The sequence below is a fragment of the Anser anser genome (assembly GCF_964211835.1).
Source record: "Anser anser genome assembly, chromosome: 6".
NCBI classification, from domain to species: Eukaryota; Metazoa; Chordata; class Aves; order Anseriformes; family Anatidae; genus Anser; species Anser anser.
Window position 1 is genome coordinate 23,208,154 of NC_139726.1, and position 72,089 is coordinate 23,280,242.

The 72,089-nt window shown below is 37.1% G+C and overlaps 1 protein-coding gene and 1 long non-coding RNA gene across 4 annotated transcripts in view; both read right to left on the minus strand.

Annotated features, from left to right (window-relative positions):
• Nucleotides 1–8,101: 8,101 nt before the first annotated feature.
• LNPK (lunapark, ER junction formation factor) lies at nucleotides 8,102–47,167 on the minus strand. Of its 3 annotated transcripts, none has more exons than XM_083841551.1 (13): nucleotides 47,028–47,167; nucleotides 43,133–43,214; nucleotides 41,924–41,965; nucleotides 40,544–40,731; nucleotides 37,243–37,301; nucleotides 34,076–34,116; nucleotides 27,564–27,644; nucleotides 27,424–27,475; nucleotides 21,522–21,746; nucleotides 16,992–17,097; nucleotides 16,230–16,300; nucleotides 14,777–14,947; nucleotides 8,102–9,057 (listed from the first exon to the last, which is right to left on the minus strand). In XM_083841551.1, exons 2-13 carry the CDS (start codon nucleotides 43,157–43,159, stop codon nucleotides 8,861–8,863), a joined length of 1,260 nt encoding a protein of 419 aa, XP_083697677.1. In that variant the 5' UTR covers nucleotides 43,160–43,214; nucleotides 47,028–47,167; the 3' UTR covers nucleotides 8,102–8,860. The 3 variants fall into 3 exon arrangements, with proteins under 3 accessions (XP_083697677.1, XP_083697676.1, XP_083697678.1); XM_083841550.1 differs by having other exon boundaries at nucleotides 41,924–41,968; XM_083841552.1 differs by lacking the exon at nucleotides 21,522–21,746 and having other exon boundaries at nucleotides 41,924–41,968.
• Nucleotides 47,168–71,345: 24,178 nt separating this feature from the next.
• Nucleotides 71,346–72,089, minus strand: part of LOC310901584 — an 8,297-nt gene continuing 7,553 nt past the window's right edge. The window contains exon 3 of the long non-coding RNA XR_014585920.1: nucleotides 71,346–72,089. This exon is cut by the window's right edge and continues 2,197 nt beyond it. This is a non-coding gene — a long non-coding RNA (uncharacterized lncRNA).

A 72,089-nucleotide genomic window follows, 5' to 3' on the forward strand; every position in this document is an offset into this window, starting at 1 on the left:
ATGTTTAAGTTTGATTTGGGTTTTTGTAGTGCCTGCCAGTTAGGCACCACCATTATGCAAATATTTTATAACAGGTGAGATAGAAAACCCAGAAACTAAACCAAGTTTCTGCTCAAGAAAAAGATGAAACATTGAAAAGATGAAACATTACTGGAGCAACTAAATCAGCCTTGTAAAAAAAAAAATCAACACAGTGACTGACATACTCTCATATGTTCTGAAAGACAGTTAAAAGCATGTAGACTCATATTACCATCATGCATGTGACTATCATGAATATTATTATATTATTATGAGTGATGTGAACCCATTTTTAACTGCTTGCAGGATGGGGCTCTTTAGCCATAAATCAGAATATGAAAATTACTTTGGAACACAACAAAAAAGGGTTAAAGGGACTTGCAGGAAAAAAAAAGGCATTGTAAAATAGCCAATGGCACGCTGAACCAGTGTTAATTCAAAAGCCAAGATTCATTTGAAAACATCCACCTGTAAATCAAAGTCTCCAAAGATTAATTTCCGCATTTACCCTATTTGCAAAATATTTAACTTAGAAGCATCCTTTTTTTTTCCCCGAAATAATTGCTTACAAGATGAGAACTAAAACACAATCTCAAGTGTAGTAAAGGTAATTGCTGCACTTACTGCTCATGTCATGTTGATGTATTACTATGTATCAAAGGTCACAGTTCTGTACTCATACATTATCAAATTTGAAAGAGCAATATTCGATTCTGACCAACCTTTAAACTGCCCAGAATGTGTGTGAAAATGGATGTAGGGCTAACTTGGGTTTTAAAAAAAATGAATCCATGTTTCGGAAGCTGAGGGGTCAATCAGCCAGACTGACAGGGTTAGGTGTCAGTTCTGTGCGTCTAATACTCCTTTAGATTATCAATGAGGTGCAGTACACTGATCACAAGCTAAAGCAGCTGTACTAATGAAAATGAAACTGGCTGAAAAAATTAGGTAATACAGGCCCGTGACACAGGGCAGTACCTTGTGGACAATAATGCAAGAATAAGGACATAAATCACCATTTAGATACAATAAAACCTATACTAACCCCCCTGAAATGTGTTTGCCGATGGAATCACTGGCAAAAGTCAGCATCTTCACAACTCCACAGTCCTCCCATGAAGTTGCCACACTTTTTTTATACCAAGTCAAAGTAGGCATCCAATGCCTCTATTTCACTGCACATTTGCAGCCGTGTGCCAGGCTGACCTGTGAGGGTGGCTGGCTGCTGATGCCATCAGCCAGGAATTCTCCCAACTGTTAGCAGTGCAGATAAATGGGGCTTATCAGAACTTACTCAACCCTGAACAACTTTCTTTTTCTACCTATGCCACTCCAGCTGTGGGGATGGAGTTGCACTAAGGAAGCAGGGAGACCTCCCCCATCCTTGTTTGGTAGTATACGAGGGCCTTAAATAAATATGAAAGGCAAGTTGATTGAGTACAGCTAGCACAGAATGAACTACTAGAGAGAACCATCGCCTTAAAAACCATGCATCGCTAGTATGCAAAGAGACAAAGAGCAACCTGCTTCTTATTCTCACCACTAATCTGAATCAGGTGAATATTCAATAGCTTTTTCAGAATCATGCTTTTCCATAAGAAATTACACAAACAGCAAAGGCAACATTTTTCAACAACTGGCTATATGATTTCATACTTTTAAGTATTTGCTTAATTTGGTAAAATACTAGATTTCAAAAGGCGGCAAAAGTTTAAATATTTCCTCAATTACAAGCAGAAAAGCTAAGAACAACATTTTCATGAAGTCTATCAGACCTTAAGAATTCACACTAATCAATGTCTTTGTCATTGGTTTTAGTGGAGGTTCATCCTCAGCTGATATAACTTCTTATCAAGGCCATTACTAGGATTCAAATGATACTTCTGAATAAAGATACTATTTATACCGCATACTACATAAACACACAATATTTACTAATGCAACAACAAGGCTATTACAATAGAAACAAACTATAAATATACAGGATCTCCTGTTTTAATAAAAACGATGTACAAAATATACAGGATATAAGTACAAACATTCCTTAAGAAATACCAACTTTCATATTACTTCTAAAACATAAAAATAATAATAAAATAATAATAAAAATAATAATAAATAATAATAAATAATAAAATAATTTGTGTGTGTGAGATGTTGTATGCTAAGAAATTCAGAATTAAGTTTCCACAACTGAGTAGAATTCCTTGAAGCAATGCAAGGAATTAGAGGGCAGACCATTTCAGGATAGCTGAAAGATCTGTTGTTGCTTGAGCGTTCTACAAATGTAGCATCTCTATTTTCATTTAGGCAGCTAAATGGAGAGAGAGAGAGAATGATTTCAATATAAGTTACAAGTTTAGAGTTGAATTTGAATTTACAAATTGAATACCCCAAATTGCTGGATCTCCAGTATTTGCCCCCCCCTTGTTCTCTCCTGTATATCCGATTTCAGAATTTTGCTGCATGTACTTCTCTCAGGCAGTTGCAATGTTCCTTTTGCATATTATTCTTGTCATACAACAGAAGGAGAATACATGATTTAACAGTGGAAAAGGCTTACAAAACACTTAAAAAAAATTAGTAATTGCTCACTGAAAATGCCTAGCAGTGCAGCGCCAGGTGTGTACAGAAGCCTGGAAGTATATTTATTCCCACAGTGACAATGGTGAGAAATAACCAGTATTATAAGAACTGGTCAGGACCCTCCCTTCTGTGTAAAAATTAAGTCCTGATCAAATTGATTTTATGCAACCTTGGAAGGGCTATATTATGATTCAGTGCTTCAGATTTTGCACTGTTGCCAAGTTAGATAATCTATCAAGAATCTTAGGAGTGTTTGCTTTAATCTCAAAACCCCAAGGTTTGGGAGCAAATTATTGTATAATCAATATGTTTCATTTTAAAACCCTTCTCTCTATCCTGCCCATCATACACCTCTGTAGGTCTTATTCTTGCAGAGGAAAGATTGAATGTGACCTGACAGGACCCCAGAGAGGTTCACAAATCAAAAGCAATGGTGAAGAGAAGTCAAATTCCTTGAGACTCATGATCAGAAGGGACAGCTTTTTTTTTTTGCTTTTTTTTTTTTTTATGCTGGAGGGCAGCAGTTCTTATTGTTAAAAGCTACAACAACCTTGTTGCATACACAAACTACCAATAGAGATCAAGTGCAAAGCAATTCTAGCCTACTCAGGATGCCGTCTTTTCCTCTGAAGACACGGATTTCAGAGCATGAAGTACTCAACTTCAGACTACCAGACAATCTCAAGCACTGAACTCTTCTGATGGAAGTTTAGGTTTTCCTCTGACAGTTGTGAAGCATGGTGTGTGAACACAGCAAGACCTCAAATCCAAAGCCCTGTGCCTATCAGCCCAGTATGGACATAATCAAGAAGGTGAGGAATTAAAACCAACTCTTCTCATCATCCTCCACAAACTCAAAAACTTCCAGTTCATGATCTTTGGTGGAGTTGACAGAGGAGACCACTGCCACAGATTGCTAATTACCAGTTTTCTAATTAACAGTTGTCACAAACATTTTAATTGCATCAAAACTTTCTGGCAAAAACTCTTCTATGAAGCATCACCCAGGTCCCATCATTTAATACATTAAGTCAAAAAAGACAGGAGAGGCAAACAACATGAAAAAGAATCCACTGGTAACCAAATAGTCTCCTATTGACCTCTCATTCTCGAATTCCATTTTAAACCCCTTGCCCTCCGCAAGGCTGGTTGGCCAAATTACTAGGAACTTCCAAATTTCCAGTGTCTTCCCGAGTTTTTTCACAGTCAACTCACTTTCTTCTGAGTTTTAATATATTATGCTTGTAGTTTTTTAAAAAATGTTTGCAGTGTACAGATTATTTATGTGAAACTTCAGCAGCTCACTGTGACAAGAATCTAGACAGGTTTGCACTTACTACTTTCAGAAAGTAATCTAAACACGAGATGCTGCGACACTAACTTTTAACCACAGGACTGGACATGTGACTGAACAGGAAAAAACAGAGATACTATTAAAAAAACAATCAGCAATACATGGAAGGAAGTGAGAGTAAAGATTTTGCTTCAACGTACTGATCAAATGACATTTGCCAACAATGTTGCTAAATCATATCCATCAGGGTTATTTTCTAGTGAAACATTCACAGAAAGGCCATACCCCTGTGGATTGTCTACCTCATTATGGAAGACCTGACAAGCTTCTTCTGGAGTGAGGTTTTATTTATAAAGTTAAAAAAAATCTTCCACTACTCTTGTACTGAAGACTTGAAGATGAATTTTCAACAATTATTGAATAATTAACAGCTTCCTCTAACCTACTCACCCATTACCACGGATTCACAAGTGCACAAGTATTGCTAAGAAAATACAGTATGGAACCACAGACAAGAGGGAAATGTATTCTTTTTTTCCCCCACGCCTCTAAAGGTTAATGTGTTATAAATAGTAATTACTATTAGTTTCACTAACCCTGGAAGTTGAAAAAAGTTTAAGTTTTTGTTTAATTGAAAGGAGGAGTAACTTTCTGCTGTTGTCCTCAAGTAGTAGCTAGGCAGTTGTACTCTACCAAGTTATCAGTCAGTCACTTATTTTGGGATTAATTCTAAAAAGCAAACAAGCTTTTTGTTTTTTGTTGTTGTTAATTGCAAAGACATACTGTTTCTGACATAGGAATTTACTAATCTGGGGTATGTAATGCCACGCAATAATAGCCAAACCCTGCTACATTTTCTAGAAGTTTTCAAAGTCTTACGTTCTTTAAGTGCTTTAAGGCCTTGTCCTGTCAGACAAAACAACTTCCCAATCCCCTCCCACCTGCTGCCCCAATTGGGTTTACCCCACTGTTCTTTAAATCCTTCCATCGGCTGGAGTACTCAGTACTGCTGCAGTACTCCTGTACCACAGCCTTCTTGATCTTGACCTCAAGGCAAGCAAATACACCCCTGGTTACATGCTTTTGATAACTTCTAGACCAGTCCATAAATGAAGGCAGCTTCCACATCACTTTTGTTTGCTTTTCCTTGCAAGCTTCTACTTTTCCTCCTTGTAGACTAAACAGCTCTTGAGACAAGCCACTTTCATAATAGAATTCCACTAAATGATCTATTTCTGTCAAAATGTCTAAGGGCAATCAATCACGTTCTCCTTCAGAGTAGGTATTACTGTAAAAAGTAGCATTCCCTTAGTTCCCTGTTCTGAAGTGTTCTTAGTAACACTTAAATTTGACCAACTGACTCACTTCAATTTATTTTGAACTAGAGTACTCATTTGTCTTTAATGGCAGATTGTACATAACCAAGATAATTCCTCTATAATACAACTATTTGGATAAAAGGAAACCTCTGCAATTACTCACAATATTTCAGAAGCAATAAAAACCTAGCACCAACAAATTTCCCAAGTACTACTTCACTACTCCACTTCCTCCACTTCAAGATTTTGTTCTCCATCCAGGCCACAGGAAGAAAGGGAGCTTGTATAAAATTTCCCGCAAGCGTGATTTTCTCTGGACCCAGCTTTCTAGTATTTTTGGAATAAAATGTGATTCAAGTACATACTAGGAAGTCAGAATACAGCCAAAACATGGAACCATAGTATTTTTCCTGCGCTTTCTTCCATCCCCCCCCACCCCCAATCATTCATGAGGCAGCCTGCAATTGGATTAAATATCACCAGCAATTAGCAAGTTTGCTCTGCATAATCCTATTTCAAGTTTTTCAGTGTCACAGACATGACTAAGTGTGGCTATTCAAAATCTAAGCTTTGTTTTCTTGGCATGTATTTTTAGATTTTGATCTAGTTCCTCTAGGACAGAGTATCTTTCTTACTATTGACTCTTGCAGTAGACAGAAGCCAAGAAGCACCTGCTGCAGAAACAGAATCCTCTTCTCTCATGTGTCAGGACTGGGGCACACATACTTGGCAGGAGTTTTGTGAATGCTTACTGTAAATTGAGGAAAGCCTAAAGTCTATCATATATACCTCCTGAGTCCGAATTTACTTGCAGATTAATTCACCTGCTACCCTCATTTATCATACCTTTAAAACATTGAAAAATTAGGAAGTTAAAAATAGATCTCTTTAGCAAAATACCTGGATATCTTCAACATCTTTTGCAAACCTTCTGAAGCAATCAGGAGGAAATAAAAAATGGGAACAATTTGCTTGGATACACTGTTCTTATTGCCTTTTTTTTTCCTTTCCTTTCTCCCCTAAAATCAAAAAAGCCTTTCAGGGAAACTGTGCTTAAAACTCACTTGTTCTCTCCCCCAAAATTCTAGGTAGCTCCTGGTCTCAAGTCTAGGGTTTTTGCTCTTTAACAAGTATTTATTTTCACGTGAGGTTAACTGTCTTTACTTGATCCTTTTAGTAAACCGATAGCATCAAGCATTCCTTTTGCAAGCTGCTAATATCACATTTAAGAACATTTGGAGCAATAATGCTTCCCCTCCACACCTGATTCTCCTCTTTCCAAAAAAATTCAGATTCCCAACAACCTTACCCAGCTGAAAGCATCAGTTCCCTTGACAAAAGCAGAATAGCTGACAGACATCTTCCAGGCTAATGAAAAAAATAAATAGCTCTAATATCAACAGATTGTTTTCTCAGTCAATTCAATAGATATTATGTATTACAGTTCAGTGATTGCTTGTTAAGGGAAGGAAATAAAATTACTCTATAAAAAACAGGCACCCAAAATAAGATTTTTCAAAGGAAATAATACACACCTAGAGTAATCTCAGATTCTAAAGGGACAGTAAGCAATTCACGCATTAAATGTATCACACACAGGATTGCGTGTCAAATTTTACTTGTTTCTAGTGCTTGTCAGTACATCCAACAACTAACTGGTCTGAACTACTGAAGTACCTTATGGTTTTCTTTCCAACAGAACAACCAGCCTCTGAACAGATAAACTAGTGATGTACAAAATACAAAGGAGATAACATCTGAAAGTCTTACAGAATAAAACAAATATTTCAACTTTCAGGCAAAATTATTCCCATTTCTAAAGACATTTTGGAATGTAAATACCTTCTCTTAAAGAATGTATTCCCCTTTGTACCCTGTACCTTTCTCATATCCTAATAGAATATCTGAAGGAAAAAGAGCCTGTTTTCTTTTTTATTTACAACTAAGATAGTTACACACAAGACAGTTACTTGTTTTTACTAACTGTTGTTTATATAAATATAGCCAAATATCTACAAACACTCCTTTAATCACTTGCCTACATTCTGTTTAGAATTCTACTAATTAAAATATGAACTGCAATTTAGTTAGTGAACCAGAAAAAAAGATTTCCTCATTTATCTAAATAGAGACTTTCTCCTAAACTTCTATCTTGATGAAACGGTTGAGCTTTTAAACTAACCCTAGAGAATTAAAACAATTATTTGGAAAATAAGTCATTGCTGTTCAGGTAAGAATTATGTCTCTTATTAAGAGATGGTCACATTTAGAAATATGTTTTACTTGTAGAGAGCTTTTGATTTACTAAGATTGAGCCTTTGGCTGCCTTTACAATGTAAAACCATTTTACTTTGGGACCAAGATGATTTAAAAAAAAGTTTGAAGTTTCCCCTTCCTTCCATATTGTAAAGTACAGGGAGGACATCACACACATTATAAAACTAAAGAATCAAACTACACAGGCTCAGCATGTGTTTAAAAAAATAAAATCTGTTTGATTTAGATGTCTCATTTCTAGGCACCAGAAACATGCTAGTCCAAGTTCCCAGTTGTTAAAAATAACAGGAAATGCACACAAGTCCTTAGCTTCAAAAGCTATATAAACACATACAGCTTCAGTAATCCAGCAGCAAATGTTCATTGCAATTTTAACCATAAATACGATCAACAGACTTTAAGCATAATTGCAAACTCTTTTGGTAATCACATGTAAGCTCCCACTACCGATGAGGGATCTATTTCTGTTGTAAGGAAGCCACCTTAGCAACATATATACATGCTCCTTGTAACATGTTATATTCCTCCTGAACTTCTACAAAGTAACAGTGGAATTGCGGCATACAGCAGAAGTTCTATTAAGTTCTAGGAATCACAAAGCAAATCTTGCTGCTAGATGTCTTTATTTTCCTTTAACAAAATACACAAAGGCACAAAATTCACTTATATCTTGTCATTATTGTACAGGTATAAATAGTGCTTTGTATTCAAGTACAATCAAGTGCAGAGACTTTCTATATTTTATGTAAACACAAAACAGTTCCGTATGTACGCGCCTCTGGTTCATCTGCAATGCAAATACCAAAGGAGATGCAATTTTTGTGAGTGTCATCTAACTTAATTCTGTCAAAAAGTTAGACAATGAATAACATTAACACCACTGTAATGACACTTTCCATATGCTTAAGTCAAATGTGGGATGACACCTCAGCTTGTAAACCTCTGTATTTAAGATGTACTTTTTAATTCTTCCCTGTTAAATTGAGTATCTTTAAGTTCGCTAGACCAAACTTACTAGGTCAGTTGTGTTGTGGCCAGTTCGTCGCTCATCATTTGACAGCTAGAGAGGTCAAATTTTAGGTCACCTTTAATAAAACTTACTTTTAAGTTTTTAAATATGCAAATTGAGCAATGGCTATGACTGTTAGACTTCAACCAACTATACATTCTGTGAGTTAACTTAAAGACACATGCTTAATTTACAATACTCACTTTCACACATAGCTTTGACATACTGTGGCAGTTGAGGCAGTTTAAGCTCAAGCGAGATTTTTAAGTTGTACCATTTAAAAAAGCTCACCTGAATAGTAACAACAAGCATGAACAAAGCTAAAAACTAGCTACTGAAGGCACTTGAAGTACTTTATTCAGCTTTCACTAAAGATTCTTCACTTTGTTCGGTTGAAATAGCAGAATCTGAAATAGAGTCTTCAGTTGTTGAAACATTTTCTGCTACTTCTTTTTCAACTTCTTCAGCTGGCCCATCATTCAGCTGCTCAGCACTTAGTGCTTTATCATCTGTCTCATTTGTCTCAATGCTCTGGGATGGTTCTTCAGATTCTGTGAAAAGAAAAATGATCAAATAACCATTTTCAGAAATGAAGATATAGCTAATATTTCTAGAGGGCCTGTGAAAATATTTTGTAATCACACACAGATTTCAACTAGTCACCACAAAGTTCTGAACTGCCAACAATTATTTTTCTAAAAAGGAGGTCACAGGTAAAAACTATAAAATTGAAGAAAAAAGAAAATACTATGGAAAAAGTTCACCAGACCCCACTGAAAATACTGCACACTATTTGTATCCGTTCACACTCAGAATCTTTCTAGGCTTGTTTGTTTAATGAGATAGAATGCCAGAAGTAAGACATTATCTTAATTCAGCTTTTGCTTGGTAATGGAAGTGATAGCAACTGTACAGCTTTTTCTGTATAAGTTCAACCACCACACAGAGCCTAAACACTCTACTTGGTGGAAACTACACGTAAAGAGCCAGGTAATTAGAAAAAAATACAGAAAAATCCAGTTCCCAACATCCCAAAACTGCCAACAAAAATTACTGAGTATTCTTAATCTTCCTACTGTCAGTTTTCTTTCTCCTCATCTGAACTCTGCGTATTTTCTTCAGCCTCCAATTCTATGAATGAGTTTGTGCTTTCTCCTGCTCTAGCCCCTCCACAACTAAGTTACATTCCTTCTTTACTGCTGCTGTTGAAGCTTTAGTCACAAAGAAAGTATAGGATGGGAAGAAGAGAACTCCATGCCTTCAACTCATGTGTAGTATAGTGCAAACATTATTCATCTACTCAGGTTCAGTCCTTTATTCCTCAGAATTATGATCCATCAACCTGTAAAAGTGACTTGTTCTTAGCCTGGTCAATGTAGGGATTGAGGGAACCATACATTTAGTGTGATTAGGAAGATGCTGAGCATCTACAATGGGCTTGAGGACAGCCCCAAGGACAATTAGCCACTAGCAGAAACTTCCATTTAAAAGCAGAAAGCCTGATAGGATGCATGTTCCAACCACCTATATTCAAAGGAACAGGAAAGGGATGCTGCTCTCACTGTTATATTCTACTGAAAAGCATGGAGACACTGTTTCCCTAAAGAAAAAAAGTCAGGTATTTATTTTACATGACCTTTCCCTTCACTTTATTTAATGAACTTAGTAAAACCGCTGAAACTCTGCAGAATATACAGTTAAAAAACAACTTACATGGAAAATTAATCTAATAATTAAAGGTCTGACAAAATTAAGAAACTAAACAGTAGATACTTTAAAATAGGAAGCTGTGGCAGTCACAGCAAGCAATGCTACTTGTTTGCTACAACTGCAAACATGATCAACCTGTATTAAATATATACAGTGATTTCATTTTAAATACACTGACTAGTGAAGAGTCCATTTAATCTTAATACTAAGTTTTTTAAATTACTGCTTTAAGTGCAGTAGCTGAAAGATAAAGCTCTGAAAGTAAGCTTAAAGATGACAAAAGAAAGGTAGCACCCTTGATGATCAGTTATTAATACATGATTTAACTGAATGCAGCTACACATATATAATCTCAACAGCAAACAGCCTAAGGTAAGTTTAAGAACTGTATCAACGCAATCTTCAAAGCCCTGCTTCTGGCTACAGAAGTTCTGTTCCTAGCACTTCTGCTTAAAGCTTAGTATTTACAAAAGCGTATGTACTTCACACTGTGAGAGGTCAGCTACCCCTCTTTTTGTTGCAGGGTATTTCATTGCATAACCAGTGGTATCGCAATACTGTATCGCTACTAGGTCAAGTAGAAGAAACATGTCTGGTATGCAGGTATTCACAAAGCCAGAAAAAAAATGTAACCAATTCTTTAAAAAAAGTTAACAAGTCATTGAACTTGAGTTAAGCTGACAAGGATCTACTGAGAAATCAGAATTCTAGCCATACTAGCTGAAGCAAAAAGCACAGCAGATACTTGGATCTTTTAGAAGAAATAATGGCTTAAAGATATAGCACACTCATGGTGTCCTGCAAAAATAGTGCAGATTTGGTAAAGAAGCAGCCAAATCTCTGAAACAATTATTCCAGACCAGGTTTCTTGTTTGTTTGGTTTGTTTTTTTTTGTTGTTGTTTTTGTTTGTTTGGTTGGTTTTTTAAACAGTAAACTGAGACCATTTTGACCAGAAGCTTATTCCTTAATACTTTGTCCTTGACCAGTTTTATTCCTAAAGTTTCTGTTCCACCTGTAATGTTTGCCCAAAGCCATGCCACTTTTGGTAGAACTCATGAATAAGCACAAACTTGGAACAACTTGGAAGAGTGTTATTTTTGAAGGACAGCATTACTGTGCACACTTCTGTTGAAGTGCAAACCAGATTTTTGCATCTGCCTTTTAAATGGAAATCCTTTCAAACATACTAACAGTTGCTGTATGTCAAATCTTAAGATGTGCTAAAAGCATTAAATCAAAATATTTCATCAGATGGTCAAAGAACTCCATACAATCTGGAGACAGCAAGGGAAGTTGTCTTCATAAAGTCCAGATTTCATCACAGTGATCAGAAGTTCAAAGTAATCTAATGAAGACCTTTGAACATCAGCACTAGATATTCAATACAAAATACTCAAGCTGACAAATTTTCTTGTTTTCAAAACATTGTTAAATGACAAGCCTATATCAAGGATAGTGCAACAGTACCAAACATAAGGAAGGCAAAATCAATCACAGAGTTAAAAGTAGTTCCTGGTGTTTTAATGTTTGGGTCTTATACAGAAAAATATTACTTCTAAATGCTCAGAGACCAGCCTTTGATAGAAAAAAACAAGCCACTTAAAAAACGAAGTGAAGTATATTACTTCATTCTGGTATTAAAATTTCCCAGGTTACACTGCTGAATAGTGAAGCATGACGTCTGTGCCAGTAATCTGCATCAGATTGACAGCTGATGACTCCATATTTCCAAAGGATTACAAAATCCAAGGTTCAGTGCCAACAGCACTCCACATAACCATTCTTCAGTTCTCATATCTATAGGAGTAGCACGTAGCATGCTTGTCACTGCATGAGCACACAACTGAAAAAAGATTCAGCTTCATGCTCTACTCATTAGTAAAGTAGCTGACTAGTGAAAAAATATTTATAGCACTTCTGCATCACATTAGCTAGCATTTTTTTTTCAAGCTATATAGCTATGGTTTAAATGAGTTACATAGAAGGTTTGGATATCCCTGTTGTCAACGCTGTGGTGAGTATGGTTTCTTGATGTTAGTGTTTGTTTACATCTAAGCAAAGATATTCTATTCTTGCTATGACAGCATTTATATTACTACAGTGAACAAAAGCCTTCCCCAGAGCTATCCCTTCATAGCTTAAAATTACAACCAAGAAAGCCAAGTTATGTTTCAAATTAGGGTTCTGATGGAAAAAGTGATTTACTGAAAATTATATTCTCATTCATAAGAGATTACTTTGTGGCAAGACACAGACAGATAATGCACGATGACAAATGGACCGGGTAGCACTGGCCTATGTTGCATCAACAAGACATCTCAGATATTAGTTATGTTAAATATTAACACACTATTTCTGGCTGCTTACTAATTACCAAAACAGAATGGTTCATATCTTGTAGATAAAGTATTCAGAAAAGATCAGGATATTTAAGCTACCTAAAAGGAGAAGTCAGCATACCAATTACTCATTTCTTATGCCTCTTCTCAAGAGTTTCAATATAACTTATTAGCAGGAAAAAGAACTGGTGAATAATCCCCAGTGCTTTCTTTTGTTGTTTTTCATTTATTATTTTAATTAATGGAGCACACCAGAATACAAGACCACACCAAAAAAAAGTAATTTTCAGTGTTAAAGGTAAGCTGAAGATTTCACATATACTGCAATAAAAATATTCTATGTTTTATCCTGAAAATTCTGCTTTCATAAAAAGCAAAAAGTATTTTGTAGAATTTTCACTCTCACATCTCAAGTACTTAAGGAAAATCTTGCATTAATTCTAAAAGGCTTTACTTTGTTTTTTAAACATCTATAAACTGGCTCAGCAGCTCAGACCCATTAAAAGCATAGTCTGATAAACATTTCCTTCAATGATAATACCAGCTTAATTAGCACCCCTCTCTCTCAAAACCTTTAAGAACCTGCAGTTGAATAACACTTAGAAACCCTCAAGGCACACACCTCCAAGAGCTGAAGTCTTTAAGGGCTTTTCCATTTGATTCACACAGAAGAAAATAACCTGAGTTTTGAAGACCCCAATAATAAACCATGTCTTTTCTACAACAACCTGTTTTTTAAAAAAAAGTAGCCAAGAAGCTACCAATCCATACTCTACTCACTGAAAAGAGAATAAGACCACTTGAGAGCAAAGGTGAAATTTGCATTGTCTTAGCTAGCTTCATGGATCTGATTTAGGTCTTGCTTCACTACTTTTATCGTGAAAGAACACTTAAGTAGTTACATTCACTGCTATCTCTGTTGCCATTCTACCATAACTCTCCCTCTCCTCAGCTGTGCTAATACAATTGTTAGAATCAGGTATACTGACATATTTAAGACAGACTGTGACCTGTGGCACAGGGACAAATGCAAGGAAAGAGAAAATGTCTTCTTAATCCACAATACTTGAATATGAAGCTTTTCAATTACACTGAGTGATATATCAAAATTAATTTCTTCCCTCCTGTATTTTGTTCCATCCTACAAAACAAGACACTATCCCCCTTTAGGTGACCCAGCAACGAGTTAGGGAACTACATTGAAAGTGACTGAGGACACTTCTTCACTGAAAAGCAGTTAAGAGAACACTATGACACAAAAAAAGAAACCAAACAAGTTTTCCATACAACGCACCCTTCATCAGACCGCACCCAGAGATGGGTACAGTTAGATAAGTCTCGCCTATCAGTCTCACTCAGCCTTCCCATGCCAGAAATTAAAGCGGATGCCATTTTGTACTCAGTATTAAAGATCAAACAGAAGTATTCTGCTACATTCCAACAGTTTCCTATAGACAACGCCTTTACAGACTGAATATCAGGGCTGTACCCTCTTCAGTAACTTTTTCCCCACATGCTCCTTCGTTTTAAACCAATGCAAGATTCCATTAAGTATTCAACAGCACAGCCAACTGGAGATTCTTTGGTTTGAAATTATAATTTCTGAAGTCTTTTAAAACACTGCATCTTCCTGTTGGCTGTATACCAGATGCCTACTGTATCTGCAGACTATAAAATGTCTCAAAAGGAACTATGCTAAATTAAAATTGACAATTTGTCTTTGAACTCCCTGATTTTAAACAAGGCAGTTTTACTAGATTTTCCTGCCCTGAGGAAAACAGCAAAAGGAACAAAGGCAGAAATTCCAACACACCTTAATCAAATGACCTGCTGAACACAGTGGAAGTTAACCACTTCAGGACATATTCTCTTCTTAACTAATTTACAGCGCTGTTTTCCATCTGTTTATCAGTATCACTAGAGTGAAGAATTTTGTTACGCCATCATTTGCATGAGACATTCTGCTTAATATAATGAAATTTTAGGGTTCAAGAGAAGACAACAGCATCAAACTAAGCTAGAAGCAGGGACAAGATTTGAAAAAATATAAACTGTACCTACTATGAAGTTGTTCTTATAAAAAAACTCACTCAATATACATCATGTATGTAACATTTAAACATATCAATGAAAGCTGCCACATTCAAAACCAGTGTGCATGGGACAGGGAGATTTCATTGGACTTTAAATAAGAGCAGACATCATGAGATTAGCACATACCTTCTGTCTGCTGATTCTCCTGCGGTTCTCTCTCTCTTGACTCTGGATGCTCAGTTGCCGATTGCAGTTCTGTAGGTTGCTTTTTTTCAAAACTGAAATCTGGTAGTCTTGGAGCCTGAGGTCTCGTTTTTCTTGCAGGATTCAGGAAAAAGCAGTAGGCACACCTAAATGCTACACAAAAGCACACCCAGTAAGTAGTCTCACTAAACAATTTAATATTTCACCTTATTCCTCCACAATACCCTGACTGTCCAAAATACTAAAAAGAATTAAATAAATTAATAATAATGCCGGAGAGTATGTCCATCAAGTTTACAGAAATTGTTCCATATAGATCCCTTTTCAACTTCAGCATACATTTGCTTCTTAAATACCTGTTTGCTATCACCTCTGCTGCACTTGTACTTTTGTCCATCATCGTGAAATATTTGACCACAAAACACTGCAATTCAGTACCACAACATGTTGCCACACAACATTCTTCTATTCTTTCCTACAAAAGACCTAAGATAGAAGATAACTTTTTTTGTTAAGATGTCACTATGCTCACCCTTTAATTAAGTGGATGCTATGGACGCTTCATATTTCCCTCACTATTTGCTCCTTGAGGAGCATTCTGCTCCAGTGATGCTTAATTAAGAAAAAAAATTTGTTCTGAAGTACAGTATCCCACATAATAGTTAAGTGAATAGTTTCACTAAGACAGGGGGGGATGATTATTTCCTGCACATTTGAACTGTGAACACACCTGAGCTAAGATGATACATAGACTAAATATATTCAGATGCATAGGAAACCTTCAGCCTATACTTTTACAGTGTTGTGTATTTTCCTCGCAAAATTAAGAGAAACAAAATGAAATAGAAGACTCATCTAACATCCCCTCATTTTTTAAACATCAGGCTTACACTTGTGGCAGAAAGGAGGCAAAATAAAACATCTGTGTTCAATAAAGAGCTGTGTCTGTCTTAAGTTATCGTTAGCCATAAATTCACATATAGCCCCCCTGGGCTTGTTCCCACTCCTTTTCTGATACCTCCCCAAGATCTTCTTGCCAAAGAAAAATTTTGTTTAAGTTCTGGTAAAAGAGGAATACTTTAATGTCAGATAGTTTCTCAGTATAAAACCCTTCTGAGAACCATTTTAAGCCAGTAGCAATTTTAAAGGGATGTACTGGAGGAAGCCTATTTCTACTGAAGAGCTTTCTGCACATAAAATCCTTGGCCTGACGGTTGCAATAAAGTACTTCTTTAAATCTTAAAGCAAATCTTAAGATACAGAGCAGTAAGTTACCATAAAACTGTTCCCATATGAAGCGACATTTCACAGTGTCAGTTAAGTAACCAAAATGAAGCATGATGCATGTCAGTCATGAAACACAAACCAACTACTACAGTCTGCTACAGATTAGTTCTCACCTATGTATTCAAGCCTGTTACACATTAGTTCTTACCTATGTATTCAAACTCCTCCTTCAAAGCCATACCATTGTGAGAAAAACACTGCTGACATATAAGGGCGTACCTAGAAAACATGAACACTATATAATTACGTACCTTTAAGCAGTAACACATTGAAGCAGGAGATGCATTTTACCATAGATACTAACAGCTTAGGTATTTATTCTTAAGAGGTAATTTCCACAGTCAAATGGATTTAGTTGGCCCTACACAATAACCATATATTTAAAAATAATTTTTAAAGTTGGTTTAGAAACAATGAAAGATTCTCACAGTTGAACAGATTTTTAATATCAGCAGTGTCAGAAAATAATATCCAAACTATTTACAAGTTTGTACTTCATTAGAATACAGTCAGTATGAAAAGTGATCATGTTTAACATGGAAATTCAGATACATCTGGAGAGTTCTGAATGCAATCTGAAAGCATTTATAAAGGTAATAAAGCTAAAGTGATAATCAAATAAGCTGTGGGTTTTTTTTGTTAAATATAATGTATTCACCTACTTGAGTATCAAAGATTTTTGTTTTTGTATCAGATGGCTAATACTGTTCAAAATAGAGGCTAATCTTGTCAAAATGGTTACCATTTTCCCTACAGATTTCCTATGAAGCACTAAGAAACAGCCATATCATAAGAAAGTTTATGACAGTTTGCAATACTTTTAACCTTGGACCTTCTGCTTTAAAAAAAGTTAAGCAGCTCCATATTTATGTATATGTATATTTATGTATTCCCTTTAGCAGTATTTTACCTGTTCTGAGGACCATCACCAACCAAATATTCAATAACTCTGTCCACAATTCCTCTTTCTCGAGGAAGAATAGGTCTTGCTAAAGGAGGGCCTGGAGGATGAAGACCTAGGAAAACATGAACCATGTCAAATTGATTTTCTACTATACTACTGTATATAATCTTTCGCTGTGCATGCTAGTGCAATAGAAATTCTGCCTGCTTAATATGAATTACCATATTTCTTAATCTACTAGGAAAGCTGCAAGTTTTTTCAACCCACAATAGTTGAAAGTTCTACTGCTCCTTCATCTTATATTAAATCATTTTACTTTCACGCTTTAAGTTCTTTAGAAATTATTAATTTAATGATGTACTTAATGCATTAATAGCATTTAATGATTACTCACAATTATACGTTTTTTAAACAAGCAACTAAGAATTGAGTTTTCTTTATATAGTCTGAATTCTGCATGTTCAATTTTTCAAATTTACACCAATATATCTGGTAGAAATCAATTACAACACTAAAAGAACTAAAAATGTTACCAAAGAAGCCCCCACTGGTTTCTGTGCGGTTACTAGATGGCAGGAGCCTAACTGGAAACATGCCCAGTGTATTCAGTCTACATATTAAACCATCTAGCCACTTGGTATGTTTGCATCTCCACATTTATTGGAAAGTTGGATATTTTCAGTTATGCTTAGTCTAAAAAGCCAGACCACCACTATTGATATAGATATTTTTAAATTCTATGTGTTTAACTACTATCAAAATAAAACTCCTTTAAAAACAAGTAACAACAATAGCTGCTACCACCTTCATCTCTATTTACATAGGGCAATTAAAGCAGATGAATGTGTGTGGAAAGACAAATGTGTGTCAAAGTTTTAAAACTTCTGCTCTACTACAAGATCATTACAAACTGCCAATGGCCATTTAGGTAGCTTTCAGTCCTTACTTCTACCTTCCCTTCTAGCCTTGACACAGAAGCTAGGCATAATGAGCAACAAAATTTGGTAAGAAACATCACCATTCAAATAACTAAATACCTAAAATCACTTCCCAAGGACACATTCCTTGCCAAAAGGCATTTTATACAAGTCAACAGCTTAGGTGGACTTTTATTGATGACATTCAGCTTCTGATTCTTTTTTCAATTTACTATCTGTCTAGTATTTTTGGGGGGAAGATATGTTTCACAGAATCTCCTACAAGTGACTTAAAAATACAAACAATGGACTACCAAAAGAGTAGTTTTTGTTAATAAATTGAACTAATTCAAAAGGGCATTTAACTGAAAGATACCAAGGGAAAAAAACAGTGGCTTTCAAGCTTCTCAGATGATAGATTTATCTTTCCGGTAGCACTTTATGCATGCCCTGGTGCTGCTCCCAGCTAAAATCATAGCTCCCAGCAATACAGCTCTTGTTTTCATACATATATGCACAGAAATAGCATGTATGCCATGAGTATAGAGTCAAAGACAACACAGCAAGTCTTGCCATTTAGTATACTGATCCAAGATAGGCTTTCAGTTTAGCTTTCAGTTTAAACACAGCATTAGATGTAACAGACAGCAATTACCATCTCAAACCTGATATCTTTTGTCTCTCACAGATGGGAGCAACAACGGAAAAAGTTACTTATACCAGAATGTGCTATATTCAGTTGTAAAGCTGAAGTTCAATAGCTATGTATGATTATCTAGATACCCTAGGACAAATGTCAGAAACACTGTTTCAAGAAGTAGGACCCAAATATTTTGAGCAATGTCCTCTCCAAGTCCTACATGCAGAACGAGATTAATCTCATCCTTACCATTGCAAGGCTTCTGTCAGTTCTGGAAAACTGACCTGAACAGACTGTCCTGATCTTTACAAGTACAATAAATTTGAATAGAAAATACTGCAATTTACATGCTTAATATACTTTTTAAAATAACTCTTGCTTTCACAAACAAGGGAACTGAAGTCAAGAGATATAAATCAGGGAATACATTCCCAAATTATTCTTGTATTCTGGGAACAAGTAGTACTCAAGACTAAGAAAATCCTCAAAGCAGTCACAGGAAAAAAAAAATCAGTCCAACATTAGCTAGGCAGAACTCTGTATTTCAAAGATTTTGAAAAAGCTGCCCAGAGAAGACTTCAAGCAAAATACATTTGCTAAAGCTTCACAATAAAAGGCCCAATGCTTCCATTAAAAAAGTGAATGGTCAATGTTTGACACAGGTGTGACGGCAAAGATCTGAAAGACTAAAAATCTGCAATAAAATTAAAACACTAAAATAATTTTCCTCAATATCTGGTTAACACTCATACATGTATTTAGTATTGTATTCAAAAGATATTGTTTTCATATGACCTGCATATCACAACATATGAAAGCTTCTAGTAGTTAAAAAATAAGATAAATATTAAGTAAAAGTACCTAGAACGTGCTCCAAGAAAAACTTCAATTACCTGCCTACTAATAACTCAAACCAACCATCTCAGTTCTCATGCTGTTATGGACACCAGTAATTAATATAAACATCAAAAGCAATCATCGTAGAAAGACTGGTCATTTTTGCAAAGCTTGGCAAACTCTCAACTACCTGCTGGTTATTAATTTTCAAACATATGGGAGCTCCGTGGTAATACACGTTAAATTGATTCTCCTCTACAAAATATAGTATAATGAAAATGAATTATTAATCTTCTCCACTTTAGAGATAATTAAGGCTATTCATATTTGTTGCAAGCCATGCATAAACTTGGATGCAATGATATTACTCTTACAGATACTGAATTTACATACTTCTCACTACAGTTACATGACTGAAGTTTTATGCGAAGGGAAGGTTTGGGAAAATTCAACAAAAAACAGGGCTTCCACATTGACAATTACAGCTGCTTGCAATGCTGCATACAATAGAAAAATGTGTTCGTTCCAGTGGAAAAAATGTGCCTATAAAGCATTAAATATTTTAATTAATAGGTTTGGCAACTGTCCTTTTAAAAGTGTTTTTTTTTCTCTAAACATTTTCTGCAGTGAAGGCTAACATTCATCCAGCTTATTCATTGTGCCTGAATCTTTTTCCAAGAAAAAGAAAGAATATAGCTGATACTATTTTATCATATAGCCAGACTCTTAACCAAGAAGGAACATGTGATGTTAAACTCCGTAAGGAATCTTCAATAAGCAGGTTTCAGTAAACACCTTTTGAAACAAAACGACCAATTTCTTTGTGTGTGAAGCTAATTTCTGGTACTTCAAGATAATCAGAAAGTATTAATAGTTTGCCTTTGCAGTTCATTCCAGGGATAAAAACAAAAAAAACAGCAGTTTCATAATACAGGTAAACGATTACTAAGCAAAAATAAGGCTTAAAGGATCTTGAGAGGAGCTAAGAGATCACAGCTCTTTGTGACTAGTTTATTCCACTATACCAAATATTTTGAACAGGCATGTTAAAATTCAGCTACCCAAGATTTTCCATTAAGAGACAGGGTGCCAATGTTCAGTCCTACTTTTAGATTGTACCATGGAGGTTAGTAAGCAAGGAACTACAGTAAGACTTTACCTGAAGTTAAAAAAAAAAATCAGGGAAATGCAGCAGATAAAATATTCTTGGTCATTGTATAAAAAGCAAAGAACAACTCCAAATTACAGTGGTGCTGAAAAGAATCTTGGCAAGTTGCATCCCTTTTACTTTCAAGATGACATTTTTATCTCCTTCATTGCTTTGTAATCCAACTTGACAGACACCTTGCAACACATGGAAGTCCTGGCACTACCCTGTCCTGCTTCACCTTCAACGAGCAGAATGAGAACAACAACTGCCCCTCCCTCAAAATCTCTCAAATTTTAGAACACGAACTAAATTGCATAAGAGGAATGCTATTTGGTAAAGTCCATCCCTTCTGAACAGCAAACCAGAAATGAAGGAAAAAGCATTTTCAGGATATGAAATCAAGTTTTAAGGAACATCCAGATTTTGACCTGTCAGTAAACACTTGACTATTGTACCAAACTAACATACCACTTTAGAAAAATTCAGCTACACCACAGACAACTTTTCTGGCACATTTGCTATTTTACACTTTAATCTATGAGTATAGACTGCATGAGTATACCTCCTAGAGTAAAAATTTAAATAAATGTCAGGATGCATGTTAAAAAATATGTGCAGGGTTTAGTGAGAAACATGAATGTATTCGGAAAGTGTTCTCCTCTGTACCTGATTTATATAACTGTAGAGCTCTTCTAAACTAAGAACATAAAAAGGTATGCTATATTGTTGACTACAGAATACTGCAAAGTTTTATTGCCATTTAAACAAAGAAGCCATAACAGTTAAATGAGCTCAGGCAATAGGTTTCAGCATCAAAAGGTGCCAGCTGTAAAGAGTTATGGCTAATTGAATATGGAACTCCTGCTTAATCAGATAACTGCTCTGCTATTTCCAAATGAAATGCCATTTCCATACTGTCTGAAAGTGGCCTATTTTATTGGTAACCAGAGAAAACAATATAAACTGTAAATAACATTAAGTGTTCTGTTTACCCATTCCAGGCACTGAAGTAGCAGGGGATCCAGGGTGCCTCGGTGGAATGTTTGACTGCAAGGACGGCAGAGCAGTTCTTTCCAGTGGCCCACTCAGAGCGGATGCATCCCTCTGCAGATTAGGAGATGCTGTTACTGGAACAAGTGATTTTGGAGAGCCTTGTTTTGGAGTTGCAGGTGTGGGTGTAGAAGCATTTCTTTGAGCTGTGGTCCTCTGACGAATTTCTGACAAGAATATGTGTGTACTGAATTTAACATTTAGCATTATAAGCAAGAAATAGTAAAAGCATATTAATACAGCCACTCCAATCAGCCAGAAATAACCAAATGAAACAAAACCAGAAGTGTCCATAACTAAAGATCACCAAGTGCCTGGCTGAGCACACCATAGAAATAAAGCCAGTACACAATGCAATGTTTTAATAGTAATGATTGGTAACTGTATATTTGGGGTAAAAGCCTTACAGAAGACAATTAGCAGATGCCTACCTTATAATTTTGTACTCTAAAGCAGAACGTTGGAGATACCATCAGGAAGATTCAAACCACAAAGTATAGATGGAACTGACTACTTTTTTACACTACGGCTTAAACGTGTTTCCAAGCATTTAGTATGGCAGTACAACTATTCAGTCCATGTCTAAAATATCCAGGCTAAGTGCCCAGAGCTGTTAGGAGGTTTGCAGATAAACAAAACAATTCTAAAATGATAACAAAACATATGCAGATCATCATAAACAGATTATATAGTTTTGTTCACTCTCTTCAAGAACACTACCAAACTGTGTACTTGGATTGTCACAAAGCAAGAATAGGCTCTACTGCATTGTTCCCTTACTTTTACCTCTTCTCAATCCACTATCATGGAGTTACTACTATGTCACTACCATGAAAAACTTGATAGGTTTCTTCAGCTCTTCTTACCTGAAGCCAGAGTTCTCATTAACATCAATAGGAATATCATCCCAGTAACACATTAGAGTTTGGATATTATAATATCAAGTCACATAAAATTGAAGTTTCATTATATTTATACATGAGTTTTTTTTACCAAAACAGTGCCCAGGAACAGCCATCCCTATCATCTATTTCTCATCCTTCTTGTACCTTAACACCTCTAGAGAGTCTTTGAAATACACTATTGCAACATCACATTGAAATTTACCCTCATTTCAGGACTCTGGACATTAACGTGGTTAACACGATGGCTCAGGCTATCTAAAGCTATATCCCAAGAATGTCTACACCTAAGGCTACAGTACCCTCCAGAACAAGTTTCTAGTACCCACAATATTTTGTATGAACTTGCTTAGTTACCTCTACAAGAAATGGAATTTCATATTGGAATTGGACTTCGAATTCATCTCCCTGAGTTTCAAGATTAGAGATATTTTTTCTGCTGACTTTGCAACAGGCTGGAAGAGTTTCAGTTCTTAGCAGGCAGTTTACAAGTAACCACAGGGAGATAGGTATGCTGAAGTCTTTTGGAACAATCTCTGTCCCTGGAAAATAAAACACTACCCCACTAAGCTTTCATATGTGCTGGGGGTACGGTAAGCATGTGATGAGAACTTGTACTGCCTAAGGAAGAGCTGCTATCACTGAAGTACTAGGTTAAACGTAAAAGTTCCGTTGGAAAATTGCCAACATCCAGTGCCAAGAAACTGCAACAGATGTAGGCTATGTTCTTGCCTACTGATCTGTACATATGAATAGCATTAGTAAACACCAGAAGAAAGAAAAGAGACTAGCAGTTTCAGTGAGAAGACTGCAACCACACAAGTCTTACTAAAAAACCATCTAGCTCAGTTTCATATTGAACAGAACAAATTATTAGCTTTCCCCTTCCACACCCTCATGGACATTGCTGCATTAACTGACGCAACTTGATCTTCCAATTTAGATCACCCAATGGGTATGAAGATCCTGTATGTTTTTAAGTTGATATTAGCATGTAAAATTGGGCCCCTTGTTATTATACTGCTCACAATCCAGAGAACAGGATAAATTAGCGAGCTGGTTGCAGAAATTCCTTAAAGGTTTCCTTGGTGACTTGTTTCAATTCTGAAGACTGCATTTTAACTGAGAATTCATTTATGATAAACTTCACTATTGACATTTAAGAGCTTTTTGTGAGAGACATTAGTAGTAATATTTCAAATCTGCCTACACTAAAATAACTAGAACACCCTCTCCATTTACTCATTCACAGCTCTGTGCAATTCTGACCAACAATCATGGCTAATCTACAAAAAATACACTGTATTAATAATGAACCTCCTGCAAACTTTCAGGCTTCCATAATTAAAGTCGCACAGGTTAACTGAGTAAAGTGTCTAATTGGTTCTCTACTCACAACATTGCTACTGCTGAGGAAATATGAACGAAGCTTTGCAGTTTTTCAAGCTTTGCCCCCCCCCCCATGAATTATTTTCATGCATCTGCTAACCAACTGTATGCATAACTTAAAAATAGACCTTTTATTCTTCAAGAGTACTGCAGTCCAAATTTTGTACTTACTGGCACTGAACAATACTGATACATAGGAGACATTAATAGGGCTACTTACAATTGATGATTCGGTATGATCTCTTAAGGAATATTAGGATATTGCTACTGGTGAGACCACTTTATCTTTCATGTTTACAAGCAAAAGTATTCTATTTCTCCCTCACTTCAAAACTCCCTTATTTTTATACATCATTTGTGTAAAGAGCTAGAGCACAATGCAGGCCAATATGTAACTCACACAGCTTGTTGGCTTTAGTGGTAAAGATCAACTAAGAATTTTTTTCTTCCTTTTGGTGCCTTTACCCAATCCACAGCTTACAGCCATCTGTTATTGCATTATTTTTAATTCAGATCATGCAGCAATCTCAATCACAATATATCCCCACTAACAGTTGTATCAGTACAGTTAAGGGAGCAGGTATCAACAATAGGATATTGTTGTTCTATATTCATTCCATCGCCAATATATACTCAACCTATTTTCTTCACGTGGCCAGAGTACTGAATGCTAATTAACTCTAACCCTCAAAATATTTCTTACTAGATAGTTCCTTCTGGACTTCCAGGTGTTTTCTTATGCCAAATCTCAAGATTTATATGAATCATCTGTTAAAACAATTAAAAAATTTAATAGCAATTTTAGAAGTGACAAAAATCACAAAAACTGCAAAAAGATCAAAGCACACAAAGCTATGATTGTTTTTCTGAAAATTAACTACTCTGTAATGCTGACTGATTAAATCTTCGTACTAAATAATTTAACGTACATTTTCATTTCAACTGGTAAGTCAAAAATTTACCAACTCCTTATCAACTGCTTCATATACAGCAAGTCCAATCTGATTATATATTGGTCGTTATTTACCCACTTTTCAAAAAAGACATCATTACAGAGCTTAAGATAATTAGTTCTGCTACATGACCAGTTTGTCTCCAAACTGAGACAAAATGACCAAGGAAGGGTTAATGTTAACTTGTAAGCTTCTATTTTAATTTCCAATTACTAATTCTACTGCATACATGAAATTACACCATAACCACATTAAGGTGCCATCTTGTTGTGGTAAGTTGTATACTGCACAGAACAGAACCTAGTATTTGTTTGGGGCATATATTATTTAGTGTAAAAAATAAGCTTGTACTTTTTTGATACCTAGAAATTGAATGAATTACTGTACATACCAACAATGGGTTATTTAGATAAGTCTCCCCATTTTCACAAGCTAAAGGCAAATACAGTGTCCCCCTGAAATACAATTCTGAATAATCAACTTTACGTGAACAACAGAGAAGGAACTCTAAATTCAATGTGTTGAGAGAACAGACTGGAAAAAAAAGGATTTGTACTGTACATGAACAAAATCATGCTTATGATACCTTACAAAGTTTGTTTTCCAATATCCTTGCCAAAGTTAAACTATTTTTGTTCAGAATGAAGCAAATTGTTTACATTAATGTGGATGTACCCAGAGAAGTTGCATGTTTATGTTTCAATTTTCTCAGTTGTCCTCACTTAGTCTCTTGTTGATACCATGATACGGTCCAGGAGCAGCATTTACATTCCTCTCAAATGGAACTAAACTGAAAGGTGCCTTCCAAGCTAATGTGTATCAGTTCCATGTACTAGTCTACAGCTAGTGCTAAGTAAACCCCCATAAATACAGTGTAGACAGCCTCCTTAGCAACAACTGTTTCACTCTACAAATCTACTGTTATACCACCCTTAATGTAGACCACAGCCTAACATGCCAGGCTTTTGGAAATTTGGAAATACTTCCAACTCTCTTGGGCTTCTTTCAGACACCTATTACAAATCAAGTCAAAGTCAACTGTACACCACATGCTGGATCCAACTCACTTGCGTTTGGTAACTCTGAGCCCTGGATCAAAAGCATGTGCACTGTGCTTGATAAACACAAGCATACACAAAAATAGTGAACTATCATACAATGTACAAATTGCTTGTCACCATTGCTGCGTACATAGCCTGGGGCAGCAGGGAAATGAACAATTTAAGAGTTTCAAAAAATGCTATCGAACTCTCAATACCACCAGGGTGACTAAAGACTTCTTACTGTCTATTTCATTTATAGCTAGTTATCTCTAGATCTCTAAGTAGAAACAGATGGCTCCAGGCAGTTTCACACCCTAGTCAGCATGGGAAAGACAGGCAAGGAGCAAACCTGAGAAAACATTGCTGTGCCTAGGCCACCAGAAGAGAAAAAAAGCTTTACTGCTAACATACCACATTTTAACTACTCACTGCCAATGTCAGAAAGGAAAGATAGGTTCAAAGTGTTTTCATGACAATTTAAACCTAAACAAGAAGAACAAAACAGTGCATTTGACCATGCAGCTTACAAAAGAATATTGCTCATAAATATAGGTGCTGTGCACCCACCAAGACCTGCATTTCAAGAACAGAAAAAACGAAAAATTCAGTTCAGTTACTTCAAAGCCTTCTGACAAGAACTAGACACGGAAGTTTACAGTTTCAATATATGCAATGTTTCTTTTATGGAAAGTGATGTACATCAGATTGTTTGATTTGAGCATGAAACCCTACAGGTTTAAGCTGCTTAAGACATCAAATTAGTTCTTACACTTTCTTGAGACAGATTTTTGTAGGTAATCTGTCTTCATTATCATTATGGAAAGTGGCCTTTAGACTGAAAACAACCATTAACACACTACAACTACAGCATGCTATACCCAACTTTAAGAAAAACCTAAGTATATTTTGTTTGCATAAGTTTTTGTTGTTTGTTTTAAAAACTTACAATACACATTTTCAGCACAAACACTTATTTGGACTTTCCAGGCTAGAAACCTCAATGCAACCTAGAAACAAGACTACCTTGAAATGCAAATATTTTTTCTTATACTATTTTATATAATAGCACCCTTACATGGAAGAAACTAGTAAGGAACTGTTCGTTTTTAGTATCTAGATGATACTTGATTTCTGCACTAGCTTTGTGGTATCTATGCATCCGCCATACAAAAATAGCATAAGTGTTGCATTAGGAAAGGTCTGACTAGACAGAAATGGACGCAGAATTGAAAAGCTAAGTCAATGAGCATCATATAAGATCTGACAGCCACTTAGTATTCAAAAAAATCCAAAAGTGTGCCCCAAGAACTTAATTTTATCTCTGCTTCAGCATCAGCATTAAACATCCTACTGTCTTGAATAGCATCAGCCTTTATTAACAGATCCATTGCTTGAAAAAATATAGAACAGTAAAAGGCATAGTCTAATAAACAGTCTATTAACCCTAAATAGAGGTCAATCAATCTACAAATCTTATTATAGACTATTTCTAGAGTGCAAATTGCTATGAAAGATGAGCATCTATGCTAAAGAGCAACCATTCTACAGGGTTATTACCTTGTCCAGGTCTTGGGGTTGCAGATGTTCCAGCAGATGGCAGTTCAGCTTCCTGCCAATTAATTAAAAATAACATTATTTGAATGTTCAGTTCCATGGTACCTTTTATATCAAATCAGTATTGGTATCAATATTCTCACCTTTGCATTTGATTCTGGATCAAACCTTTCAAGAATTAATTTAGCAGTCTTGTATGTTTCCTTCTCCATCACTTCCTCAAGCTGGAAACAAAAGGTTCCACATGTCAAGACAGAACTCTTCGAAGTACTTTCTCCACCCCCACCCATCTACAAACAACATATAAAAGTTACCAAAACGTGAAGCTCTCTGCCCAGAGAACCAGTACTGTGTGCAGATACCTGCAGATTTGGTGTACTCAGAGATGAAGTTTTGCTTTCAAAAAGTTCAGCAACTCGGAACAAGGCTACTTGTATTTAACAGCTTTATTGCAAGGAAACACCAAATATTGCTAATTGTTTACATATAATGAGGAGAATAATTACATGCACCAACTTCAATAATGGAATGTGCAAAAATCTATCAGCCATCATTATTGGAAGTTATTAGACATGACAAGCGAATGACAGGCAATTCCTTAGATTTATTTCCTCATAGCACTTAATGCTATTAATTTAAGGAAGGTCGTTAGCCAAGTGCTTTACAGAATAAAGTCTCTGTGCCAATTAACTGCTGTCAGCATTGATTTTAGATTATTTATTAGCAGAAGCAATTAGCTTGCTGCAAATGCTGTGAAAATTCACTAAGTAGAGAACAGCCATGGAATTTGCTCAAATAACTTTAAAGGCTAGATCTTCATCTTTACAGCAATTCAAACTGCTTTTCCGAAAAAAGGGGAACATGTTAAGAATTTAAATAAAAAATTTACTGAGAACTATGCATACTTCAGGGAGTGTAATTAAAGCACTTCATTATTACAGCTTTTTATTTACAATGCACTCAAGTGGCTTTATAGCTAATACATGGGCTTAATTAAAAAAGTAATCACTAGAGAAGTATCATTTTAGTGGTTAACAGCTAACATCAGAAGCTTAACTTTAAAATGGAAATAGTTGAAGTTATGACAAATAGCTAATATATAGAGAAATTATAATACATTTTACAGTATCTTAAGCAGACCTTTTCTCCTAGATATGCTGACTAATGGCCACGTTCAGCTAAAAGTGGTTTTGTTTGTTTGTTAAGTTTGCTGTTGGCATAAACTGCAAAACTGAAAAGGTCAGTGGTCAAAAAATTAAGTTGCCTCAAACTCATTTATCACTGCTAAAATAACAAATGGGGCACATTAACATGACTTTTAGGCCATTATTTTGCTAGTGAGAAACTAAGATTTCAACCATTCTGTGTATACAGACCTTGTATTGGTTTTATATTTAGGCAGACCTCAGAATTACAAATAGACCTCAGAAGATAAATAAAATTCACTCCATTTAATGGATACACAGTATCCATTTAACAGCCCACTCCTACACACAAACAGAAGTTTAAGACAAGGAATACTACACAGGCTGTTAATTAAGGACTGTTAAAGCAAAAGGGAACGACTAGGGAAGTAGAAACCAATTTCCTAAACTTATATTTCTGCAGGACTTTGGACTTAACCCACTAACTTTGTAAAATAAATGCCACACAGTGTGCAGTAAGAACAGAATTAAGGGTTTAACAGGAAAAATAAAGTATTTATTGCTTATAAAAGTGCAAACCATAAGGCAGCCCTTCATATGAAGGGGTGATGTTAGTGAGGTGAAGCTGCAAAGTGGGTGTTAACAATCAGTGTCAATATGGCCCCCAAATCAAAATAAAGAGCCCTAAGTCACTTTACATCAATGAACATATAATGCATGCATGTGCCTTTATAGCAGCATTGGAAAGTGAGAAAACCTTCAGCAGGACAAAGAGACTTGTAGGAAAAAGTAAAAATAGAATGTTCCACCATCACCTGACACTTGCCTTACCAAACAGACTTCTTGACATACTAGTATTTGATAGGGTGGTAGTTTTTTTGTGGATACATAAATTTTGCAAAAACGGTAATACACTTTGACAAATTAAAATCTAGCTCTCATCACTAGATTCCAATGTCAAAGTTATTCTCACTCACATCACTGAATTATTAGATAATTCAACAAGTTATTCTTCATATATTGGAAGTTATAGACTTATAAACCTAATAGAGCTGAATCTAAACAAGAATTCAGGTTCACAACCTAGTCTTCACAAGTTTCTTGAAAACTCAGAGAAATTCTCAGGACTTCTATAAGCGCATATAGAGATCCTGTGGTTTTACTTCTAGAATATATGTTTCTAAAACACATTGAAATTTGGCCGACAATACCATAAAAGGAATCAAGCAGATCAAGCTTTCCTTAATGATTGAGCAAATTAGTATAATTGCTGGAAACAAATAAGGGCTTGTGTGTATAAGCTTTAAATACTAAGTCTGTAGTCCCAAAGCATAGAATGAACTTGCTTGTACACTGCCGCAAGTTTATTTATAAATGCAACTCGAAGTACTGATTCCTGGATCATTCACCATTCCGAAACGACCTCAGAAAAGTAAGTTCACCTAGTGCTGAGCAATGGAACACACTGAAGTGCTCTACTCCTGCTCTTTTTCCCATATTACGCTTCTCCGAGATCCAAAACTTTTCTCACAAAAACATTTTCTACCTTCTGCCAAAAGAATATTCATGGTCCATTATTAAGTTTAAATGTTGAGTAACCAGAATCACGAGTGAAGTCTCTATGAAGGTTAACACCACCCTAATCATGTATTTTCAAACTATTTCACAGAATTAACCACATCTTAATGAAGAAGTGTGGTTGTGTACCACATTCTCTCCTATGACTAACTGCATGGATGACCTCCTTTCCAACTGGCAACCAAAGAGAATTCCTGCAGAAACTACATCAGTTTCCTATATTGAAAAGTAATATGAGTAACATATTTTAAGCGTCTTGCAAATGTGATTTAGCAACTGGAAATTCTAAGTATTGGCACCATGCAACCTACTTAGCCACCATACCAACATGCGAGTTCTTAAATTTAATTACTTAGTATGTCAAGCCTCACTATGGAGATGTTATTTCTTTATGTTCACACAACCCTACAAAATTCATTTCAGTTCCACATAAAAGTTATGCAAGCACCCACAAAAGCTTCCTTAAAATAAAAATAATTTTAAAAAATAGTGACTATTTTTTGTGAACACTAACATGTGTAAAAGAAGTATCTCACCTGATATCTCAGTCACAATTTTTAATCATAGTTTGAGCTTCCTATTGCAGTACTCTAACGTATACTGGGCAGACAAGACTGGGCTTACACAATGGTCAGTAATTACTATGCTATCTTAGCAACTCTGTCCTCAGCTAAGAATTATCCCATCTTTAAGACTACTACTGCAGGTAAAGTCTCTGCTAATTCCCACTTGTAGCAGCTTAACACATGTCCTGTGCCCTTGCTTTTAATCTGCTTAACCCTCTGAACTTGCTCATCTGTACACATTCAGACTTAAGGGCTGACAGCCTCATTAACTGATGGAGAAGTAAGGCCAAAGTTACACCTACAGTATCACAAACACAACCAGAGCATCCCTTATGATCAAGGAGGGAAAAAGTTGCATCTTGAAGTAGTGCCTTAATTACAGCTAACGCATTCAATCCTTCCCCCTCCCATTCCACAAAGAAACACTCAAGTTTTAGACCACTAAGAAAACAGAATTGTTGAAACTTGGCCTTGTGCAAGAGAAATATTACATAGACTGAGTCAAAGTACAAAACATCCAATATTACTGAGTATTTCAAGTTGAAATACTTGTATTTGTATTTGTCAGATATTTCACCCACATTAACATCAATATGATTATGCTACCAAAGACTGAACTTTTACTCTTTTGAGCAGAAGTGAAGGTTATGTGTAGCTCATGTTGCACAACCACAAGGGCTTTATACCTAGCAGGCGAGGAGCTTACTGTGTTGTTGGTACCCTTCAGCATTTAAATAGTGTCACTATGGAAAAGATGGGCCACATGCCTTTAAAACACAAGTACTGTAACATTTTTCAAAAGTCCAATTCCCTTTAAAAATTTCTACAGCAATTAGGTAGCTGAGTGTCTATGAAGTGAAAAACCATAGCTGTGGTGGCAGGCTGACAGTGCCTAGGCAACAATCTGCAACACAAATCATCAGGAAATACATTTTACCTATTCCACATACTTTGGGGATTACAATTATAGATATCTCAGTAACTATTTCTATTTGCAAATTCAGTAGCTAGTTGGAATCCAACAGGAAAACAAAATCCAATCCTTCCCACTTCCGATTATTCTGCTTGATTTTTTTTTGTTCATTTTTAAATAAAAGTAGGTATTGCTACAGATGGGACTATAGGAATTAACACAAAACTAAATCTGAATATTATCAAAAAAATATTATATAATGCAATTTTAAAAGTGTTTTTATCTAATATACAAATCACATCCAGTCTCATTACCTGCATCCATTTTCAGCTCATTTCAGCACACCAGGGTTCACGTATAATGATCTAATTTTAATGCTTAAATACCTTTAAATTATGATGGAACTCCCAAGAAATCAACTGAGTCAAAAATACCAGAACCACAAGAGGTTGCAGAAAGTCATCTCCTTCTGGTTCCTGGCTAAGAACCAGAAACCCACAAGCTCAGGAGATAATCATGATTTTTTATTCCCTTCAAGTTGAAAAATAGCTGAGTTAAAGGTTATTGGACTTCTCAGAACTGTTTCACTAATTCTAAGATGTTTGTCTTTAATGATTATAGCTTGACATGCATATAAACCAATAGCAATTTATATTTTCAGGTTTAAACTCTCTATAGTTACACTACAACTTCTACATTGTTCACAAAGCATTTGTGCAACTATTTAACTTTTAACTGCTGCCTGTTGTTGCTTTGACTTTATTACTTTTTTGATATTGTTTTGACTTTTGCATATCCGAAATACAAATTTACATCATGTTTCAACAGCATCAATTTCTAGAGTAAAAAAAAAAAATCCTTGATAGACCAGCTTCTCTGACTAATCTACCTCCTTATTCTCTAAAAAAATGCACACACAAAACCAACACACAAATATTCAGCGTGACTAGTTCTAGAATACGAAAATTATCACGATTACAGAAAAACACTTATTTCACTGAAATAAAGAATTTACTCTTAGGACTCCAAGAACGGTTTTATTCTGTTGTACTTTTTCTGTTCTGAAAGTTTTCCTCCAAAGCAACTCAATAACTGCACAAATGGGAAAGAAACTAATTTCAGTTAACCTATTTTCATAAAATAAGATTAAAAACATAGTTGTTATTCATTTATTTCATTCTTAGAAAATTTAAGCCTCTCCAATCCCTTTTTATCACCTCTCCAGCCAAAGGACACTTCCATTTAATAGATTCCTTTAAATAAAGATTAGTAGATATAAATATTAGCAAATCCTCTTTACCAAAGGACAATGACATAATTAGGTTACAGGTTACCATTTTTAAATCTATATTTACAAAGTGCTAAGAAAAAACACCCGAGTGGAAGACCTGTGAAGTCTATTTGCTTTGTGAAAGCCATATAATACCAGACTCTTACCAAAAAGATTTTTGGTAGTTTTGCCGTAAATTCAGTTCATTTGACTACCACAGCAAACAATCCAGAAGGAATAAGGTGAACGCTGAGATATTCATTAACAATAAAGTCACATAACGCAACTTTAGGAGGATGTCTTTGAGGGCAGGGACTTTTTGTCAATGGGGTTTTCTTGTTGTTTTTTTTTTAAGTTCTGCCTGAGAAGCAGGAAGGAAATAAAGAACTTCCTTATGGAGTGAACAGCTAGAGATGAAATAGCTTTTAGTGTTATATAAACTGTTCAAGTTATCCAAGACTTGAAATCTTTTCTATTCAAAATTTGTCTTGAGATCATGTGTCAATCCAATTGACGCAGACCTGGCACATACCAGTTTCATACTGTCAGCTCATCCACACAACTCACAAAATAGATGACCTCAAGACGACCAATTGAACTGATCCAAGACAAGATACATTTTCAAGAGGAAAGAACGTAATGGAAGAAATATAGTACAAAAATAAGATGGAGGAGGATGGAAAATAAATGCTGAAGCATATTGGATAAACAATCTGTTACTTGATCAAGAAGTGAATCCAGAAGTCCTTTTTGCTATTTACAATAATTAAATGATAGAGTAACTATTAAAAATACTAAGACTCTGTTCTTGAATCAGTACATATTACACTTCATAATCCTAAAGTAAAAGATAATCAACAAGAAGTAGTTGAAAGAACACATTTTCTGACTAAACAGAATCACTTAACAGATGTAGCAACAGTAAAACAATAGTTTAAGTTAAATCACAAGGATATAATTTATTCTCATATGCAAACAGCACTTTGTGATTTTGACCACAAAAAGGTCAGGAAAATCTTTTGCAATACTAGAAAATACCTGAAAACAGAGTAATGGTAGTAGTTTTCCCCTCTTTTCTCCCTCCCTCCACTCTACATTGATATATTACAATCAAGCTGAACCAGCAGAGATGCAAGAACATTTTAGTGAACCGTTAACTAGGTTTCCTTGAAGTTTTACTTACTATTTTTTTCTTTTGAGATTTTAAATCTTCCAGCGCATCATCTAAAAGAAGAACATTGTATACATTAGTTTTCAAATATAAAGAAGAGATAATTGCAGCACACTGAACATTGACTTTGCCCTGTGAGATCAAGAAAAATTACCTACCCACCACAATCAAATCTACATCAGTAAACTTTGTGGAAAAACAAATGAAGTTTTATGTGAAAATGAATGATCTTAAACCCTGAAACTGCTCATAAATTTTAGCCCACTTATCATTTTACAGTTATAACTATTAAACAGTTTTATGTACCATTTCCTCATTAAGGAACCAATTCTAGCTAGTGCCCTGCTTTGACCTACATTAAAAATGCCACAACAATGGACCAAATACACTTGATCTCAGGAGTCAAACTACAAAAAAAAAGCTTGAGCTCTAAGTATTAATTTATCTAGGTACAGATTTACCAGCTTCAACATTTCACGTAAGCATCTTATACATGCTATTTTCAAATACCAGATGAATTTTAAGCTTCAAATCTGGATCTATTTTGCCCTTTCAAAATTCTCAAACTACAGCAAAAAAACAGTTTTGTAGGCTACTAGGTCATTTTACTACTAAAAGTAAGAGACTTTTCTACAAGTAGTAGGTACGGCACCTCCCTTAAAAGGGAGAGAGAACGAAAAGATCAAATGCATGTGGGATTCTCCTTTAAGTCAATGCTTACAGCTTGGCACCCATGGAAAATCCACTGTTATAAACCACTGAGTAATATAGAAGATACTCTGATAACATCAGTCTTCTACTGCCTCCTTCACGCACACAAACCTGTCTACAGCTTTTCCTCCTCCTCAGTGCTACTAGACCTAGTAGTTCACTATATGCTACCCATTTTTCAGTTTTCCAAAAAAGCATAAGACAAGAAACAAGACCAAAATCCACCAAGTTAAATACATACATATGCATACACATAAAAGTATTTCTGTATATTTATTAGGTTTATTAAACATTTTTTTAAAAGTTATTTCAGGAAATAACTTATAAGAACACGATGAGTCGAACTTTTCCAGAATGTAGGAACCTATCCTGATACAATGCACCATTCTATGAAATATAGAAGATACTAAAATGGGGCACATATAAAATTTGAAAGTTTATGCTACAAAAGAGTAACTAAAACAACACCTTATTAGTAAAACAAATAAGACATGGAACAAGACCTAGTTAGCAGTGGGCTAGACCACAAAAGATACACAATTCCAGGAACTATGCATCTTTAAATTAATAAACTAAGGCACCTCTTTCCACCAAACTTGATGTTTACATTAGAACACAGCCTCCCAGGTAGCCCAGTGTAGAGTCACACCTTGCACTTCAATGTAGTATGGTATCATGCAGCCAGACAAATAGCACTGTAAGGTTGGTTATTAATAATTAGTTAAACAGAAGTTGTATTTGGTACAGAACTGCCTAGAACACCTCAAGTATAGCCTCCCACAAAGCAACACAATAAGTTTATAGTGTGTGCATTTGTTTCTTTACATCCTGCTTTCAATGAACATCTCATGAAACACCTGTCCTATCAAAGGTGGCCAAATTGCAGTTATTGCAAAGTACTCTCAAGAAACCAATGTATCTCATCTTAAATCTACTAAAAAAATTCATACTAGAGAAGTCAGCACCTGCAAGACACCTCATTTATTTTTCCCATACTTTGGGACAGATCAGCCTAAACCTTCCTCTACTGCTGCCTGCCTGACCAGCCTTAGAGAGACTAGGGAACTTCAGTTTGTACATCACCTGTCCCAGAGTTTCACTATGAATTTTATTCCTTCAGACCATGATTCCCAGAACTGCTGCAGTTATTCAGTGTAGACCTTTATGGTATTAAATTACCATCTCTAATGACTTGACACATTGTATTAACTTATTCCAGAATAAAAGATTAGATTCGAGCTACTTAGTTGCCAGTTTGCTCTCCAAAGTGTTTTCTCTTGCTTTACACAGTGCAAGAGTTACAGCAGTATTTTATTTCTTTTCCAAATACAGGACTTGTAACTTTGAGGTAAAAAACTTCAGTTATGCCTAATCTCTGGAACAGTGCAGAAATAATTCCCTTTGGCATGTTCTAACATGTACTAAAACCCTTTCTACACATGCCCAACAAAGGCAGTAGACTTGCTTGTATGCTAAAAATAATAATAAAGACCTTTAAGCAAACTAGAAAAAACATACTTGTTTTCTTATGTGGCCATGAAATACAAATATATATTCATCCTTATAAATGAATCATGCAACACCACAAAATATATGGGCAATTTTATTCGTACATGAAAATGTATGTCCTATGCTTGCATATCAAGTGTAAACATTAAATTTAAAGAAATTCCAAAAGTGATGTTTAACTCCTAAGCTGTCACAAATTAAATCGATCTTGTTGCTCTACATGTCATAAAATACTGAGGTTTTTCTGTATTATTGCTCACATCACCATGAGATATTGTTACAGGCTGGACTGCTTTCAAAGAAAATCTCAGATGAACTCTACCACAAACAAATGCCACAGATGCAGTTTTTAAATTTTACATTAGAATGAATCAGCATGTACTAGAGCAACTACACACACTTGAACGACTCCATTAACTTTTATTTTTTAAACACGTCACATTTTCCTTAGTTCTCAAAACTGTACAAAAAACATGCTTATACCTTTTCCACTTATAATAAAATGAGCATACTTTGGAGAATTTGGGGAGGAAAACCCCATCTTCACAAATTAAACACCTGCTTTTTATCTATTCTAATACGTAGTCTTTATGTAGAAGAGAATTGCTAAAATACTTGCAAAATGCAAGTATTAAATAAACCACTCCTATCATTTATATTTCCTTTCCCTCACTCCACTCTATTTTGTCCCACTACACTTTGAAGAATCCAAAGAGGGAAGAAAGTTTCCATAATTTCATAAGCGAAGTGGGAGATTAAGCAGTTTCCTTCATATTAATTAAAAGAGTTGTGTGGTAGAAACAATAGTTTAGCTAATGCTACTCATTTCAGCATCCATCAAGAGGCTAATCTTCTTTTCCTGGAAGCCAAATTATCCAAAATATTTACATTTTTATAGTAAGCATCATTCCCAACTAGCTCCACATACCAAAAAAAAAAAGACAGGAAAATATACTTACTATTCCTTTCTGTCCTTTTGGAAAAGAAAAAAATGAGCAGTGTTCTTATAAACCAGATTCTTTAAAAGAAAAAGAAGAATAGTATTAATTAAAATATTAATCATTTCTGAAGTCATTTAGCAGGCAAGACAGTTCACAGAGTTACCACATGCAATTTAACTCTGCAAATACAAAGAATAAATCTTCAAACAATATTTAAGCAGAAAACTACAAATGAAATTAGTAGCTTGTCAACAAAACAAGAACATTGACCCAAATAAAATCCAACTGTCTTAAAATTTGATCAAATATAACTAAGTAGAAATACTAAGGAAGCAGCAGCAGTAACATTATTGCTTGCTAAAATGCTCAGTGAGAAGTTTTTAAAACTCAAGGTACGTGAAGTTAGCTGAAAATTACTGAGTCACTGCTTCTTATTTGATAGATTTATAATGCAAGTTATCCAAAAAACAAGCTTATAAGCTAAAGCCTAAAATTTAAGGCACAGCAGGCATGTAGGAACAATTCAACAGTGATAACTTTTATAAGTCTTGAGATACAGCTTTTGTACATATGCTTTCCCAAAGTTATTGGGAAAGTTATACTGACCTGACTCCCACTGATTTTACAAAGCTCTGAATTTAGTCACTTTCCACACAGTTTCAGCTGATTTAGCACTATGTAGCAGTTTATCCATGCTTTAGAAAAAGTTACTTATCTACATCCATTCCACATTTGAAAGGTCTCCCTACAATCCTTAGGCTTTTTTTTTTTTTTAAATTAGAAATGTTTATAATTATGAAGTAGAAGCCTTCCCTGGCAAGTTACCCAGCCTAATCTAAGAAGCAAATCTCATACTTCAAGCCTTTCCAAGGATCTTATTCAAAACCTTCTTTGTGGCAAGCACTATATAAAAGAGTATAAAAATACTAAAGGCTAGAAAGGTTCTCTGAGTAACACCTAGTAAAAGAAACTAAGCTAAGTGATACAAAATTTTAAATAGTTTTGACTAATTAATAAGAACATCTTTTGCATTTATATAATGGCTACCCAGTTTAAAATGCTTTTAAGTATTAACAACGAAACCTGAACTAAGTTGGACAACACAACTAGAATGTAAAAGTAACCTATACAAGGTGACAGAAACACACAAAGTTTAACTCTATTCCACTTTTAAAGGCGTATTGTAATAACAATTTTAAGAATACAGATGGATAGCTTTTCCCACTTCAACAATGCAAGATACATCTTTCCATAAAGTAATAAGACTATGGTATACAGGCATGATTTCTTTGTGTCATCTATGCTTAATGCAGAAAAGAATCTTCTAACTTAAGCTGTATTCTAAGCAAATACATAAGGCAGGATTTTATGAAACAAAAGACTTCTCTTAGAACTTTGAAGTGAAAATTGAAGAGCAGGCCCTTTCAGGCCAATTTTAGAAGTTTAATATAAAACACATTTACCTGAGAATTAGGACAAGATTAAATAGTTTATTTGAATTAGATTGTATTTCAAGAACACCCTTCTGAAATGCTACAGTATTTCCTCAACTTTACAGACATTTCAATGTACATTGAAATTCATGATGTTATATATTCCTAAAACTTAACTCTACTAGTAACATGCTGAGACACTGAGGGAATGACCTAAGGCAGAAGTAAGTTGGTGACTGACTGCAAGCTGGAAAAGGCAGACATATTCCAGTCTGATTAGGGTTGGAAAAAATCTCTAGAGCAATTACTGGGTGGCACCAGGCATTCAGCATGGAGTCACCTCTTGACCAAGAGCAAAGACAAGCTGGCAGTTGCTTGCCATTCATGTCTGCCAAAAAAAGCTGAACAAGAATAGCTTAATAGAAAAATCACAAACAGTCACAAGAAAACAAGTCTAGTTCTAGATGTTAGTAAACTAATATCTAATTCAGAGCTTTATATAAACCCACCATTAAAAAAGTGAAGCAAAAATTGGGAAGAAAAACTAGAGAAAATCCAACATTAAAGTTCACACCACAGCATTCACTAATAAGCTTTTCATTTCTACACAAGTCCTAAAACACTTAAAAGGGAAGCTTCCTCTTCTACATACGTTCCCTGTTAGCATGAGCAAGCCTTGCAGGCTAACAAATACTTCCAAATCATTGTATTTAAGAACACAATCAATTCATATTACTGTCAAAGATTAATTTGTGCTTTAATTTCCAGATTAGTTCTTTCCAGACAAGATATTACTGCCCATGCATCTTCTCCACAGGATTCTATAACAGCAATGTATTACTACATTATGCATAACAGAACATACAGAAAGCATCTTCAGGTATCTTTTAACATGTTACGCTGTGTGACCCACAAACTGATCTAATCAAATTTGCAAAGCCTTAAATACATACGTTTGACTACCCTTCAAGTCTAGAGCTAGGGCACTGACAAGTCAGGTTTTCATACAAAGTTACTGTACAAATACGGTCAGTATTTGATACATCTAGCAAATCACTAAATACATTGTTCAAGTTGTTGGTTGGAAAGCTGCTCAGTAGACAGACTGCTTCTCCTCACTGCTGGCTGAATTGAGGTGGGAGGCAGGGAAGAAAATGTTTGGTGAGGTGGGAACTCAAATTGTTATTCTTAAGAAAGGAAATTCACTTAGAAAACATGCCACTCATGAGAATGAACGGCCAAACAGATCTAGGGAAGAAAAAGCAGACAATTTTCTCCCCTATTCAAATCCAAAGACTTTAGGATATTGTCTGCTTAAAGAAAACAGATCCTTGATCTTACAGAAAAACAGCTACTTACCTAAAACTGATCCTCAGCATACTTAGGCTGATGACCTTTCAAGTTGCTTCTACGTGAACATTCACCTAATATCTAAAAGTAAATTTCTCCATTCACTCTTGTACATTTTACCCAATTTTATATGCTGCATTTCACACACAGGCAACATATCTTGTGTTACTTTTCCAAAACAGCAGTAGAAATAAAATCTAAGATAATGCTCTTCTGTTTATACAACACTAACTTGCAGCTGTTCAGGTACAGCTCTCTCTCTCTAGCCCTAGTATAATTTTGATAAGCCAAGTAACTTCAGATGCTAACATCTTTTGATGGTAAGACTTAGTTCTACACTAAATCCAGACTCAAGAGAGATGTTTCCCTCAAAGAAAGTGTCTGCCTAACTACTTGGATTTATTTTAGAAGAAAAAATTCTGCAAGTTATGACAACTCAAGGATTGTCAAAAACAAACCCAAACCCCTGCTGAGACATATTTTCCATCTCCTTTTATCAAAGAGACAGCAGTTAGAAAAAAGGCATATTTACTTACATCAATGGAAATGCAAAAAACGGAAGTGTCATAATAAACCTTGCTGTCCATTCATCAGGAAGACAACAAAAATATACAATGAAAAAGGTGATGAGATAAAGAACCGAAGAGTAGAAGAGTAGCCTTCCAACACACAGTTTCTGTAACCTCTGATTTTTTTCTCGAAATTCTTCTAATGTCTGTATTTCCTGTAAATAAATAGGATTCAACCTTATTAATGAAATTAGTCTGTGGTTTTTATTAGGTTGCCTTTAAGCGTTTGCTAAAATTAGCCATATCAACTTGATACTTGATTAGAAAAGTCAAGCAGCTTTTTGATAAATCACAATGCCTACCCAGAGGTAACTTTCACAACATAAATATGTCATGGTACTACAGTTGTTACATGGGCCACTTGCATTGTATTAGCAGTAACATATCACTACTAGGAAGAACTATCACAAATTATCACTTTTTCTTATTTTAGTGATTTAGTATATTTGGGACAAGTGAAAAATGCTAATATCTTATGAATGACTGTCTTTACGACACGCAAGTATTTAACTGGCATACTTTGCATCCTAAAACTTTCAACAGGCACCTGTGTGATTCCCAACGCATTTAATATTTTCCTGCTTACATGGGAAACTGCTGAAACTTCACTCACTTCACGTATGCATTCATTTCAGTATTTTCTCACATTTACAGTGAAATCCTGAACATCTGAATGATGCTTTTGCCATATTAATACATGATCAATGAACAGTCTACTGTGTTACCATTTTGATTGCATTTCAAGTGACAATAGGAGTACTTACACTTAACAGTAAAATGAATGTATCAACAACATATTTCAAAACAGTTAATTTCCCCATGGAGTACAGACATCTGTCTCAAATTCTGACTAAAAAATCACAGTTGATTAACAAACTGACTATGCAGTTATTCTGTCCCCAACCTTACTACGACACAGTTACAATCACTACACTTTAAGCCATACATTGAAGCTTTTCTAATGAACCTGATGAAGGGAACTTTCCTTTAGTGACATTTTCTGTAACATGGGAGTTTAACCATTAGTTATAATTAAACTGTGTAACAACATAAATCATATAATAATGACACATTCACTCCCATTTCAGGCTCTCTAAATAAGTACTTAAACTATAGATTCTCACTATCTACTATACAGTGTTTACTGTTTTTTAAATGATTAATACTAAGGGTAAAAAAAAAAAGGTAGCACTCCATCTGAAGTTCAGTCTATTACATCCAACTGGAATAAGCAAAATAATTTAAATTCCATGACACTATCTTATCTGAAGTGAAAGAAAAGCCTTGCCAACAAAAAGTATGCATATTTCTAAATAAAAATCAAATCACCAAGAAGCAAATACATACCTTATCAATTTTTTCTAATACTTCTACAGTAGAAGGCTTTGCCTGCTTACAAGGGAAAGAACAAAGATGTTAATCTGACTAAAGCAGTATTTTGAGAATTAGTGTAGGTTAACAGTTTCCTAACAAAAAGACACTCATAACAGACTAATATATTAACTATTTTACACAAAGTAGAAGTTTCTCCTACTTTGACAGTGACAAATAGAAGACACTAATGCATCACTGTCTTACAGGTGTCATTACTATTGGCTGAAGGATCCAATCCTACACCACAAAAGTTGAAAACCTACAAAGTGTGTACAGTAATTGTGGATGTGCAGGTGGAAAATAGAACAAGGAGAGAATTGATGAGAGGAAGAAAGAGGTAAAGTGAAGATAACATAGACAGGAAGCCTTGATCTAAGAACTTTTAAGCTGTTTACTAATACTCATTCCACACAAAGACGTGCTGTAAATAAATTATAAGCAACTGTAAATAATTACTCAGCTCCAGTAAAATTCCCCTTAGGAATAACCTTGAACACACTCAAATCTTCCCCAACTTGCTGGGAAGTATGAAACTACTAATTATCTTAACCCAACCTTCAGACCACAGATCTGAAGATTATAGCTGATGCTACATCACTGTAGAAGTGGAAACCTTTTTTTCCTATTATGCAAAACTGACATTTTACCTACACTCTCACCTTTAAAGGAGTTGTATATGGGAGGCTCTAAAAAAAAAAAGTGGACCTAGGCTCAACAACTCACACCTGCCAGCAGAGTCAAAAGCCTCATGACTTTCTCAAACTCAGTATACTATTCAGTAACATATAAGCCAATAAAAAAAACAGTAAGGAAAGACCTGTGTAAGTATGAGTAGCTGCCAAAATATTTCTTAAGACAGACAATGATATTCTGAATCTATCCATTTTGACTGAGGATAGCCACCAATCTTCACAATCACAAATACTGCTGTACCTACCCTGATGAAGTACCACAAAACCATTTAGACTTACATTTAAAAACATAATTCTGTAACTTAAACTAGCATCAGGTCTGGGAGCTCAAAGGAAATAAAGCACAGCCATGCAGGTATACAGTTTGGGGATTTTGATTGTTGTTGTATTTCCACACATCTATTCACTATTGCACTTTTAAGTGATACATTAATGGATGAAGTACAGCTAAACTAAAGATTACTACACATTGTTAAAAGATTGTACTTACCCTCCATCTTGAAATTAATCCACCCATCTTCTATTGTGGACAAGTGTTGTTAAAGCTATCAATCTTCTACAAGAATTCACAGCTAGAAGTAAAGCATTAGGCACATAAGACCAATCTAGCAGCACACTACAAAAGTCATTATTTATTCCAACATCTAAAGAAATCAAAACAGTGCATAAAATCATTGCCTAGTTATCTCTGTCCACATGTTATTATAAAATCCACTCTTTGTTTCGTAGGTGTCTTGTAAGTCTATCAGCCTTGATGTGGACAAACTTATTTATGGAAGTATTTAAACAGAGGGGAGTCCTCAAGAACAGAGGAACAAAATAACCCACCAAAAAAGAAGCCAAAATCCTCTGACAAAAACAGTTTTTAAAACTTATTACTAAGCAGGATTATTTAAAAATTTGATTTCCAATTCCTCAGCTACTCATAAACACAACTCTCAACATCCCTTTTCAGCTGACACTGCTGACACCCTTCATTAACATCCTACTACTTGTGAGAAAGAGCTCTTCTTCCAAAAACCTACTTCCTTTTCAAGCTTTCATCAACAAGAACTTACCGAATAGCATCACTATTCTCCCTTTGTATGATCAGTTTTAAGTTTAAATTGTTAGTTTCAAAGTGGGCTACTGAGATTTCACATGCTCTTGGAAAGCAAAACATCAGCAAGCATTCCCTGCACACAATGTACAGTGCAGTCACTGGCATATCAAATGGCCTTAGAAGCAATTCCAAGGGTGCAAAAGTAGTTCACTCTACACAAATCTGGAACCCATGGACAGCCCTAATTTACTAAGCTGGGTCTAGGTTCCTGAAATAAGTGTTGCAGCTTTCCGTCAGTAAGTAGTTGGAATAAATGGACTTTGAAATTCAGGATGGCACAAGTTCTTTCCAGTCATTTAAGATTTTATCCACTGAATGAAAAAGTTACTGGTTCATAGCATCCCTAACAGGAAACTAATGCTCAGTCCCAACTGGTGTTTGAGCCATTTTAACTCTGGAATGAAACAGTAGAACAAAACAAAACAAAAAGCACTGCCCAGCTCGGCAGAAATAAGTGATTATTAGTGTGTTTGTTAAGTTACCTTTGGCCAAGAATTGAAAGTTAAAGAAACCTTAACTCAATCCAAAGGTGTTCCCGAGCTGTCTGAAGCTGTCAGAACAAATTAATATAATATAGGATACACATTGCTTGCTAACACTACTGTATTACGGTAACCTCTTCACCTTGTAAGAAAGCCAAGGCCTTCATTGGGCCTATAGCTCTGGGTTCCAGTCTTGAAAACCAATCCTTGAAGATAAGCAAATCCATATTTGAAATGCTGCCAAAATGAAGCTAGAACAGATGGACACATTAGCTCTGCTGTTGCTAAATTACTAGCACAGAGGGGTGAGGTACAGAAAAAGCACAATTACCCCTTGGTCTTGAACAAATTCTCAAAACAATCACTACTACAGCAACTCACCACAGTAAAACACCAGCAATGCTTTCACTTTTCAACATTCAGCACTGCTGTTCTCTAACACTGACAATTTTATATAATTCTCACTTTGCAGATACATACATTTTTACAAAAGCATCACGGTAGATCTGAGCTGATGCTTTCTTCACAAGTATTTCTACACTGAGATAAATATCATCATTATTGCGAAACAATATGAAAGCTACGTCACCCAGCCAATTAAGAAGTCTGCAAATCTAGCACGCTGTTCCCAAATCTAGTCTGCTTCAGTAACATTGCCACTGCTGTTAGCAGCACAGGTAGCTCTGTTATTTATTTAGATGCACAGAAAGAGACAAGGAGATAGATGCTCACATGGCCTTGGCATGTGCCTATATCCTCCACGCTACAGTTGGAAAACTGCAGTAAAAGTGTTTGAGGATCTTTGAGCAAAGATTATTCATAAACCATTAGCAACACTGACCCTTCCCAGTAACACATTCACAGTGGTATCTGTACATACGCTTTTCAAGACATCCAGCAAATATCTGGAAGGGAAACAGGCTTGACAAGTGTCACCACACACATCATTTTACATGAACCACAACGCTGACAGGCTTTATGCAAACCGCCCTGTAAGTCAGTAATACTACCAAAACCCCTCCCCAAAGAGGTATTAACAGATTAGGGCCACTAAATTCACATTTACGGTTTAGTCACTGAATCCTTTATTACGAGATAAAGAATTTTCTATGGTAACTATGGAGTAGTTCAGATGTTTTCATTCTTCCTTCCCTTCCTCCACTTTTTTTTTTTTGACATGACCACAACACAAATTGTCTTCAATTGCTTCAAACTTCCCTCATTCCTCCTCACCTGTCACTCCACACATTCACCACTGATATCCTGCTTTTCATGGTAAGAGCCCTTCTTCCACAAACATACTTTCTTCCCATGCTCTAGCCATCAAAAAGTTACTGCACAGCACTTTTCCCTCTGGAAGGGCACATCCCTTCAGCACAGAGCTCTTTTTCTGCCCACTCACTGAGCACAGCTGTGAGTGGACTTAATTCCACACGTTACCTTTGATGTAGTGCACAAATAAGATAGCTGAGCCCTAGGCTTAAAATCAACAAGTGTTAGAAAAACAATGTAGAAGCTTAAGAAAACAGTGTAATCAATTTTCATTATCGGAGTCTCAAAAAAAATATGGATTTCACGATAGCATCTCCTCTACCCCAAAAACATGGGACTTAATTAATAAAAAGCAAGAGTAGAAGTACCATAGAAAGGGTAGTGAAACAGAAAGTGTTTCTCTTTCAAAAGAGGGATGGATCATGCATGAATACAGAAGCCATCCACCAACCTATTTGTCCAGATGGAAAAAATAGATTGATCTCATTAGCCTTTATCAAGTCACGCAGTCAGGCAGACTGCTTTCCTCTGCTAACAGCATGAGCCTCAGCCAATTTTAAAGTTAACATAGGGTCCAAACAACATCATGTACCCTAAAGACTCCCCTTAGAAAAGGCCTACAAGCATGCAGGACATCTCTGCCACCTTCAAATTTCTTCAGTCTAGGTTCAAAAAGTTTCAAAATTGAAAGCTTTCCAAAAATTAAAATCTCCAAAATAGTTTTTAAAAGCTAGAATGTTGAAATTCAATACTGAATAACATCAAATGAAGTCATATTGAAAGAAAAAGAGCTAGAAGCTTTTGCTACAGACGTGTTACCCCTAAAGGGAGGGAGGCGTGTTCTTTAAGTGATGTAGCCTGTAAGCCTAGTAGCTTTATTTTATGCAGAAGTTTCATCAGGTGTTCACCATCGCACCCAAGAATGGGAGTGCTACCTTCAAACCGAGTCTCCGCTCGTGTTCACGAGGTTTCCATCCCAAATTGTCCCTCTCCCACAACCCACTGCCCCCAGAAGCTCCCACAGCCCCCATAAGAAGCTCCTCCAGCTCCGAGTGGCTCGGGCAGGTGAACACGCAGGCCAAAACCAAGAGCATCACCCGCCGCTCCCCTGCCCCAGCACCCCTCGGTTACGGCACGACGCGGGGCTCTGGGGCCTTCCCGCTGCCTTCCCCCTGCTCCTGCCCGGCAGGGCCCCGGCGAGCCCCCGCCCAGGGGACACTCGCCTCCCCGAGGGGCACCGAGGAAGGGCCGGGCGCTGCTGAGAGCCCAGGCTGCGAGCCGCCCCCCGTCGGCGGGCGGGGCGGCGGCTGGGCCCGGCACGGTGCGGGAGGGAGAAGCCCCGCACCCCACCGCCTCCTTCGCAGCCCGCGCCACCGCCCCGCTCCCGGGGGCCGCCGGCTGTCAACGGGCGAGGGCGGGGGCCCAGCCCCGAGAAGCGCCGGCCGCCCCCCAGCGGGACCAGCGGGACCAGCGGGACCAGCCGCCGCCGCCGCCGCCGCCTCCGTGCCGCCCCCCTTCCCCGCACGTACCTGCCGCGGGCCGCGCCGCGCATCCCGCCCCGCCGCCGCCCGCCGAAGGAGGAGGGCACGGGCCGGGCCGGCGGAGCTCCCATCAGGCCCCGCGCGGCCCCGGCAGCCAACCAGCGCCGCGCGGCGCGCTGGGCCCGGGGAGGGGCGCGCGGCCCGGCGGCCGTTGGCGGGCGGCGGCTGCTGGCCGGCAGTGGGCGGCGGGCAGGGGGCGGGGGGGGACGTCCCGCGGCCGCTGCGGCCCGAGGCGGGAGAGGGTAGGCGTCTGGGGATCCCAGCGTTTCGGGGAGAAACAGCACCCGTTGTGTTTCTTCAGTTCACATTGCGGCAATGACAGTGCGGGAGGTTGTGTGGAACGGGCTGCCGTTTCCCTTTTCTTCCTCGCACTGAAGAACCGGCTTGTCCCTAGCTCCCCTTCCATCAGTTTTATTCTATGGTCTCCTCTCCTGGCCAACACCCCGATCACGCGTACAAAGTACAAAAGACTGAGGAGCAGAGGGTACCGGCTCTCTTTGCATTCACAACTTCCTATGTCCCCTGCTCACAAGTTTTATGACTAGTGGGAGCGCGTGCAGAGATGTGAGAGAAAGGCAATACGGCCTTCAGGGTGCCCTGAAGTGAAAATTCATACACAGAAGCTGCGTACCTTCAGCTGCTCCCTGAATTGTTGAATTCACTGTATGAAACAATATATCTCGACATGGCCCATGACTTTTTTTCCGTATTTTGATGAGTTGACCTTGGCTGGCAGATAGGCACATGCACAGCCTCTTGCTCACTTTCCCACAGAGGGATGAGGGAGAGAATAGGAAGAGTGAAAGTAAGAAAGCTCAGGGGTCCAGTTACTTTGTAAGTTTAGTAAGTGAAGGAATGAAATAAAAGGGATACAAGGAAATCTCACCACCTCCCCCAAGCAGGCCGATGTCCAGCCAGTCTCTGAGCAATGTCTACCCTGAAAGACAAAGCCTCCCAACTTTCTTCTGCTACCCCAGTTTTATTGCCAAGCATGATGTTATGCAGTATAGAGCAATGCTTTGGCCAGTTCAGGTCAGCTGCTCTGACTGTGTTGCCTCCTAACTTCTTACCTGCCCCAGCCTACTCACTGAGGGGGCAGAGTGGGAAAAGCGAAAGCCTTGATGCTGAGCAGCTGCTGCTCATCGATAGTTTACTATCAATAGTAAACAAAATGCTGTTTTAGTCACAAAATCCAAAACACAGCAACATAGGGCTGTTATGACAAAAGCTAATTCCATCCCTGCCAGACCCAGTATAACAATTTTAAACATTGCAGGGAAAAAAAAAAAAAAAAGAAAGAAAAGAAAAAGAAAAAAAGAAAAGAAAAAAAAAATTGAAAAATTGTACCCAAAAAGACTAAGGAAGGCTTTTATGCCTGGGGAAGACAAACAAGATATCCCAGCTACATTTCAGGCAGCACAGTCAACTTCAAGCTTTAAGTAGTGGAGCTGCTGAGTCTTGTAATCTGTCAGGCATTCATTTTCAGTTTTGACATTGGGAAATTAACCCCTTTAGTTTCTGCCAGTGCTCAGAGTGAATCCTACTACCCTACATTATTAGCTAGTTGTAATATCAACTAACTAGCAGCTTTAGCTGTGAGTGACAGTCTAGAATGGACTTCAAGTAAGTGCATTCAAAGTCAAATAACGACAGCCAGTGCAGAGACATTGACTGTACTAGAGATGCTCTGCTACCAGCTGCAGAGGTCACAACTGTACGCTCTAGATGTGTAAGCTCCTTCCTTTCCAAGTGGAAAAAGACTTGGTGACTGAGCCTTTCCTTCACTTCAGCTTGTTCTCCAGAGCCATATCTGCTGAAATCCTTGTAGCAATGACTGTCCCCATGTTGTGAGGATGTCTTTCTTTTTGCTTTCAGATGAAATACAGCTATAATCCACTCCTGGTTTTCATATATCAAAGTGATGTGCTCCTGGACAGAAGCTAATTTAAATCTTTAAGCTAACACCTTTATGCGTACTAACATTTTTTCCATATTCTACCATAGTATCAAGTTAAAATAAACTTAGATAATGCTAGTACCATGTTTAAAATTTCAAGGATTGGGTGTTTTTTTGTTTCTTTTTGTTTATTTTGAAATGCTACAACCAATACTAACATCTCTGAGAAACCTCTCTCCTTTTTTTCCAGAATTGAAGTCCTCCTCCATGAAGTTCTAATCACTGCTATACAATTATTAATCTATTTAATTGGTAGGTTTAAAAAGATATTGTCATTATTGAACTTTTCAGACTGAAAAGTCTCTCAGCTATGTGATGTTATGTGATAGTATGCAGCTACCCTAGAGTGTAACTAGCCTAGCTCTACCTAAAAGAAGAAATTATGCCCATGTAGCTGGTGAGGATAATAAAATTGAATATAGAACCATAATTTCAGATCAGTCAGAGTAAAATTTTCATTAATCTGGTTCAAAACTGCCCCCTACAGAGTAGTTAAAACTCTAAATCTTTTCCTTTCAAAATCCTTCATTATCAGTAGGATTGGCATTTAATGTGATTGTACATAATGACTCTAACAGCAGAGACCATCTCCAGAATTTTACCCAGCATCATAGATAGTACTTAGTAATTCTATAGTCTCTCCATATCCAGAACACTGAACAATCAGTAATAAACTTCTTTTTAACTGTTTTGCTCTCGCACCCTGAGAGACTCTTTTTTGCCTTTGGGAAGTGTTTTCCCATGGTAACATTTTTAACACTTATACTTTAGCAATATATGCAGTCTAGCCTGATATATTTTCTAAATATATATATGGTTGTACACATCCTTAAGAAAATACTATTTGGATAAGAAAAGCTCAACATTGCTTATTTGTGTTTACTTGAGGTTTTTAATTAGGATTCCAAAGTACGTTCAGCATTCTTTAAAGTAGACCCGTTCAGATTTTTCTGGCTAGTGAGGCCATGTAGTTTAACTCATTTAGATGCTGGGAAAATTTAAATGTTGAAACAGAACCATTGTCTACATTGCAATTGGAGATGCTACGGCAACAAATGAGTGTATGCAGCTAGCTTTAAGATCACCAACTCTGCTCCCCTTTGCACCATTGACTATGGTCTGCATGTGCTGCCATCTCACCAGTATTTTCACAACACTATTAGCTGATGACAGAACAGTTTGAGAATTACGTGCCATTGCATGCTGCATTGCTTCGAGCAAAGCTGGAGGAGTACTGTGCCGCAGTTCCTCTGTTTCAGATAGCTGGTGCTGTGCTCATTGCTCTACACCACGGGGGCTTCCTCAAGAGCACAGCATTGCTTCAGGCCACTTCCTCATGCACGGTAGGCACCTCAGAGATTAAAGCAAGCCTGAGCTGTTAGGGACACTGTCCAGGCACTCCTCGCTGCGGCTCTGCTTTCCACCTGCAAAGCTACCCAACCGAGGTTGATCAAATGGACTTGCTGTCAGCACTGGGTTGCTGCAGCTTCCTCATATGCCATCCCCAGCTGAACGTGCCCCAGCCGGCTGTGTTGGCAGAAGAAAAAACTCAATCATGCCAGTGTCGGTCATGTTTCTCGGGGCCTGGACTCTGCTTCTTCTGCATCTTGAGCTGAAAGAGTGCATCCTGCTATTTCATAAATGACAAATACATAGTAATTAACATGAATTTGTGAAAGTCTTTTGTAATCCAGCTTTGGTAAACAAACAAGTTAAAAATGTATTTGATATAATTACATAGGAATATTTTATTTTTTAGAAACTTGGGAAAACACATATAGAAATAACTCTTGTAGTTAAACCTATACTTTACTCTAAGCTGACAGAACTGATTGAGAGGACTCCAGACTATTTTCTTTTCTTGTTTCATTGCAAGTTTCAGTTAGGACTGGGACTGGAAAGAGATCTAGAGATTTTTTTCAGACTACAAAGGACTGGCAGAGCCCTCTTAAAAGGAATGGGTAAGCTAAAAAGTGTTGAGGCTTGAGGCCATGAGACAGATATAAATTGAAAGCCACTAGAAAGGCTTAAAATGAATTAACCAAACAATTTGTGTTTAATTTGTGAGATTTTACTCATTTCAGAGTATACAGGAAAGGTGGTGCTCCCAAGGTAGGGTGAGTTCAGGGCCATATTTTGTCATGATGTGCTTTAAAAATGTGCTCTGAAGGACTGGCACTGAGGAATATATTATAGATTTGATTTTTTTGTTTGTTTTTGGTTTTTTAAGTAATAGTGTATGCTTAGTTTGACGTTCTCATCCAGCTGTAATATTTGCAGTGTCAGATGTCAGTATTCTTATGTTTGCCTCTTATTCCCTGAGGTTTTTAGTATTTTATCATGCAGAGTGTTTCAGTGCTCCAGCACTTTCATGAAGTCCTTTGTATCTGACTCTTCCTGATAATTATCACATGAAAAAGAAATTCACAATCCACCAAGTCAAAATACATCATTTGAAGTGAATAACTCATTTAAAAATCTTTGAACAGTTGTATGGTTGGAATTGATGATCTTGAAGGTCTTTTCCAACCTAAATGATTCTGTGATTCTATACAGTCATCTAAAAAGCTAAGATCAGCAATTCCATTCCATAAATTATTCTTATTGTGACCTTTTCTTTTGATTTGTAATAATTGTTATTATTAATAATACTATTATTACTATTACTATAATTGTTATTACTCTTATTACTTACTATTACTGTTGCAATTATTACTATTGCTATTATTACTATTATTATTTTGCTGTTTATTTTTCTGTGGAAAAAAGGAAAAATTTAAAAGCTTGAAATAAATTTTAAAAAACTGTTTGTGTCTTTAACTTCTTGGTACTCTCAAGTATGAATTTTTCTGTACTTGAAAGGTCATCAACTGTCATCTTCATTTGATTACTGTGAATCTCTGACAGTATGTTTGGGAACATGGTTAAAAATTGGATTATTTTTGCAGCACAATTATTCAGGAAAATGATTATTCATAAAACATTGAAATATATGTGTTAATTCTGTCATTCAGACCTCATCAACAAACAGAAGAAGCCTAGTATGAAATTGTCACATGAGAAGCAGAAAGGTGGTTTTGCCTACATTTTAGATAAGTTGTGCTTCAAATCTTGTATGAAGTTTTAGAAGCAGTTATTATGCACATATAAGTTCATACCCTTTCCTGATGGGCATGACTTCAAGCATCTGACTCTTTAATGGTTATAATGAGTAATATATGTTTATAGATAGAAAAATGACTGTATAAACAATAACTCAATGTTCTGTAAAAAAACATACTAAATCAATTTTCCCTAGTCTCTAAGTGAAAGCCTGATTATTCTCACTGAAGGTATTTGAGCTGTACTAATACCTAAGTCAGCTATATTATTTTTGCTTCCTGAAGCAGTTTACTCTTTAAACAAATTAGGGTTCTGATTCAACAGGATTCCTCCTCTATAATAAACACATAAGTACATCCTTAAATTTTATTAACATCTACTTCCTTGAAGCTAAATAAAATAAAGAATGCTCTCCAATAGCCTTTTTAATATGGCTATGCCTACTGGGCAAAGTGCAAACAAACCCAACAAAATGAGGGCCAAATTATGAAGTAATTTGAATGAAACTCCTGTTGACCTTAAGACGATTTTTACTTGATTAAGAATAATGGAATTTGGAACCAAATGAATACAATTCAGGGGGCAAATGGGAATGTGCTGTTCTTCGCACAGTGATCCTCCCTCCCAGGGCACTGTGTGTACGTACAGAGCACAGACAAGTGCAGGAACAGTGTGCCATTTCTATTCAACCTGACTGCGTTTTAGTGCTTGCTGATTAGTCAAGCTGGAGGAGACAGGCAATGAGAAGGAAAGTTCTAATTAGTACATATATTTTGCTTTTGATAACTGTTCAAAATGGTAGATAGAACATTACCTGCATTAAATGCATTTCATACATACTACTGATTGTTACAAGAACTTACTTTAATGAAGTATTAAATTTGCATATAAAATTGTTTTCAGCAAAGTACTGAGAACTGGATCTGCTAATAGGCTTTGTTCTGGTTGGAAACCAAACGGAACCACGTAGTCCCAGAATGCCAGAAATAGGACAATAAATATTTTTGGCACAGTTTCAAAGGTGCATAATGCCAGACATAGACATGTAAAAGTAATGGCAAGCTCTACAAAGATTATAAAAGAAATAAAATCACAGTTCGTAATTCGTATAATCATGTTAAATAGCAGGCTTATAAACCAATTCGTATAATAAAATCCACATGTAAAACTATCTGTGATTTCATTCAGTTAAAGATGACAAATATTAGAGCTCCCCTTGAAAGCAGATATATATCTTGCAAGTTGAAGGACAAAGAACAGTTGCTTTGTGTTCACGTTTAATGGTATAACCTCTGTTGGTCTTTTCACACACACAATTTTCAAATAACTTTTCAAAGAATGTGAAATTTGAAAGCATTCAGAATTTCAGAACATATCTCAGCTACTGAGTATCCTTTACCAAAATTATTACAGCTCTAAGTCTTAAATATCTTAAGACCTGAATTTATAGTGCCTTCACATGCAAAACTCACAGTGATCAACATGATTTTCTCTTAGTATATTTTGTCTAGTAAATGTCTGAAACAAAGCTTGAGTGAATGATATTAAAAGGATCTCAGAAACATTATCTTTCTTAAAATAAATCTATTTCTTTAAATACATGTAAAGGATGGAAAAAAATCCTACTGTAATCAGTCCAGTGACTCCAAATGATAGGATTCAAGGTCATTTCTAGCCTGCTTTGATGACACAGAAGTGCTTAAATTAATGTGTCTTGAGTTTTCAAAACATGTTTGGGAACATGCATTTTGGAGCACTGAGTTTGGTTTCCACTGCACATTTTTGGGGTACACTTCATGTTCCAATCATAAACCAACATATAAGCAACCAACGGACAGGAAAGTGAAAAGTAAGGGCAATGATACAGCTGTAAAAACTCAAAGGCAGAATGCAGATGGGAAGTTGGGGAAGAGAAAAATGTTAAATAAAGCTTACGTTCCTTAAGCAAAATAAACCAGAATCAAATGTATTAGAAAATGAACTCTTGACTCATTTTTCAGCACAGACAGCACATCAAATTGAGTCCTACTGAGAATAAAGAAGGTTACAAGGAAATAGAAAATAGCATTTAGTGAAGTCTAGTTTTGTGTTAGGGCAAAATATGTATTTCTGTTTGGTCTGAGTTATTTTATTAATATACATTTATCAGTAGTAGATCATGCCAGTATTTCATGCCAGTATTTCATGCCAGAAAAGCACAAAAAGCACTATAATCCTTTTTATGCTTGTCAGTGACTTCAGTTCTCTATGATGGATAGGCGTGTTTTATACATTCATTTAATTATCTTCACTTTCAGATAGACAGATGCTAATCTCAAACATCTTAACGTACATTGGAAACTTACTTATTCTCCTCTCACTAGCCCTCTCTCTTAAGAATGTATTCCTTAAAACATCACAACCTCTCTTCATTTTCACAGAAGATCTAACAACACAGTGCACCAACAATATCAGCAAAAAAAAAAGAAAAAAATACTTGGCAAAAAATAATATTGTTATTGATAGCCCATCTGTCTTTTGTTTGTTTTCTATATTTAAGATGTAAACAGCTTGGTGATGTCTCTGTTCTACACTTGAATGCCTCATGGCTACTAAATTGATTCCTGGAAACTTCCACAGTGCAACTATCTGCCTGCTATCCTGTAAAGTAATTTGCTGAATTATACCAATATGATAAACGTTTTTTACAGATCATAACCTTTCCTATTTGGCTTTCTTACTCTTTGATTTACTAAAAAAAAAAAAAAAAAATCAGAAACGTTTTGTGGGTTCTGGTGGGATACTGCAAGAGATCTCATTTTCAGAAAGTACTGAGTGTCTAACCTTTGGAAATCACGTCTCTCTGAAGTGTCTTCAGCTTAGCATCCAAGAGTGGAGGAGTCCATCCATACTCATTAGGCGTTTTTTTAATCTTGATCTATGCATCTTCTGATTTTTTCCAATATGCTTAGGAAAGTAACTTCTGATCTATGCTAATTACTTTCCTTTTTTGTTGTAATATAACTAAAAATTAACAGTAAAAATAAATCACTACATTATTGCTGAGAAAAGTGCAGGCACCACACATATTTCTAACAATCTATAAATGCATTCCTACAAACTTGTTTATTGGATAAGTCTGGCCATAAATTGGCCAGGACACAGACCTTCATATGAAAAAAGCAGAACATTGAACAAAAACATTATAAGTCCATAGTATTAGATTTAAAGTAAAGTAACCACAAACTCCTAAACATGTATCCCAAAACTCACAATCTTTATAATGAAAGGAAAAGACCACATCATATAACTGTCTTAGCCAGGCAATTCGGCATTTAACTTGTTTATTTTTCAGTTAAACAAAATCCAAATATCTCTAGGGAAGACAATGCTAATAACAAACATAACCACATAAGCTTTGTATATGAAATTCAATTTTAGCTTTAGTAGGGCCTGTCAAATTGGAAATTGTAGTAAAAAGCCAATAAACCTTAATCAAATTCTATCACACAGAGAGATTGGGCATTTTGTTTTTACCCAGTTTGCTCCAGAATTTCTGGTCTGATTGTGAGTCCTATAATGCTCGCATATTCCTTTGATATTTTTCTTAGCTTTTCAAGTAATCTACTGTATTTTTTTAATATGGAAATTCCATATCACTAGAAGAAGCCCTGCTTAATGGGCACATATGAGGACACCAATGAATGTTTGCTTTTTGTTTTTGTGGTGAAGTTGAGAGTCATGAGTGTTATCCTTTCCCCACTGAAGGAACTACCACCCATTCCCCTAAGACCATGACCATCTTTCACGTGGAATGTTCATCTACAGTCTGCTGATTTTAAATTTCTCCTGAAAACACTTCTTTAGCATTACTTACAAAAGTATGTGCATTGACATCTACTGATTCACTATTTCCTATGTAAAATAATTCTTTGCTTTTTCATGCTGTGCTCAACTACTTGCATTACACTGCAATCATCTTTCTTTCTTCAACAGGTACTTCCCTTAATTTTGAATTTACAGCTTCTCTATTCTTTGATCGCTGCGTGAAATTAGACCCTAATCCTTCATCAGAGACTAAATGGGATGTCTGTGTGCTTTCCCAAAACATTATTGGGGTTCTGCACAGTTGTGGGCATCCAGGCATAATGCAGGGCTGAGACCTGAGGCTGTAAAATTCCTTCATCAGTAATACGTCTTCTACCTACCAGAGCAGTTGTAAAGCACATCCTGGGTGCCATCAAGACAGAAACATCCAGTTAAACCTGCCAATTAAAAGGTGATGGATAGGCCTTGTTCTGCCTTTCCATTTGGTTTCTCCAGTGCTGCGCAGTGACTACATTTCTGATGCCTTCAGTAGCCCCACTCACCTTCACACCCATGTTTAGTGAGGTATGGTGCTGGAGACATGGCTGCCCACGCCGGGCAGCGCAGCCCCAGCAGTGGGCCTGGTCCCTCGGGGTGCTCAGAGTCCATCTGCAGGGTGCTCCTGCTCCTGGCAGCCGTCTCTCAAGGGGAAATACAAGAGCACAAACCATGTATTTTCTGTGCCTACTCCATCTCATGCTGCTGTGACACAGATCTCATGGATTACTTGGCAATTTTAATCTCTTCTTTCTGCTCTTGCCCTTCACAATTTTTGCAGACAAGCAGGTTGCAAAAAAAGTATATGGTGTTTATTTATTTATTTATCATTTCTTCTGTATTATCTGAGCTGTGCATTGGTCCAGGAGATTGTTCTGTTTATCTAATTTTTTAACACCTATGCCTTCAAATGTGCCACACTGGAGAAATCCTACACATTCTGACTTTTACGTGAGATTAGACTATATAAAGATTTAAGAGAGGCAGTTAGAACTGAAAATGTAAAGCATGTCAAATATGGTAGGCTCATCTTCTCTAAAGACATGCTTGGGTGTTCAAATGTTTCCTCACCATCCCACTGCTACACTGAAAGTCTTTTCAATTATTTATTTAAAACATATTACATACAGTTTTATATTTTGAGATAAATTCTGTCTTCAGATGAACACAACCAGATCTGACTTCAGCAGCGTTTTGTGCAAGGACATCTACATGCTCTGTGCTAGATCTGTGCTAGAGGACAAAGCTGCTGTCTAGACAGACATCATGGAAAAAGGCTCCATAAGAAGCCCTTCATAGGAAGCCCATAAGAAGCCCATAAGAAGCTCTTCAAGAAAGAGCAGCAAGGCAAAAGCTAGCAGCACCCTGATCCTTTATGCCAGACCTCAGACAGGAGAAAGGGCACGTCACTGGTGCTCACGACAGTCACAGCACTCACAATTTCCAAGTATTTTCATTTGTGAAAAAGTCTGTGTCCTGTCTACTTGCAGCTCCACCAAGCAGCAGTTCCTTCAGCTCCTATCACAGCTCCCAGAACATTAACTCCAAACGACCATGAAAGCAGACAGCCCAACAGGAGGATCAGAGGTGGGAACCCCTCCATGCACAGCACCAAAACCGCACCAGTGCCCTCAGTACCCGCCGCCCACATGGGGCCTGAGCTGGACTTTCCTTTTGTGATCAAATACCGTAAGGGAGATGCTCATTCTCTGTATGCAAAGTCACACTTGTCTTGATTTCAGAGGTGGGCATGTTATGAGGAGCTGATAACTGGTTTGTCGTATTTTTTAAATCTTTGTCTTAGAAATGAGAATTCAGTGATCCATCCAGCTGCACATAATTAAGAGCAGCAGCTCAGCATAATAGGGTGAGGAACTTTTAGTAGGTGTTTATAGGTTGAAATCATCAGCCTCTCTTTTAAATAAAAGAAACAGTAGAAGAAATAGTAAGTGCTAAAAGATGACTCAGAATTCAGAGTGCCCTTTGAAGAGCAAGATCGGTTATCCTCCAAGCTTCAGAACGCCAGACCTTCAGAAGACCTGCAGGTTTCAGTATCACTAATAAGGAGACTGGGAAGCTACTTTTAAAAAACTTACTCAAAAAGAAAGAAAAAAAAAGTTGCATTAGCATTTTTTAGCTGCTTGGAAGGTTAAAAAACATTCCAGCAAAAGGGTCTAGATTGAGGTATGCAAGGCAAAAAACAAATATTTCTCCATAAAATGGCTACACTAGCATAAAGAGAAATACTTAGTAGGCTTAAGGTGGGAATTTAGGGAACAGTTTTTTTTTTTTTTTTTTTTTTTTAAACAGGAAATACTGTTTAGGCGTTTTATATAGGGGGTTCTGCATTTGTGAAGGGATAATTTGCTCTAAAATATGTGGGCAACCAGCCTAAATTCTCTAATTGAGTAGTTTGCTTATAACCCCAGGCCATTAGGTGAATGTAAACTATTACAGGCTTAGTAAGAAAATAGTCCCATTAGGATTTTTGTATTTGTATGTGGTTGTGGGTTAGTACAACTGTTTCCAAAATGATGGATTAATGAAAAGGTCTTTTTTTCTGAGTTAGCAAATATCTGCTTTGAAATACCCAAACTCAAATTAAGCTGAAGTGTTCTTTTTTTTTTTTTTCTGACACAAAATACCAGATCAAGCTTTAACTATAAGTTCCAATGTGAGTTTTCTAGGATAAGTTTTCAAAATAAATATTCCCACAGAAATACATAGTTCAGTTTTTGCTTCATATTTCATAAAATCCCTTTAATTTTGAATGCCAGCTATTAATGCAATTAAAATGTCCTCTGTCCTATAAGAAAGCAATGGTCTTTCTGGAAACGTACTTAGCCTTCATGCTTTGTACATGTACTTCAGGTGCTTCTGTTAACATATCACACAGGGTGCTTTGTAGACTCATATATCTATGAGGAAGGAGACAACTTTATATGCAGCTTCTTTTATACTGCTAGTATTAAATCTTGTACTTTTCTCTACACAATATCTCTCTTAGCTGAATAGTCTATTGCTTTTCCTGTTCCCAGGCAAATTTTAGTCTATCACATTTTATTTTTCATGGCTGCTGTATGTACATGATATGGTAAAGTATTAAGAAGAGGAAACATATCTTTAATTAAAAGTCATAGGAATAAATGACCTACATATAAACACATGAGAAGCCAGCCCTAAATTCACTGATAGTTTCCAGCACCCAGTCTCCCTCCCACAAAACCTGAGAACCACGAGTTATGAGGAACTCTGAAGTCTATGAAGTGAGCAAAGTGCTGCAATAGCTCTGGTGCAAAAGAACGTAAAGAAAAAAATCCTTCTGTCAATGGCGCCTAAACCACAGAGGAGAGATGTGAGCTCTGGGCAGGCAGATTTCTGCATGAAGTGAAGGAGAGGAGCAAGTAGAGCTCAGCATCCCCTGGACCCTGGAAAGTATTCATCTAGCAAAAGAAGTGCCACATCTGAAACCTGACAGAGTTGTCATGTAAATTGAAAATGTTGTTGATGTAATAGGAACTGGAAGGTTTAAAGGAGACAAGCAGAGATCATTCTGCATCCAGGACAACTAAAACTGAAGCGAAACATTGAAAAAGAAAGCTACACGTTGAAAAAAAAAAAATTATTGCAGCACACAAATAATCAGATTGCTCGGGGGATTAAAGGGAATAACCCCAAGAGCGGCTTCCTATAGAATTAAGAAACCATGTAAAGGGGATTTATTAAAAATAGAATGGTCACATGGCTTGTTCTGCTTCTCTTATAACGTCAAAAGCTTGTAAATTGTTGCTGTTTGCCCATTATTTCAGCAATATAAAGGACTTTGTTCAATAAGTAAAAGAAAGATAAATAGGAGATCCCTGTTTGGAGGATTTAACAAAGCTAAAAGCACAGTGAAACCAGTAAAATAAAGCACAAATAAGAAGGTGAGCATACAATAAGGAGGCCTTAGAAGGCCTTGTTTTCTTTTTCTTTTTTTTTTTTTTTAACTTGGGAAAAAAAATCCATTTTTCATTAATGTAATAGCTTAACACTTGGTACTGAAATTTTCAGGCCTTGGTCAGAGGCAGACACACAGGCATTGCGTATGAACAGTGCAAGCCTGAACATCAGAGACAATGGACAATCAGGTCTTCTAGGAGGTGTTAGAAACCTTAGCTGTAAGGAGTACTATTTGCACTACTTAAAATGAAGATTGAAACTCATGTGCAGATGGCTTGATGGTTGTAACTGTACAAATTCAGGTGCTTTCCTGGAGTTGTGAATTAGTTTTCAGCTGTTCATTTGTGTTTCCTCTTCTGCCATTGTGTTCCCAGCAAGCTTAGCCTTCAGCTCCAATTTAGGCTCCAGTTTATGCATTAGACCAATAGTGCTGATGCTGTAGGTTGTCTCTCCTGAAGAAATTAGAAACCAGCCCTGAAAGTGGAATATAACTGAACACTGAACCCTGAATGTAAAAACAAATGAAAGTTTTACTGACTTCACCAAACACCACCGCACTTCCTGCTGTACAAAGAGCCAGCACGGGTACTGGCTCTTTGCAAGAAGGCTGCTGCTCTGATGAGGCTGAGGTCCTGCTTAAGAGCACTCACACTCTTCCCAGAAGAAAAAGCAGGCTGTGAGCCCTCAGCGTGTTCAGTGCCACTAGTATTGAATTCCCTGGGCTCTGGTTCTTCCCACCCAGTGTCCAACCTTGAAAAACAAGCTCTACAATGATACAGGAATGTCTCAGTGTCCATACACATGGCACAGATGTCTTCCTTACTCAGTTATGCTACCACCACCTTTCTTGATCCCCACTTTGCCTTACACAGCCTGGCTGTCTCTCAAGTCAGCAGTAACACACTGAAGCCTTGAAAATATGGGGCAGGAGGGGAGTTCTGCAGATTCTACAGTGCTTAGGCAAATTCTCCTCGGCCGCATTCACATCCTCCTTTCTGTTTGCTCTCTTGACTATCCTTCTAGGAATGTTTGCAAAACAGGGAATCAGAAGTAAACATTGCAAAATGCCTGAAGTCTGTCTGTGTGAGGGTCATGTTTCATAAGCAGACACCTGAAAATTTTCTAAGGGACTTTAATTGCGCAAGAAGTCTGAATCAAAGAGTTATAACAAAACAGCCTTGGAAAGTAAATATCATGAAGCAAGATATAATAGAGGCACTGGAGACTACATTTTGTCAAGAAAATAAATGGATATTTATTACCTTCAGAAGTTTTATGAAGGAATTCCAGATGCTGAATACTTCTGAAAACCAAACCTCTTTTCATTGTGGAAAGATGGAGCTAGTTGCCTTCAATCACAATTTTTTTCTGATTCACCCCATAGCATTTCTCAGCAAAGAGACTGCCCAGGAAAGGCTCTAAAGAAAATAACTGTCAGCTGTTAATATTTTTTCAGTATAAGAAAGATTTGGCCAAGTAATTATGTGGAAAGGAAGAGGATTTCATGAGCAAGTAAATTTTTAAATGAATCCTCCTTTCTATTCCTACAGAATTCCAAACTATCTTTCCCCTTTCCAGCTTCTCCATAACCTCGCTGTGCAGGGGTTTGGGATGAGCTTCATCTCCAGTGTCAGTGGAGGAGCCTGCAGAGCAAAGCTGCTTTTCTGGTCCTGAATGGGGAGCTCCGCCTGGCCGCAGGAGGAACGTGCTTCACAGGACGTACTGCCTTCCAGCAACTGGGAACGCTCTCAGTGATGCATCCCATCTGCTGCTGTCCATCCACGGTCGTGTTCCGCTCTTAATCTCTTCTTAGACCTTTTGACTTTACATCTTAGCGTTATAGCAGCTTTAAACTGTTCTCTGCGATTATGTTAGGAGTACAGTGAATTCACAAGAGATTGGATTTTAAAAGTACAGGCTGGACATAAACTTTACCTACTATGCAGTTGTATCATGGATACATGAACTGTATCTAGCTTAAACCCAGGGAAGAAAGCCCCAGGATCAAAGCCAGACCTTGTAGACATATTTAATTATGTATTACTGGTAAAGCAATAAAAGCTTACAATATGGTCTCTATTCACAAAAAGGACATTGTTTTGTCATGTTCTTCTTGTAAATTCCTTAAGCATGACTCAAAGTGTCATTTTACATGAGATTCATAAAGACAAATGTCAGTTCTACATGGGTGTACCAATGTGTTACAGAATTTAATCAAAAGCAAATGTGTAAGTTTGAAATCGTATGTGTCATTAAGAGCATTTTTGCCCATAAATTGGAACTCCTATTATGGTCAACAGACTGAACTCCTATGCAATAAAGCTGCACTAGGCCTTCTGCATTTCCTGAAAAAGTATACCAAATCATTTCTAAATGCAGTTATTAAACAAAATGTTCTCTAAGGGAACTATTATCTCAGGGAAGTACTTTGGGAAGAGTCTCCATTCTTTGCATTCCCGCTTCCGTTTCGAGTATTGTCATAGAAAAAGTCTTGAACAATGCATGGCGCTACAGAATGTACTAAGAGGGTTGAGTTTGGGTGTTTATGGGAAAAAGAAAGTTAAAGTACCCAGAGGGTCAGAAATTTCTGCTGAAAGACTGGGAGACATCTTACTGGGAAAGAGTAGGACAGCAAAATGAAGATGGGTAGATGTTAAAGTGCTGGGAAGTAGAACACTGATGACACGCAGAATATTAATTTTCATAACTGTCGTAACAAGTCATCAATGCATCACAACTGTGTTAGAGAAGATAATAGAAAGTTCACTTTTCTATGCTGACTTATGGCAGCACAGAATGTTGATAAGCCAGAATCTTTAAAAATTTGAATTACAGTCACACTAATGGTCAAAGATGAAGTTACAGGAAATAGGGATGCTGAGATAATTCTTGATGTGGCATATTTAATCTTCCATCCCATTGTGGCTATGTACCAAAGCACACATAGCTGTACATCACTTAATTTCAGTTTGCAAGTAGACACACATAAACCAGAATTTACAGTTAAAGGGATAACAGTGAGTAAATAACACTCAGATGAACATTACAATGAAGCAATAAGCAGCTGAAAGACAAAAGGACCCAGGGGTTGTCTAGATTTTAATGGATAGTTAGAAAATCTAAAAATACTGCTCACACAGCCAGGAAGCAAACTGATAACATACATTCAAAAAACAAAGACAATCACACATTACTGCTGTTTTGTAAAATACTTTTTCAAACACCCATTCCAAATGTATGGCTGGCAAATGTTGACTCCGCAAATGAAACCAAGAGTTTGTCTTCCGTAAAAGAGATAGCCAGTAAAATCAGTTTTAAAATATTACTAATACTAATGATCTGCATTTGATTCTTTAAGAGCAAAACATATTCAAAGCTCGATTCTTAATTCTGACATACATACATCTAAGTTGATTCCACTATAAAATCTTTTATTGCAAAACTGGGTGAAAGTCAGATTCTTGGTTTGCACTTGCTATTTCTGTTCATGTCTTATAATTGCTCGGGGGAATTTGGTGCTGAAATTCTCTTCACCAGCAGCTTTCCCACACACAGGCGTGTCCTACTGGGGTGGAATATTTGTCCCCCAGGAAAATGCCATAGGGCTCGTATTCCCTTTACATGCCACCATCCTCCTTGTCCCTCCGTTCCGTTTCCCTCCTCTCCCACCATGTGCCTTTCCCCAGACTTTCAGGGTAATTGACAGGAACTATAAGGAGGAGGAAACATTTCAGTCAGGGATAGTCATCTTCCATTCATACAAAAAAAATCCACATTCAGAAGACTTTTTTCATTGATGGAGATGAAGATGGGACCTTGCTCAAGAACAGTAATTCCTTGGTGCCCAAGCGGGGGGTGAACTGGTTCCCCATTTACCCACTAAGGACTGTTTCTTGCTTTGCATACAGCTGTTGCCAGCAGTTAGTTTTCTTTCCCAGTTTTGATTCTCCACACTGGATAACTGGAGTTTGGGCTTTGTGCTGACTCTTCCTACACTTCTTAAACCACCCTCCCTTTCTCCAACACGCCGCATCTCCCTCACCGGTACATCAGCACTGCTGCCCTGACAGACAGGTGTGTTACTAAATATTCCACTGTTCCCCAGTTAAAAATTCAATGCAGAATTTCATCTGCAGCCATGTGCTCTTGCACCAATGTGGTGTGCATCCATGGATGCAGCCAGCACCATAGAGGAGCCAGGTCACGGTACGGCAAAAGCACGAGGTTCTGATTTGATGGACTTCTGCATGTGTTGTAGGGATAGATGTAGCTGTATCTGCACAGAACAGGGTGGTGTTTTACCTTTCCTTTTAGAGAATTGTCGCATATAAATCATGAGTGGTTTTTTTCAGCCTTTTTCTTCTCTTTTTTCCGTCCAGCCTGAGTTAGAATTCAGTTCAGGTAAATGTAAATTATCCCACAGAAAACTAAATATAACAGCTACCAAGGGAGATTAGATGACATTGTATGATGTTTTCGTAAGTTGCAATTAGACAGCCAGCAGATTTACTTGTAAATACCAGCCTTTAAAGGATAAAAACTCAGTGAATGCTGCTTTCAGTAAAGTATACTGGGAAAAAAAATAAAGATAAAAAGAAAAAAAGAAAGAAAAAAAATTTTTGCTAATTTTGCTAGAAAATAAATTTTATTTCCAATTTTATCATATTTGCAACCAATGTATGAACGCAGCTTTTTAGGAAACACTAAGAGTTCTTTTTTCCTTGAGCTGAAAGGAATTATCAAAATAGTAGGATCAACAAATGAAATCTTCAGGGTGATTTTGCACCAAAAAAAAAAAGTATATTTTCTGACCAATATACACAACTTATCCCCTACTTTTTACTGTTAAGATTATTTGGAAAAAAAATGTTTAGGACATTTACCAAGAAAAAGTACAGACCCCTTGGGGTTCAAAAGATTAGGGCTTGGTTTCTGGTTTGGTTGTTGAATATCCATGTCCTTGGCTATTCACTCAATGCCTGTCTCTGGATTTCCATTTTTCAGATAAGGGTAATGCAACTTATCTCTTTCACAACAGTACTCTGAGAATTTATAATTTTCCAGAGTTAGTTTTATATCTTCAGCTGAAGAGTTGCATAAAGAAAGAATAGATTCTGTTCAAAAAAAAAAAATCCTGCTTATTTCACTGAAATCACAGGAAATTTAGGGGGCTTCAGAAGTGTGATACTGTAATTAAAATGTATTAAGTAATGTATTGTATAACTTCAGCTGAGAGAAGAGAAATGGTAAGAAATGGAGACATTATGTTTTTATACAATTATTTTAATAGTAAGTATAATAAAAGAAAAAAAATCTCCTGAAGCATGTTATAGACATGGAGACTAATTGGCATATGTGAGGAAGGGCTGACATTCTGCATAGCAAAAGGAATTATGATTCTCCTAGCCAGGCTCACAGGATAACTGAGTTCTGAATTTCACAGTAACATTTCTTGTTCTTTAAGGACTCTGCTGTTTTGATTTTTCCGTTCTGCGTGATTATTCTTTGTGCTGTAGGTGCACAATGTGTCCTAAGAATGGTGAATCCCCAGTGAGTGGTTCTGTCCCACCAACAGAAGAAGCAGTCCCCCAAAAGCCGTAAGTGCCCTGAACCCCACAGGCAGCCCAGTCAGACCTTCAGCAACACAGCTGGCTCTTTGCTTCTTGATCTGGCAGTCACAAACTTGTGTCAGGGCATCTCTGGCATCTGTTATTTCCATACTGCTCAATGGGGCAGTACGGAAATATGTCTTCAGGGGCTACTAATGGAAAAGGGGGTTTTGATACAGAAATCTGGAAAGTTACTCATTCAATATTAAGGTAAAATCATTCTAACAAGTGGAGTTCAAAGTACTAGGCTGTATCCTTTATATTTTTTTGAGACCGTGTCAAGGCAAAGCGTGGTGGCAGTGGTCTTGATTCAGCCAGCAAGAGTTTTATCTAGCCTTTAGAAATATCAGCTAATGAGAAGTCCAGTCTGCCCTCAGGGGCAAGGGGGCAGAGGCAAACAAAGTTACACAGTCCCTTGGAGTGCAGCGCTGCTCTGTTTCCATCTTCAGATTCCAGTTTGAGTAACAAGGGCTGCTGAAAATGTGTAAATTGGCCACCCTTTTAACGACAGGTTGCATTTTAATACAAATTTTAGGAAATGCAAATTCTACTCAGAATGCTAGGGTATCATTTGGACTTAATTTAACAGCCAGATTTTATAGAGATAAAATAATGAAATGGCAGAAAAACATAAACACATGACAGTAGAGTAACTGAAGGTATCCTATCAAAAGATGTCAAGATAAAACAGTCTTGTTTTGTGACAATATGAAGTTTGATACTGAAACAAGGTCAGTGTAAGCTTTAAACAAGAAGAGAATGACAGACTTAAAACAATAAAATTTGAGACAGACCAGTCAATACTTAGAAATTATTTTGCATTTATTCTGATCTTTCTCAGAACTATACTACTAGACATATAAAATATTACTTAAGACATCTTTCCACAAAAGAAAAAAAACTGTAAATGAAGGCTCTTGCAGCAACTACAAACCAGATTGTTTTGCACAATCTGCAACGCAGGAGCCAAATATGTGTTTGACACTCCTCAGCAAGGAGAGGGTACTATCTCAGTCTACAAAATACTTTTTATTACCACATTTTTCAACTACACCTGAGGTCTCTACATCTAAGGCTACAAACAACATCTCATAGGGAGGCAATGCATTTTTAATATCCCAGAGCACCTGCACGCACACACACACACCAGTAAAGTTGCACCTATTTTTTAAAAGCCTTATCATGTCAAGCAGTTGAGGCTTTTCCCTGTTCTCTTCAATATCGCTCTCTTCAAAACCAGCTCTGATGAAACCCTTCTCTTCTGCTTGCCCCAGGACTGGGAACACAGCTTCCTCTACACTGACTGGAAATCTTGAGAATGCAGTGTTTGCAAGAGTGACCAAGCTACACAGCACCAGCAAGAAACGCACTGGAGTTTTAAAACACAGTTATAATGGTTTCTCTGCATATCTCTTCCGAGTATCATAAATTTCTCTCATTTACTGTACAGGCAATCCCATGAACTCTCAGCTGGGGTGCTCAGCATCACCCAAACAGTAAATGAGAGAAGTTTATAACACACAAAAGGGACGGGTGGGGGAGCAGTTATAAATGTATGCTAGCAGTGGGAGAACGTGGTGGAAGAAACTGTAAACTAGTTTCCAATCTGCTATAACATTGGTTTAACAGTCAGAAGAAAAAGCTTTATTATTTAGGCAAAGTTTATATTAAAGCTCTGTTTAAATAATAAAACGTTCTCTTCTGATTGTTAAATCTACATGAACGATGACTGAGAAATGTTTTCATGCTCCTGCATTGGCCTGCCACCTGCCAGTGTCACAGATGACTTTACTTTTCAGCAAGATGGCAACCATTAGCACTTGGCTGAAAAATATGAACTGTAATGAAAAATGCATGATGGAATCCCACAACAAGCAATAGCATGTACCACTGACAAAATATTTATTTTTCCCTGAATTATTTAAATACTGGTTTAGCTGTGTTGATTTTGAGGCCATCTCTCACTTACTTTGAGTTGGATGACTTGACTAGCAGAACATCAAAGTTCCTTCTTTAAGGAGATGGAGGCTCACCCAGGGAGCAGCATGCTGCACTGACGATATCATAATAAAATCCCTTCATTTCTCTAAGAAAATATTTCACTTCGATAAACAGAGAAAAGGTTTCTGATAAAAGATCTGGAGAGAAAAGTCCCTACAGCTCTGAAGAATCCCTAAAAGCTTCTCCTCCTGCCTGCCCACCCACCAGCAGCTGCCACCTCCTTCAGCAAGCATCACAAACAGGTGGTGCCAGTACCTGTCAGCTGCCCCTTATATATTTCAGGAGCTTCCTACTTCTGCTAGCTCTAGTTCAGTCCCATGGGCTGAAAACCTGTTTGTAGGTGGTGTGCAGGAAGGTATTGTCCAGGTTAGTTCATCTGGAAGGAATCCAGGTGTGCTCTGAGGTTAGTCTGCAAAGGGAAGCCAAGCACAAAGAGGAAGGCAATTGGAATATTCTTTGCAGAACCATGCTAAGCTAAAACCCTACAGCAGACACACCCACATAATTAATCAAACTAATTTTTTCCTCCATCAAATCAATCTCAATGCACGTCCTTCACCTGGTCTGTAATGACTGTCGGGCTGTAGCCCGCTGGGCACCCAGAGGAGATCCTTCACCTCCATGGTCAGGTACCCAGACTGCCACTAGAGGAACGCTGGAGCCAGCTGTTGTCCCAAATCTTTGGTTATCCATCCACAACTGCAGCTTGTGTGTTTCATCCAATGCTTAGTTAGGTAATACCGAGGCACTTCTACCTATTCTCTCAGGAGTAATGAGACAACCCAGGGACTTGCTATCATTTCTGCTCACTGCATCAGTGAGGTGAGCATTCAAACAGCCCAGTCCCAGCAGTTCTGCTCTGCATCCACACTGAAATCTGTGTGGAAAACATGGACCAGGGATGACCAAAAAATAATCAAAAACTAATAGAAACACCATACCTTGGGAAACAGAATGAATTGACCTGTCAGATAATACGTCAGACAAGATGGCAACTCGATTATATTATTTAAAGTAAGTCTAAGGGAGACAGTGAGGACCACTGCAGAGTACTTCATCTGGCAGAGAAAAACAAAGATCTAAAAACACCACCAATTTCAAGGAAATGTCTAAAATGCAAACAAATGGAGGCACTCTTGAGCTAGCTTTAAAACCCTTGGGCTCAGATGTTGTTGGCAGCATAAACAGGGCAGCAGGGTGTTGAGTGTAGCGTCACATCACTCCATGGCGTATTTACTGAAGTTTTTTGGATGGCTCCTGTAATCCACACCCAGCACCGCACTGTTCCAGCTACACCCCCAGTTTATTTAAAGGTCATTAGAGTGTGACTGTATGAGCTACAGACAGAGCAGTGCTATGGCTATTGGCTCCAAGGAGGGTGAAGAGTGGGAGGATGCTGTTTGTGTTTTTATTCATGTCATACAGCTGTAATGAGTCACTCTGATTGTCCAGAGTGAGAGACACATTGCAACATGTTGTCTCAGCTCATTACAGGGCTAGTTATAATGAGACTTTAAAAGGCTATAATCAGAGGATTGCTAATAGACCTGGGTGATTTTTTTCCCTGACAGATCTTTCTGTAGGTCAAACGCTGATGCAGGTGGCAAGTCAAGCACAGATCTAACAGTGAAAAGTTGGCTGAAACAGTCACCTGTTTTACTAGTGAATCCTTTTTTCTTTATATGTGGAAGGGCAGCTGTAACAGACTAAGAAGTAAATAATAATAATTTTGTTCAGCTTGTTAGTCTGACCAGTGAGAGCATTAAAATGTTACAAGGGGTGCAAGAAAAGGAATAGAGTTCAGGCCCAAACACAGAACATGGTCTAAACAAAGCTTTGTACAAAGGTACAAAGTATTCTGAGTAATTCATTTCTTGCACAGTTTCCTTCACTACTGCTGTCACCACTGCCCCAGGTGCTGCACTTAGCATCCCAGTCAGGCAGTGGGTCATAAATTTCATAAAACCTCTCCAGCATATCAGAAATTGCACTTGCTGACAACACACTTGATTTTGATCCCAGGTCTGAGGTAGAGGCAGTGGGACATCCAGCAGAGCAAAATTTCATCCCATTTAGTGCTGCACAAGGAGTCCATGGCAAACCCCACCTGCATTATTTCTCCAACATATGGCCACACTTGCTAAATTCGTTCTTCTGCAATATCATCTCTGGCTAGTTTTGAAAGTAGCTGTTCACAGATAGCTGGAGAACATTTATCAAACCAAACTGAAGTAACAATTTACCTTCTTTTCCTCTAATTGAGAAGTATTTTCAACTTGTAGTCGAAGGCACTTTTCCTGGTGGGTACAGTAATGGAATAGAAATTTTCCAGAGGCTCTTTTACTACTTGTGTCTTGTTCCTGCCTTCCAAAATCCAAACAGGAGATAACTGTTATAGAAGATCTTTTAGAAAAGAGAAGTGACATTCCAGATCCATAGGGAAACTTCCTCAAAACATGCACAATAACATTTGTGTGAGAGCAGAATGACTACACAAATGTTGTGATATTTCTCAAAGATAGGGGGGGGATTCTTTGAACATTTTATTACCCAAAATGGATTGTTATCAGTAACCACTTTCATACATTCAGCACTCAGGTGAAATATAAGGATCATAATTTGGAAAAGCTTCCTGCTGAGATTTGCACACTGCTTTACAAGAGAAAAGAACAATTTATTCTTCGGTAGGTTGACAACAGGCTGATGAAAAGGGTATTTGCATGCCTTATTTCCTATAGGGCAGGAAGGGCTTTTACCTGGAGTGCTGAGGGACATTGGCACTGCTGAGCATGGTGAGAGCAGGGGAGAAGGTCAACACCGCTCTCCAAAGTAGTTAGGGAACAACAATTTCAGAAGAGAGGGAAAGACATAACATACCTGAACGGGGTAGCAGGCAGCCCCCAGCAAGTGCCAAGGTGGAAAAGACACAGCATGTTCTCTCCTGGGAATGCAGTGTAATGGTGTGGAATACCATGAATTGACCTGTCTAATATGTCAGACAAGATGGCAACTTGATTATATTATTTAAAGTATAATATACCATGACCTGAATCCCTGCCACCACCCTTTTTAAGCCTCTACCCTTTTTAGCCCTGTTGGACTGCAAGGTGGATATAGAGAACAGTACAGATTTAATTGCAGAATATATAAAAAGGTGCTCCTCCACTGACCTTATAAGTGCGTTTAGGATCTGCCAACACATTTGTCTATGTGGAAGAAGCATCCTTTGACCACTGCTTTAAGACAGATCCCTGTCCAAAGAAAATATGTGACAACCATCTACAATTAAACAGAAGAATCTTCCAAGCTATTGAGGTAATTTTTTTCACCTACTAATCACCTCGATTTCCTGTTGCATGAAAAGTCTGCAAGCATTCTTCAGTAGGAGTGGAGAAAGATCACAATAAATATTTGCAAGCTTTTGAAGCTAAACCTTTCCTACAAACCATCATCTTTCTCCCTCAGTATCTGTTGAGCTTATTTCTGAGGTTAATTAAAGAATTCTGATCTCATTTTAACTATGTCCATGCATGGAGCTAATGTTAAACAACATAATCAATGTAGCTGCTAGTAGCAGCCCAGGGTAAGCCTATGAGGACATCGTCCAAACGTCTATCAGGAGAAATCTACTAGGAAATGATATAGAAGAAAAGATAGAGACAAATAGAGATGGAGATGGAGATAAGTTTTCACCCAAACCTGGCTCCCAAAAGGTCATAATCTGACCAAAACCGGGCTGTGGAACCTGTATGCATATTCAGCTATTCATGCAGGACATCCAGCATTCACAGATTCACCAAAGATTTATGAAAACTTAAATGAAATTATTCATTTACAGACCAATTACATAGATATATCTGCACAATGATATATTTTTTCTTCATAAATGTAAATAATAGTCCATAAATTGGTATGTGAACTGAGATTAAGATAGTGAAATCTAAATGCAATTTTAACTAAAAATTATCTTTATTTCAGTTAAACTCATGTTTAGTTTCAAGACCTGATACAGAAGGTGCTTATACAGAATATGAGAAAGCACTGCGACACATGGTAGCTTATAACAGGCCACTCACCGGAATAAAAACCATCACACTCTGGTTTTATCATCCAGATTGTACTACCCAAGTTGTAATACGCACAGACAAAAAGGTATGATTTCCATCTTTTTAATAAGAAGCGTGTCATGTGTGTTAACCTCAGGTGTTTTTTGGATACGGCCTTTGCACAGCACTGACCCTACCGAAAGTGAAGCGCTACATACTGCAGAGTCATGCTCCTGTGCTCCTGAACAACACACAGAGTTAAATACTAGATAAACACCCGAGGAAGAGAAATAGACATGACAAAGTGCAGTTACCCTAGGAGCAAGATGTAGCAATACATACAGGTCAAGTAGATAGTAGATCTCGGCTACATTATTTGTGATTGCAACAATCATAAATAGGATAGGAGAAATGGTGAAATATATATATCTGTCTTTCTGATGCTGCATAAAACTGACATCTTGCCCATTTCTTGACATTAAAGATCCTGCTGCTAAGTCTTTTTTTTTTTTCCCACAGAAAAAGTGCTATTTTTCATGGAGCAAAAATG

What these genes read in the sequence shown, in the direction of transcription:
- LNPK (XM_083841550.1), bottom strand. Translation starts at nt 43,159, where the DNA reads ATGGGTGGATTAATTTCAAGATGGAGG. An exon ending in CAAAAGGACAGAAAGGAATA is followed by an intron (nt 34,117 to 37,242) that starts GTAAGTATATTT and finishes TTCTTCTTTTAG; the next exon opens with ATGATGCGCTGGAAGATTTA. An exon ending in GGAGGAGTTTGAATACATAG is followed by an intron (nt 14,948 to 16,229) that starts GTAAGAACTAAT and finishes GCTTTTGTGTAG; the next exon opens with CATTTAGGTGTGCCTACTGC.